The following is a 72,089-nucleotide window of genomic DNA, read 5'->3' as shown; positions in this document are numbered from 1 at the left end:
CAAGCGAGGCTACCTACCCATGTCTCATGGAATGACTCTAAGCAAGACTCAGTGCCCAAAAACACTTGATGAGGGTAGACGAATGAATGGGATTCCATACGCATCATTGATTGGTTCAATAATGCATGTTATGATATGTACACGCCCGGATGTTGCGTACGCACTCAGTGCTACGAGCAGATACCAGTCAGACCCAGGAGAGGCACATTGGACTGCTGCCAAGAATATTCTGAAGTACCTGAAAAGGCACAAAGATGACTTCCTGGTCTATGGTGGAGATGATGAATTAATTGTTAAAGGCTATACGGACGCAAGTTTCCAAACCGACAAAGATGATTTCAGATCACAGTCTGGGTTTGTCTTCTGCCTCAACGGAGGTGCAGTAAGCTGGAAAAGTGCTAAGCAAAGCACCATTGCGGATTCTACAACTGAAGCGGAGTACATTGCTGCACATGAAGCAGCAAAGGAAGCTATATGGCTAAGGAAGTTCATAGGCGAACTTGGTGTAGTCCCCTCCATTAAAGGACCAATAGCCCTGTATTGTGATAATAACGGAGCTATTGCACAGGCAAAGGAGCTTAGACACCACCAGAGAGACAAGCATGTACTTCGTAGATTTCACCTTCTACGAGAGTTCGTTGAAAGAAAAGAAGTCGAGATAAGCAAGATTGGAACTGATGACAACATATCAGATCCATTGACTAAACCTCTGCCGCAGGCGAAGCACAACTCGCACACTGCAGCTATGGGAATCAAGCATATTGGAGAATGGCTTTGATGTCCTTATTTAATGTTTTAAAGTTTTAGAGTTTAAATCTTTGTAAAACATTATTGGTCAATCATTCACAATAAATGAATAGAATTCATTTTTCTATTTAATTTGTGGTTTATTAAATGATGAGTCCCTTCAATTTGACGATATATTCAAGATAGACTGTCAGGACCAGTCCTGTGACTAAGAAATGTCTATCAAGTGAACTTGAATGTCAAAGGTTGAAAATGGTCCCTAGTCGGAGTTTTCTATAAAATTGGACGAATAGAAAACGTTAGACGACTAGAATGCAAGATGACTAGTAGTTCTGTTTCTTGAACTATGTGGACATGGCAATGTCATAATCATTTGCATAGATACTTACTTTGGGAAGACTAGTATTGGACAAGACCTATGAAACTTTACTGTAAGAGATGAAAATCTGTCATAAGTAAATTTCATTAAAATTATTAGACACTAAATCCTCAATACCTGAGTGATTTGAGATTACTTGTTTGAGAACTGGTTACTTTGACGTTGACCAACCGTCGCACCGTAAAAGGAGACTATAAAGGCAACGCTCAGGTAATCACCTATCAAACGAAGTCTAATCTCAAGATCGCAAGATTGGGATTGTCCTCCCATAAATCGGGATGAGATGCTTAAAAGTTGTACAAGGCCACTCGGAGAGCTAGAAACTGTGAAATGCATGGCCGTGCTCGGATGAATCATAGGCTATGATTATCTGTTTATTTGATCAGTTGAACTCTGAAACCGAGAAACACCTCTGGACATAATAAGGATGACAACTCTTACCTTATGTTCAAGAGCAAGCATCCAGCGACAAAGGAATTAGGAAATGCACACTTGTCCCTAAGGACAAGTGGGAGACTGAAGGAAATAATGCCCTTGGTCCAAGTATGCATTCTATGTTAAGTCTAATAAATGCGGTTCAGTATTAATTAACAAGTTAATAATTCAGTGAGATCAAGTGAGCTGAATGCCTAGCTAGAGGCCGCTTCAGTTCAAGTGGAATTAATGATATTAATCCACAGCTTACTCTTGACTGAACCCGTAGGGTCACACAAATAGTACGTAAACGGATCAAGTATTTAATGGCATTAAATACTCTATCTATGGATATTCGGAATCGACGGATCTTGGTTTCAGTGGGAGCTGAGATCGTCACAAGCAAGAAATGAATACTCCGGAAACGATGATATTGCCGGAAACGGAAATATGGATCGTATCGGAAATATAAATATTATCCAAGTCGTAGATGTTGCCGGAAACGAAAACATGGTACGTATCGGAAAATATTATCGGAAATGGAAATATTGCCGGAATCGGAAATATTGCCGGAAACGGAAATATTGCCGGAAACGGAAATATTGTCAGAATCGGAAATATTATCGGAATCGGAAAATAATTCCGGAAACGGAAATATTAAATATTTGTTCGAAACGGAAATTAATTCCGGAATCGGAAATATTAAATATTGTTCGTATCGGAAATGAATTCCGGAATCGGGAATTTAATCGGAAGCGTATCGTACGAATTAGCATCGGACGAGGCCCGCTAGACGAAGGCCCAGCACGAAGCCAGGCCATCGCCCAGCGAGCCGCACGCACCAACGCACGCCTCGACCAGGCCCAGGGCAAGGCCAGGCCCAGCCAAGGGCGCGCGCGTGCGCAGCACAGCAGCATGGGCTGTGCGCCTGTCGTGGGCCGCAAGGCCTGCGCGGGTGCACGGCTTGTGCGATGCGTGTGCGGGAAATCCTAATCCTATTAGGATTCGTGCAAACATTAAAATCCTAATCCTATTAGATTTGCTTTGTTATTTAGAGTCCTAATAAAGTTCTAATTAGCAAATCCACATCCTAGTAGGATTACAATTCCTTTTCCATACTCCTATAAATAGGTGCCTAGGGTCACAATTTATGGGTACGATTGAAGTATTCAAAGGGTAAGTTTTTGAAATATAAATCAGCCATACACTTGCAATAAGAGCCGAAAATCCTAAGCACCTTAAGGGCGATTCTAGTTGGTTTAACTTGATGCGGATCCGGACGTACTGTGGACTATCTACGGAGGGACGACATTTGGAGTCCTAAAGACTTGTTCTTGTTCGGTTCGGGCGCAGCTAGGGAAGGCACGCTACAACATGTATGCATCTATTCTATGCTAAATGATTATGTGTAAATAATATGCTTTCCTGGCTTTATGGTTTTTCCGCATGATTTATGAATTGTCATATGTATCATAACCTAACAGCCTCAACATGAGATTTTGTTCATGTTGTATTAGGGAATGGAGAATGTAACGCCCCGACCTCTAATTCAAGTATTAAGGCATAATTGGCAGCGGAATTAACCTAATTCGGTCGGGACATTACCTCCCGTAACTCCCTCTTGGGAATTACAAGGCAACCATCAATCATAAGCTATTAAACTCCAAAATTAACATAACAATCCTTTTTAATTCCTTAATAAAAGTACGTAACTTAATCAAGAATCTTTACTTAAACTTGTTATAACTTAACATTAACTTAGGTGAGCTTTGTAATAGTGAAATCCTCGCCACTACTCGTTTCCGTGGTCCCAAGCAGTACCTAAAACGGGAAACAAAACGGTGAGCCGAAGACTCAGTAACGAGTTACCCTAGCATCGTAACATCATTTCAATTTATTTTATCTAATAAACAGGGAGAATAGAATATAGTAAAACATTTAATAAATCAACATTTCAGAAGCATCATTTCGAAAATATCATTTCAGAAATATCATTTTAGGAACATCGTTTCAGGAACATCATTTCAGGAACATTATTTCAGGAACATCATTTCATTAATCTTTTTCCTTTTAACAGTATTATTCTGGTCGTCAGGACTTTACAGGAAAACATGGTAGGACGTCTCCTACGAACAGGGGAAGCCAGTGCTTCATAACAGGGGGAGCCTGGGCTCCATAACAGGGGAAGCCAGTGCTTCATTTCAGGGGGAACCTTGGTTCCATATCAGGGGAAGCCAGTGCTTCGTATCAGGGGGAACCTTGGTTCCATATCAGGGGAAGCCAGTGCTTCTTATCAGGGGGAGCCTGGGCTCCATATCAGGGGAACTTGACCATTGCTTACACTTTCATTTATCATGTTTACATTTCTTTTAATTGAACATTAATCAGGAAAAACTCATTCTTTCAGGATTGTTCAATAAAACCATTAAATCTCATTATTTCATAAAATCATTCTTTCAAGAATAATAATTCATTAAATCAATACTTTGCATAAAGCTGCATTATCGTAAATCAATTCAATCAAAACATACTTGTAATCCCGCAAATCATAAAACATCATTATAAAACATCAATCATTCATAACATCATTCGTTCATAAATACATTTCGAAGGGATTCCGGGTACTAGCAATAACCGTTACCTCAATTCCGCAATTTGCTAAGTCTTTTTCCTTGATTCGTTCGTCCTGAGCTCCGAGTCCGAATTCTTTTAAAAGATTAAATTATTGGATTAATGTTAAAACGACAAATACTATAAAGCTAATATTTTCTAAATAAAATTGTTAGTTTATAGTCATAAATCAATTAAATTTGAAATAATTAAATAAAATGTATAGTTAAATTCAAGTTTTAGGTAAAATTTAAATCTAGAATAATTACCAATTTTATTTGTATAAAATAACAGTATTAGAATAAATAAGTAAAACATATTAATATTTGAATAATACATATTAAGTAAAACATATTAACAATTTTAGAATAAATAAGTAAAACATACCAACAATATTAGAATGAATAAAACAACTTAGTAAAGAAAGTTGGGCCAAGATAGGAGTTGGGCTTACTTGAATTGTAGAATAAAACCCAAAGCTTGTTTATAGGAACACAGTTCCTTAAACTCACGCAAGAAAGAACAGAGAGGAGGGCAGGAAGAGGAACGACGGAGCAGGGGAAGGAGGAAGGGTGGCGGCTTGGTCGGGGCGGCACAATGCGCTGGGCGGTTCTGCCCGTCGGAGGTGGGTGGTAGAGGTGGCTGCAACAGTGGTGGAGGAGAGGGAGGTGGAGCGCGGAGGGAGAGGGAGAGGGAGACAGGGGAGATGCGAGTAAGGAAGAGAGAAAGGAGAGGGTTGCGGGGGGGTGGTGGTCGGCTGGGTGATTTTGGTGGGGTCTGCGACAGTCAAGGTGGTGGTGGTGGTAGTGGAAGCGGTTGTCGGTGGTGGTTGTCAGTGGTTCTTTTCTTCTTCTCTTTTTTTTTTTTTTTTGAATTTAATTTAAGAGGCAAATTTAGAAATCAAAAATCAAAATTGTAATTGGAATGTTTATTGTTTGCTGGTGGTTTGAGGGTTGAAATTCCAGTATAGTTGAACAGCTATTTATAGCAATGGCATTGTACAAGTTACGTGATTGATGATCCAAATTGGAAGAATTTTAGATGACAAATGTAAGAAAATAGAGAAAAGTAGTGATGACTAATGAAATCTAGTGATTTTAGGTGAGTGAATCAGCAAGCCTAAAGTTTATAGATGTAATAGATGGAAAACTCCATGGCTGCCAATTGCTCATGTTTACACGGCAGGGAAGAGGAAAAGAGAGAAGGGTTGACTTAGTTTTAATGGGTCAAAAGGGAATTTTGGTAAATCTACAATGTGGGACAAATTTTCAGAATTTTATTGCTATTTTTGGATGAAAATAGGATCATTAAAATTAATTTCCAGAATAATTCTTTTATAAAGTGCTAATAAAATAAATTTAGTTTTCGAATAAAATTAGTCGTTGATAAGAACGTTTTTGAAATTATTAAAAATCCGAAATAAATCACGGAATAATTTAGATTTTTTTTTAAAAAAGTAGCTTAAGCTCGTAAATTTAAAATTTAATCATAGAATCTGAAAATTAATAAATCGTGTAATAATATTTAAAATTCAAGCGAAATAAAACTTCGTTAATTAAAATAATGTTCGAAATTAACCTTTAAAACAATTTTAAGCTAAATAAAAATAATTAAGCATGATTAATCAAATTTAAAAACTTCGGGGTATTACACTCTTACCCCCAAGAAAAAGTTTCGTCCTCGAAACTTGAAAGTTAGATTTATAAAATGATTGTTGAAAATTGAAAACGCTCGATTAAAAGTATAATGTTTTATTTAAAACCAAGATCTCACAATTTCAATTCTGACAATGTCTAGCCTTCATTCCGCCATCATCTTTTAGAACTCCGCTTCAACTCGAGACCTAGAATCGAAGAGTAAAGAATACAAAAGGGGCAAAATTATATTGATCCTTAATCGTCATTAAGGTCAATTACATTCCGCCATCGTCTTTCGTATCTCCACTTTACTTCATAAAATAGGATCGAGGAGCAAAGAACATAAAAGGGGCAAATTGTTAGGTTAGACTAGGCTCCCATTTTACTTTGTGATATCTTGTTTGAAAATATTTTCTACCAAAAATAGTAACTTTTAATGCAAAATTATAATTCTGAAAATATATGTATATATAATGAAAATAAATATTTAACTACCAATTGCAATACTCAAAAAAAAAAAATTGTAAAAGTCGTTTATTATTCAATCTCGTACTCTGAGCTCAGGAGAACTTCCATCAGAGATGGCTTCCAATGTCAGCATAAACATAATCCATATCATATAGACATAGTTCATAAATTGAAAATTCCATATTCAACATAAGCATAACATTCATAATCATTTGATCTAACACATGAGCATGGTTGATTCATAACACGTTTACATGAACATCATGATTCATACATTATATCATTCTCAGGCGACTATTTGGAGATATCGCGTTTTCGTTTGCTCTTGCCTTCTTTGCTACAGGAATTCTTGTCGTTGACTTTCGTTATTCGATTTGTTTTGATTTCGATCTTCGATATTTTCTTATGCGTCAAACAACTTTGTTGACTACGTTCATTGCGGGGGTTCGAGTCCAATCACGTGACAGGAACTACATCATTAGACATAAGAATTTGTTACTCAACCTTAGTATTTTAAGTCGACAAACCTTGGATTTGGCGGAAATTCTAAGACATCAAGCATGCCTATATCTAGCTTCCAGAAACTTAGTTCGGACTACCTGGTTTTTCAGATATGTCATTTTGTCGATTTCTATTCTCAACTCCATCGTATTCCTCAATCATTCATAATTCTTTTCGAATTTCATAACATTCATTGATATCATCAATCTGATAGATAGACTAATTCTCGTTAACTTATTTTGGTAAGATCCTTAAAGCTTATATGCAAACTCAATCTCATGCTTTCACCATAAATCATATTTTTCCACATAACATTTTTGCAAACCTTATATTTCCTCGCTTAGCTTTCTTTATGGAGGTTGTCAAGCATTCTTTCAAAAACAATCCCTATAAAGGATGAGGAAACATCATCAACCTTACTGACAGACTAATTCCTGATAATCTTCCTTTGGTATAATCCTCAGAACTCCATGTGTAACCTCAATTTCATGTTTTCACCATAAATCATATTTGGTCTCGATCACATAAAAATTTTGCATCACTTTTTAAGATTCTAGATTAGCTTCATGAAAATACACTTAGGTACTCACAACCACAAACAATCATTATGAAGGGTGCGGGAAAATAACCCATAAATCATAACTTAAACGCTTTGAACCTTTAATAACCTTGAGTTAAGTGATGATTTTCCATTTATGAAATATAAACTCATACTCTTTTGCACTCTATCATCCAACCTTAAATACAAACTCATGCTCTTTCGGTACTCTAACAATCAACCTTAAATATTTCATAAACATAAAAGTTCCTTAAAACAGTTTATATCCACAAAATCATGCTTTTATTAATTCTTCCATAAACTTTACTTCCTTGAGGACATCAGTGATTCTTAAACATTTCATAACATGTCCTTGACAAAAGATTTATGACATGATTCAAATCTAAAACGGGAAACTTAGGTTCAAACGTCCATGAGAACTAAATTGAAATAGTATCAGCGTTGGCGTCATCTTCTTCCTTGTCAGCTCTCATCATATAAGCTTTTCCAGATATTGGTGGTCGTGGTGGATCATGATTAACCCTAGCATTGTTGTTGTTTCGTTCATGATTGGTCGAGGTTGCTCTTCCAGTATCCGTGGGAGATGGTTTAGGGCAGTCCCTGATAAAATGATCTTTTCCTCCACATCGATAACACGTCTTCGTTCCTGCACGACATTCACTCTCGGTATGATTTCTATTTCCACACTTAGCACACCATACATTACGAGTTGTTCTATCATTATAACTTTGGTCTCTTATGTAATTATGGTTTCCTTGGTTTGGCCTTTTAGCTCCTCCATGGTTTTGATTATCATTCTTCCTTTTATCACCAACATTTTGTGCTTCTCGAAGTAATACAACTCGTTCAACATTTACTGCAATATCAACCATATCTTGATAGGAAGTAAACCTTTGAGTTGCCAACCTATCTTGGTACTTCAAATGAAGACCTCGCTCAAAACGGTTCATCCTGGATTGCTCTGTCGATACCAGCTCCGTTGCAAATCTTGAAAATTCCATGAACTTGTTTGCATATTCCATAACACTCATTGTTCCTTGTTGCAAGTGCAAAAACTCGTCTTCCTTTTGTTTCCTCAGGGATGGTGGATAAAACTTATCTCTTAGTAACTTTTGCAGTTCGGTCCAACCAAATCTAGGCTCATTCTTCCTTTCCTTATTAACTTTCCACCATAAACTTATTTGACCCGTTAAGTAAAACACAGCGAAATTGACTCTCCATGCCTTAGGACATTGCAAGGTTTCAAACAACTGATCTATGCGATTAATCCAATCCTCGAATTCTACAGGGTCGGGCTTGCCATCGTAAGATGGTGGGTTCAGAGATGAAAACTTCTTGAACATTAACGCATTTTCGTTCGCATTCGTCATTTTCTGTTTCCGAGAATCTTTTATTAATTCAGCTAGCATCGTGCTTACGGTTTCTAATCGTTCCATCCTCTCTATGTGGTCTTCGATAGGTTGATCGTCATAGGCATCATCATGGGCGACATCTTCATAGATAGTGTCATCGTTGACATTAACGTTGTGCTCGTTGTGAGCTCCATCATTAATATCGTTAGTAACCTCGATAGTCGACATGCTGCATAATATACTCGATCAGGAAAACATAGATAATAGGAAAATAATCCCTTTTCAGCCCGTTCCTACACTCACACTCAATTCATTTTAACTTGACATGATTTTAACATATTATTTAACTTATTCCTTAAAACTCTTACTTAAAGCCTAATGAATTCTATTTCGTGCAAAAATCCGTAAGGTTTAGCACTTATGGTCCAGAACCTTGGCTCTGATACCAAACTGTAACGCCCCGACCTCTAATTCAAGTATTAAGGCATAATTAGCAGCGGAATTAACCTAATTCGGCCGGGACATTACCTGCCGTAACTCCCTCTTGGGAATTACAAGGCAACCATCAATCATAAGCTATTAAACTCCAAAATTAACATAACAATCCTTTTTAATTCCTTAATAAAAGTACGTAACTCAATCAAGAATCTTTACTTAAACTTGTTATAACTTAACATTAACTTAGGTGAGCTTTGTAATAGTGAAATCCTCGCCACTACTCGTTTCCGTGGTCCCAAGCAGTACCTAAAACGGAAAACAAAACGGTGAGCCGAAGACTCAGTAACGAGTTACCCTAACATCGTAACATCATTTCAATTCATTTTATCTAATAAACAGGGAGAATAGAATATAGTAAAATATTTAATAAATCAACATTTCAGAAGCATTATTTCGAAAATATCATTTCAGAAATATCATTTTAGGAACATCATTTTAGGAACATCGTTTCAGGAACATCATTTCAGGAACATTATTTCAGGAACATCATTTCATTAATCTTTTCCTTTTAACAGTATTATTCTGGTCGTCAGGACTTTACAGGAAAACATGGTAGGACGTCTCCTACGAACAGGGGAAGCTAGTGCTTCATAACAGGGGGAGCCTGGGCTCCATAACAGGGGAAGCCAGTGCTTCATTTCAGGGGAAACCTTGGTTCCATATCAGGGGAAGCCAGTGCTTCTTATCAGGGGGAACCTTGGTTCCATATCAGGGGAAGCCAGTGCTTCTTATCAGGGGGGCCTGGGCTCCATATCAGGGGAACTTGACCAGTTCTTACACTTTCATTTATCATGTTTACATTTCTTTTAATGGAACATTAATCAGGAAAAACATATTCATTCAGGATTGTTCAATAAAACCATTAAATCTCATTATTTCATAAAATCATTCTTTCAGGAATAATAATTCATTAAATCAATACTTTGCATAAAGCTGCATTATCGTAAATCAATTCAATCAAAACATACTTGTAATCCCGCAAATCATAAAACATCATTATAAAACATCAATCATTCATAACATCATTCGTTCATAAATACATTTCGAAGGGATTGCGGGTACTAGCAATAACCGTTACCTCAATTCCGCAATTTGCTAAGTCTTTTTCCTTGATTCGTTCGTCCTGAGCTCCGAGTCCGAATTCTTTTAAAAGATTAAATTATTGGATTAATGTTAAAACGACAAATACTATAAAGCTAATATTTTCTAAATAACATTGTTAGTTTATAGTCATAAATCAATTAAATATGAAATAATTAAATAAAATGTATAGTTAAATTCAAGTTTTAAGTAAAATTTAAATCTAGAATAATTACCAATTTTATTTGTATAAAATAACAGTATTAGAATAAATAAGTAAAACATATTAATATTTGAATAATACATATTAAGTAAAACATATTAACAATTTTAGAATAAATAAGTAAAACATACCAACAATATTAGAATGAATAAAACAACTTAGTAAAGAAAGTTGGGCCAAGATAGGAGTTGTGCTAACTTGAATTGTAGAATAAAACCCAAAGCTTATTTATAGGAACACAGTTCCTAAAACTCACGCAAGAAAGAACAGAGAGGAGGGCAGGAAGAGGAACGACGGAACAGGGGAAGGAGGAAGGGTGGCGGCTTGGTCGGGGTGGCACAATGCGCTGGGCGGTTCTGCGCGTCGGAGGTGGGTGGTAGAGGTGGCTGCAGCAGTGGTGGAGGAGAGGAGGTGGAGCACGGAGGGAGAGGGAGAGGGAGACAGGGGAGATGCGAGTAAGGAAGAGAGAAAGGAGAGGGTTGCGGGGGGGTGGTCGGCTGGGTGATTTTGGTGGGGTCTGCGACAGTCAAGGTGGTGGTGGTGGTGGTGGAAGCGATTGTCGGTGGTGGTTGTCAGTGGTTCTTTTCTTCTTCTCTTTTTTTTTTATATTTAATTTAAGAGGAAAATTTAGAATTCAAAAATCAAAATTGTAATTGGAATGTTTATTGTTTTCTGGTGGTTTGAGAGTTGAAATTCCAGTATAGTTGAACAGCTATTTATAGCAATGGAATTGAACAAGTTACGTGATTGATGATCCAAATTGGAAGAATTTTAGATGACAAATGTAAGAAAATAGAGAAAAGTAGTGATGCGTAATGAAATCTAATGATTTTAGGTGAGTGAATCAGCAAGCCTAAAGTTTATAGATGTAAGAGATGGCAAACTCCATGGCTGCCAATTGCTCATGTTTACACGGCAGAGAAGAGGAAAAGAGAGAAGGGTTGACTTAGTTTTAATGGGTCAAAAGGGCATTTTGGTAAATCTACAATGTGGGACAAATTTTCGGAATTTTATTGCTATTTTTGGATGAAAATAGGATCATTAAAATTAATTTCCAGAATAATTCTTTTATAAAGTGCTAATAAAATAAATTTAGTTTTCGAATAAAATTAGTCGTTGATAAGAACGTTTTTGAAATTATTAAAAATCCGAAATAAATCACGGAATAATTTAGATTTTTTTAAAAAGTAGCTTAAGCTCGTAAATTTGAAATTTAATCATAGAATCTGAAAATTAATAAATCGTGTAATAATATTAAAAATTCAAGCGAAATAAAACTTCGTTAATTAAAATAAAGTTCGAAATTAACATTTAAAACGATTTTAAGCTAAATAAAAATAATTAAGCATGATTAATCAAATTTAAAAACTTCGGGGTATTACAGAGAATTAGTCTTAGTTGAGTTGTGTTAGTTTCTTAAGCTCGGGTAGATTCTGAGATACAAGTTTTAGAATATGTGATGCATTCATTCTCAAAACAGATGAGATTAGTTATGCTAAAAAAATGGATTTCAAGACTTCTGAAAATATAAACCGTGCGATCTTTGAAAAAACACCTAGTGACTGAGTGCAAATCTTTTCTTGATTTATTTATCAATTATAAGCACCAAAGTTTTGTTCAATGTTTCATGTGCTTTAAATTATTGCAATTTGATTACTGAGCTTAATTTTAATATGATTTGATTCTTATTGAATCGGTTTTATCTTTGAAATAAATAACTCACGAAATTATGTTTTAAGCCACTAAAATGAGTTTCAGGTTGGGCAATGTGTACTCAGTTTTCCTGACTTTGTTCTTTGAACCTGTCCTGGTGGGGGCAGATTCCTATTCGTGATTTTGCAGGTTTAGTTAATGCTTGAAGTTGAATAAGAGATCGCGAATGCGAAAAGGGATATGCTAGCTGAATTACGTATATAAGTTTGTAATAGTTTTTGTATGATTATTCTTTAGTTAAATATGAAGAGTTATTGAAGATTATGGATTAATTTCTTGTGGGTTAAGAGCTAAGTTTGATCAATGCTAATAAGTAATTCTAGTTAACAGCTCGTTAAGAATGGGCTGTTATAGTATATCACAAAGCTTTTGAATTAAACTAACATGGTTTTTAACCTTGTTGTTGCTAAAACAGATATGAGCAAGTGACGTCATCCATCAATGACACGCGTCAATATAGTCTCGTCCGACGTCCCCTCCACACCAGCCGACGACGTCTCTATGTGAATGAAGGTGACGAATAAAGATTCAACATCAAGTTATAGGCGACACCAGATCTTGTGGCTAACTTCAGTCCAAGTGTCAAGTAGGAGAATTTGTTATTGTCCTGAAATGGCCACAGGGGAGCATCTAGTATACTTTATTTGATTTAAATTTCATACAGTAGACTTTGTTTTATTTAATTTCCGAAAGTAATTTAAATTCTTATTACCATGTTTATGCATGTCACTTGTTATGAATTCGAATTTAGTTAAACGATAAATTTCCATATGAGAATGTGGTTGTAGACAAGGTGTTAGCCAACGACACGACGGGGCGACAAGACGAGAGGTCACAACACGACATGAGGTCACGACATGACGTCACGACAGCAGAACGCGACCATTCCAGTTATTCCCATGACGAAAAGAAGCTTCTTGACGTTAAACATGGTACGTAGAAATAATTGTCTAACATCTTTATTTCAAAAATATATTACTTCGTAAGTTTTCCAATAGATCGTTGATACATGACTAAAAATGGGGGCTAAAGGATACGAACATACTTTCGAAGTAAGTTATCTTTTATTCGATATGTACTATCGTTGTCATATACATCGCAGATCGTGATGGTCATCAACACAATGGAATGGTATGAGTGACGCAAATTATTTATGTTAACTAGTTACATTAATTTTCTTATTTTTTATAAACTAACACCTTATACCATATTGATTCTTTATCACATATTATTTGTGGTAACTATTTTTTCATTCACTAACGACATGATGCGACTGTACGCGTTAGTATGTATACTAATGACAACAAGTTACTTTAAGGTCACACTCAACCAGGTTTACCGTGACGATATACCCCAACGCCATGAGATGGCAATGGCCGATGACACGACGCCACCAGACCACCGAGACACCTAAGGAAACCGGAATGTCATATAATTATCATCAATGACCATGATGACACATGAGTAACTTCTAAACTATTTTTTCACACACCTTCTTATTTCAATTCATTCATTGTCGTTTCCTTGTGTTAATATGTCTCGGATTAAACGTTCATCAAGTTAACTAATAAATTATTGCGTCGCACCATGAATATCTCGATTTATCTAATGACTAAACCATTTCATCAAATCCTTTTGAGGTAATTTGACTTGACAGGATGTTTAGAGGTTGCATCATGTTGGCACGCATATACGGCGTCAAATATAAACAAACGTCATCATATCTGTGGCCGACTTCAGTCACAATATCTTCCTAAAGCCGCCACAGGGGGCAAGATAGTACATACTCCTGTTCAGTTTAATATACTTGTTAAAACTTGGAAATATAACCAACGATGTGACACAATTTATTTTCATGATGATCTTGTCATGAGACTTTGACAACAGGTACAATGCAAAGACAAAGGTACAAACATTGGAGGCTCAACCACTATCACATGTTAAAGTAGGCGGATAAAGAAAATTCATTGGATTCCCTAAAGATGATAAGTGATAGGACGTCAACCGATTAACAAGAAAGGTAATTTATAAAGAATTCACATGTATTTTAATTTACGACATATTGTTATGTAAGTTTGTCAAATGGTTTTACAAAAGGCGTTAAGAAAAAGTCCACTTAAGACAATATAAGGAATTCACATTAACCATATGTTCTTTCTTGTGCCATATTGCGAGGATCAATCAATAAGTCGACCAACGTTGGACTAGACAGTGTCAAGACCAGCGATGCATCAATATCATTCAACGTGACGGGACAACGCCGGATGTGACGGCAATGGTATAAGCAATAACAATGATCTCAGGAAAGAAAACAAGATCGACAACGAGATATGTCACGACGCCAGGAAAATGTTGTTGATTGAAGAGTCGTCATCAAGGGACAGTCAGTGACACAACGTAATTTCGTTACACGAGCCCATATTAAGTAATATCTAACACTTACTTCGTGCGTTAATTAATTTATTACATTTTTCACTACACTATGATTAAAGTTCAATTTCAATTTTTCTTATCTGTCGCGTTGAATATCTCTTTCCAAACACAATTATATTATGTTTATGTTTCATCTTATTTGTTTGAAAACCAACGCTAATATCGCATCAAGCGAACGTCCACCTCTACCTTTTGTATTTTCTACAGATCACTTCTTGATGATATCACCAACGACAACAAACAACGAACGACGTCATCATAAGACGACATCAACGAACGACGCCATCAAATGCAAGCGATGACGCCTCCAAGGTGTTAGGTTATGATACATATGACAAAATATAAATCATGCGGAAAACCTTAATGCCAGGAAACATATTATTTACACATAATCATTTAGCATAATTCAGATGCATACACTTTGTAGCGTTCCCTCCCTAGCTGCGCCCGAACCGAACAAGAACAAGTCTTTAGGACTCCAAGTGTCGTCCCTCCGTAGATAGTCCACAGCACGTCCGAATCCGCCTTAAGCTTGACCAACTAGAATTGCCCTTAAGGTTCTAAGAATTTTCGGCTAATAGGCTACAGGTTTTTGGCTGATTTTGTTCCAAAATCTTACCTTTGAATACTTCAATCCTCAATGTAAATATGTGACCCTAGGCACCTATTTATAGAGTTTATGGAAATGAATTATAATCCTATTAGAATACAAATCTATTTAATTATAATCCTACTAGGACTCTAATTAAACAAACTTTATCTATTAGGATTATATTTAATCACATTACGAATACGGTAGCCTTAGGATTCCGAGTAACACACACGAGTGGCACAACGCACCGCACGTAGGCCTTACGGCCCATGCACAGCGCACGGCCCACTCGTCGCTGCCTTTGATCCCCGCGCGCCCAAGGCCTTGGCTGGGCCTGGCCTTTGCGCTGGGCCTGGTCTTGGCTTTGGCGTGTGTTTGCGCTTTGGCTTGCTGGGCGATGGCCCGGCTTCGTGCTGGGCCTTTGTCTGGCAGGCCTCGTCCGATGTTAATTCGTACGATACGCTTCCGATTAAGTTCTCGATTTTGGAATTCATTTCCCATACGAACACTATTTAATATTTCCGATTCCGGAATTAATTTCCGTTTCGAACAAATATTTAATATTTTCGTTTCCGGAATTATTTTCCGATTTCGATAATATTTCCGATTCTGACAATATTTCCGTTTCCGGCAATATTTCCGATTCCGGCAATATTTCCATTTCCAATAATATTTTCCGATACGTACCATGTTTCCGTTTCCGGCAACATCTACGACTTGGATAATATTTATATTTCCGATACGATCCATATTTCCGTTTCCGGCAATATCATCGTTTCCGGAGTATTCACTTGCTTGCCTTTGACGATCTCAACTCCCACTGAAACCAAGATCCGTCGATTCCGAATATCCATAGATAGAGTATTTAATGCCATTAAATACTTGATCCGTTTACGTACTATTTGTGTGACCCTACGGGTTCAGTCAAGAGTAAGTTGTGGATTAATATCATTAATTCCACTTGAACTGAAGCGGCCTCTAGCTAGGCATTCAGCTCACTTGATCTCACTGAATTATTAACTTGTTAATTAATACTGAACCGCATTTATTAGACTTAACATTATATGCATACTTGGACCAAGGGCATTATTTCCTTCAGTCTCCCACTTGTCCTTAGGGACAAGTGTGCATTTCCTAATTCCTTTGCCGCTCGATGCTTGCTCTTGAACATAAAGTAAGAGTTGTCATCCTTATTACGTCCAAAGGTGTTTCTCGGTTTCAGAGTTCAACTGATCAAATAAAAAGATAATCATAGCCTATGATTCATTTGAGCACGACCATGCATTTTACAGTTTCTAGCTCTCCGAGTGGCCTTGTACAACTTTTAAGCATCTCATCCCGATTTATGGGAGGACAATCCCAATCTTGCGATCTTTGAGATTATACTTCGTTTGATAGGTGATTACCTGAGCGTTGCCTTTATAGCCTCCTTTTACGGTGCGACGGTTAGTCAACGTCAAAGTAAGAAGTTCTCAAACAAGTAATCTCAAATCACTCAGGTATTGAGGATTTAGTGTCTAATAATTTTAATGAAATTTACTTATGACAGATTTTCATCTCTTACAGTAAAGTTTCATAGGTCTGTCCGATACTAGTCTTCCCAAAGTAAGTATCTATGCAAATGATTATGACATTGCCATGTCCACATAGTTCAAGAAACAGAACTACTAGTCATCTTGCATTCTAGTCGTCTAACGTTTTCTATGCGTCCATCTTTATAGAAAACTCCGACCAGGGACCATTTTCAACTTTTGACATTCATGTTCACTTGATAGACATTTCTTAGTCACAGGACTGGTCCTGACAGTCTATCTTGAATATTTTGTCAAATTGAAGGGACTCATCATTTAATAAACCACAAATTAAATGGAAAATAAATTCTATTCATTTATTGTGAATGATTAACCAATAATGTTTTACAAAGAATTAAACTCTAAAACTTTAAAACATTAAACAAGGACATCAAAGCTATTCTCCAATATGCTTGATTCCCATAGCTGCAGTGTGCGAGTTGTGCTTCGCCTGCGGCAGAGGTTTAGTCAATCGATCTGAGATGTTGTCATCAGTTCCAATCTTGCTTATCTCGACTTCTTTTCTTTCAACGAACTTTCGTAGAAGGTGAAATCTACGAAGTACATGCTTGACTCTTTGGTGGTGTCTAGGCTCTTTTTCCTGTGCAATAGCTCCGTTATTATCACAATATAGGGCTATTGGTCCTTTAATGGAGGGGACTACACCAAGTTCACCTATGAACTTCCTTATCCATATAGCTTCCTTTGTTACGTCATGTGCAGCAATGTACTCCGCTTCAGTTGTAGAATCCGCAATGGTGCTTTGCTAGGCACTTTTCCAGCTTACTGCACCTCCGTTGAGGCAGAAGACAAACCCAGACTGTGATCTGAAATCATCTTTTTCGGTTTGGAAACTTGCGTCCGTATATCCTTTAACAATTAATTCATCATCTCCACCATAGACCAGGAAGTCATCTTTGTGCCTTTTCAGGTACTTCAGAATATTCTTGGCAGCAGTCCAATGTGCCTCTCCTGGGTCTGACTGGTATCTGCTTGTAGCACTGAGTGCGTACGCAACATCCGGGCGTGTACATATCATAGCATACATTCTTGAACCAATCAATGATGCATATGGAATCCCACTCATTCGTCTACGCTCATCAAGTGTTTTTGGGCACTGAGTCTTGCTTAGAGCTAGTTATTCCATGAGACATGGGTAGGTAGCCTCGCTTGGAGTCTTCCATCTTGAACCTTTCAAGCACCTTAATGATATAATTGCTTTGACTAAGTCCAATCATCTTTTTAGCTCAGTGCCTAAAAACACTTGATGAGCGTAGACGAATGAGTGGGATTCCATATGCATCATTGATTGGTTCAATAATGTATGCTATGATATGTACACGCCCGGATGTTGCGTACGCACTCAGTGCTATGAGCAGATACCAGTCAGACCTAGGAGAGGCACATTGGACTGCTGCCAAGAATATTCTGAAGTACCTGAAAAGGCACAAAGATGACTTCCTGGTCTATGGTGGAGATGATGAATTAATTGTTAAAGGATATACGGACGCAAGTTTCCAAACCGACAAAGATGATTTCAGATCACAGTCTGGGTTTGTCTTCTGCCTCAACGGAGGTGCAGTAAGCTGGAAAAGTGCTAAGCAAAGCACCATTGCGGATTCTACAACTGAAGCGGAGTACATTGCTGCACATGAAGCAGCAAAGGAAGCTATATGGCTAAGGAAGTTCATAGGTGAACTTGGTGTAGTCCCCTCCATTAAAGGACCAATAGCCCTATATTGTGATAATAACGGAGCTATTGTACAGGCAAAGGAGCCTAGACACCACCAAAGAGTCAAGCATGTACTTCGTAGATTTCCCCTTCTACGAGAGTTCGTTGAAAGAAAAGAAGTCGAGATAAGCAAGAGTTGAACTGATGACAACATCTCAGATCCATTGACTAAACCTCTGCCGCAGGCGAAGCACAACTCGCACATTGCAGCTATGGGAATCAAGGATATTGGAGAATGGCTTTGATGTCCTTGTTTAATGTTTTAAAGTTTTAGAGTTTAATGCTTTGTAAAACATTATTGGTTAATCATTCACAATAAATGAATAGAATTCATTTTCCATTTAATTTGTGGTTTATTAAATGATGAGTCCCTTCAATTTGACGAAATATTCAAGATAGACTGTCAGGACCAGTCCTGTGACTAAGAAATGTCTATCAAGTGAACTTGAATGTCAAAAGTTGAAAATGGTCCCTGGTCGGAGTTTTCTATAAAGATGGACGCATAGAAAACGTTAGACGACTAGAATGCAAGATGACTAGTAGTTCTGTTTCTTGAACTATGTGGACATGGCAATGTCATAATCATTTGCATAGATACTTACTTTGGGAAGACTAGTATCGGACAGACCTATGAAACTTTACTGTAAGAGATGAAAATCTGTCATAAGTAAATTTCACTAAAATTATTAGACACTAAATCCTCAATACCTGAGTGATTTGAGATTACTTATTTGAGAACTGCTTACTTTGACGTTGACCAACCGTCGCACCGTAAAAGAAGGCTATAAAGGCAACGCCCAGGTAATCACCTATCAAACGAAGTCTAATCTCAAGATCGCAAGATTGGGATTGTCCTCCCATAAATCGGGATGAAATGCTTAAAAGTTGTACAAGGCCACTCGGAGAGCTAGAAACTGTAAAATGCATGGCCGTGCTCAGACGAATCATAGGTTATAATTATTTGTTTTATTTGATCGGTTGAACTCTGAAACCGAGAAACACCTCTGGACGTAATAAGGATGACATCTCTTACCTTATTTTCAAGAGCAAGCATCGAGCGACAAAGGAATCAAGAAATGCACACTTGTCCCTAAGGACAAGTGGGAGACTGAAGGAAATAATGCCCTTGGTCCAAGTATGCATATAATGTTAAGTCTAATAAATGCGGTTCAGTATTAATTGACAAGTTAATAAATTCAGTGAGATCAAGTAAGTTGAATGCCTAGCTAGAGGTCGCTTCAGTTCAAGTGGAAATTAATGATATTAATCTACAGCTTTCTCTTGACTGAACCCGTAGGGTCACACAAATAGTACGTAAACGGATCAAGTATTTAATGGCATTAAATAATCCATCCATGGATATTCGGAATCGACGGATCTTGGTTTCAGTGGGAGCTGAGATCGTCAAAGGCAAGCAAGTGAATACTCCGGAAACGATGATATTGCCGGAAACGGAAATATGGATCGCATCGGAAATATAAATATTATCCAAGTCGTAGATGTTGCCTGAAATAGAAACATGGTACGTATCGGAAAATATTAATGGAAATGGAAATATTGTCGGAATCGGAAATATTGCCGGAAACGGAAATATTGTCTGAATCGGAAATATTATCGGAATCGGAAAATAATTCCGGAAACGAAAATATTAAATATTTGTTCGAAACGAAAATTAATTCCGGAATCGGAAATGTTAAATATTGTTCGTATCAGAAATAAATTCCGGAATCGGGAAATTAATCGGAAGCGCGACGTACGAATTAGCATCGGACGAGACTTGCTAGACGAAGGCCCAACACGAACCCAGGCCCGCGTCCAGCAAGCCTGCGCGCCACACAACGCAGCCAAGGCCACGCCAGGCCCAGCGCAAGGCCAGGCCCAGCAGGCCAAGGCGCGCGCACGAGTGGGCTGCGAGCTACGACTGCTCGCGTGGGCCGCAAGGCTTGCGTGGGCTGAGCGCTCGCGAGGGTCGTGCTCGTGGGTTTTTGTGTCCGATACAAATCCTAAATCTAAAGGGGTTTATTCAAAGATTAAATTCCTAATCCTAATAGGATAAAATAGTTAATAAGAGTTTTAATATAATTCTAATTAAGCTAATTAGTATCCTAGTAGGATTCCAATTCCTTTCCGTAAACTCTATAAATATAGGTCTAGGGTCACATATTTAACAGACGATTATTGAAGTATTCAAGGTAAGATTTTAAGCAAAAATCAGCCAAACACTTGCACCCAAATAGCCGAAAATCTAAGAACCTTAAGGGCGATTCTAGTTGGTCAATCTTAAGGCGGATCCGGACGTGCTGTGGACTATCTACGGAGGGACGACACTTGGAGTCCTAAAGACTTGTTCTTGTTCAGTTCGGGCGCAGCTAGGGAGGGCACGCTACAAAGTGTATGCATCTAAATTATGCTATATGATTATGTGTAAATAATATGTTTCCTGGCATTATGGTTTTTCCGCATGATTTATGTTTATTCATATGTATCATAACCTAACAGTGGTATCACGAGCCTCTTATTATTTTCATAATCTAAATTGCATGAACATGGTTAAATTTTACAAATTTGCAAAGAATTAAAAGGGGTGATTAATTTTCGTAATTCTGAATTAATTACAAATTGTGTTTATTTAATTATATGTACGCAGTTTCTTCGTTACTCATCCAAATCGAGTGATTTTTGTGTCAATTCCGCATGTAAAAGGCATTCTAAAATTTTGACAAAAGTACTATTTTTCGGCCGAACCCAGAATTCCCAAATTCGAAGCCTAACTATGACTTTTTGGAGGTTTTAGTTTTTCGAACGCAAAAGTTTGTAAATTTAAGATGTTAAATTAAGTATTTGCGATTCTTGTTGATAAATCTTGAGTTTTTGATTGACCTACTGTATATGTTTAACAATTATGAATGCCTAGACTTGTTAATTATACAACCTAATTTGTAATTATGATTAATTTGTTGAAATTCGAATAATTTGGAATTAATTTGATTTTCATGATTAATTAATAATTTAATTAGGTACCAATGATTAAAATCTACCATAAAATTTGTTAATTTATGTTAAATTTTTAATTTTTTTGACCTAGATTTGAATCCATGTTAATCGGAAAATAATTGATTAATAAATTTTCGATTTTTCGCCCTAAAATTATGAAATTAATATGATTTATTAATTTGTCATTAATTTTGGAAATAAAAGTTTTAATTTTTATGCAATTCGCTCATAAAACTTGCACGCACAAAGCAATGGACGCTACGTGTTCCCTTAAGGGGTGTTGTATAGTGCGGGCATGCGACGACGAGCAAGGGAGCTCGTCGCCCATGCGGTACGATGCAACGAGCAAGAGACATGGCACACGAGCACAAGGCAGCACGCTGCCCTGTGTCGAGTGCTGTGCGCATATGGGCGAGTGGGCAAGGGCGAAGGGCCAAGGCGCAAGCCATCAGGCAGACGCGTGTGGGAAGCAAGTGTGCTGCGCCACAGCGCGCGCTGCCACGCCCAGCAAGCAAGCAGACGCGAGGCAAGCAGGCGCGACGAGCGAGCGGGCGCGCGCAGCGTGGCCTACACTGCTGCGTTGCGTGTCACCTGCTTGCGTATTGCTACACGAACACTCGACGGGGCTTGAGCGCAAGCCCAAGTGCTCGTCGTGTTACGATTGTCGCGTTTTAAATTTTAATTTGAGATTTTCAGTTCGAGTAATTTTAATTAAATTTAAAATTAATAATTTAAATTGTTTTCTTGGATTTTAATTTTGAAATATTATAATTATTATAAATTTTAATTTATTCTAATTATTTTACTAAAATTAAAAACCTTGAATTAATTTAAATTCGACTGAAAATAAATTAAATAAGTGGATTCAATTATAAATTTATATGAGCTTTAAATTTTAATTAAAATTTGTATGTTTCCGGTTAGACTAGAAATATATTTTTATTTTTAAAATTAGTAAAGCATATGAATTTATTGGTTTAAGTGTGAGAAATTTTAGTCATAAACTCTTGATTAGGTCTACAAATCCTTTAAGGTTAAACAACTTGATTAGAATTAATAAGGACTGAATAATTGGTAGATTATTGATGCCCTTGATTAATTGCTGCAAATATTTATGTGATGCATAACGTGTTTTACTAACCAGCAATGTGGGCCATTCATGATAAGGAATGGGTGAATGGTATATATTGTATATGTACTGTTTTGCAGGTTATGAAGTGACTAGTATGGCCCAAATAGGATAGAAAATATGGTCTGCGTACCATTAATTTGAATGTAATTGGTCTAAAGCACCAAAAAAAAATTTCAATTAAAATATGGTCTGCGTACCATCAAATAGTTGTAATTAGTTTAATTATAGCTTATCCTATTTGAAGAAAATGGCGCCTCCCAAGGAGATTTTCAAGACGGACTTTGAAGTTGAAGCTTCAAGATGAAGTCGGGCCATACTAGATCACATTTATCTTATGCATGCTTTAAGTTATTTATTGCTTTTAAATATGTCTTAAATATGCATGAGATCGAAGCTTGATTATGTTTCATAATTAAGGATTTTAGTTCACTTAAAATCTAACCAACATAGTAAGAGCCTTAAGTTCCAAACTTTAAAATTGAGTTAAAAGGTGCCATGCCAAAATAACACTTACTTGGATATCCTTTTTTCATCGATCTTAGTAATAGTTTTCCGCCATAGAGAGGTGTTACTTATCGATACTAAAGGAGTAAGGTACACAAATAATTGTGAGTACATGTTAGTTTTGGTGAAACTCAACGATATAAGTAAGGAGTCCTTTTATGTCATGGAAAAATCGATAGGTTTACCTAATAAGTTCTTAGACGTACCTATCAACCAAGAGTAGTTTCTAGACTATTAGCAAAAGGCTTTTGCTTACCTAAAGTATTTTAGAATTGAGTCAAAATACATAATGTTCTTAATTCTTCAATGATTTTAGGGTCTTGGAATCATTTTATTCACACCTGCCGGAACAATAAATTCGAATAAAATGCTAATAACTTGTTTAAATTGCATGATTGCTTTAATTTTCAAGTTATTACTCATGATAAATGTTTAGACTTTGCATGCTTCAATGTATGTTTTAATTATTGTTTATAATTCAATATCTTGCACTGCAGTAAATCCTTTTAGAAAGGTAACAGTAAATTTCCTCGATTGGTAGTGAATCCAAGAACGATTCACGGAAATGAGAGAAAATGAGCAATTTAAAATATACATTTCTTTTAGCGACTTTTATGGTTGTTTTCGAATATCAAAGTCGAATGGCAAACCGATTGGTGCTTGTGAACTCAAAATACAATATAGTTTTGAGATCATAAAGCATTGAGTTTAAACGCTCAGCTTTACCAATGGTTAACAACCTAATATCTTTGTCCATTTAATTCTCGAATGAGTCTAGTCCTTAGACATTCGAATAGATCGATGCTTAGAAAACTTTAGAAGCTTCTGGTAAGATCGTCTAGTTGAAACAGAATATTCAACATAAATGGTAAGAACTTTGTTGGAGTGACATTGGACATGTCTAAACAAAGTATAAAAGTCAACACTAGAGAATTCAATTCTTAAGGCTATTAGAAAGGGTACAAGAAATAGGAAAACAAAAGAAAAAATGAAAGGAACTTACAATTCCGTTTCTACCTATAAGTTTATGTTTAAAGAGCAGTGACCTAGCAATCAAACTTCCTTGGTATCATATACCGCTTGAGGTTCTTACTTCGGTAATAACTCAAACAATGGAAGCTAGGCTACACTAATGACCTACAAGTGGGAAATGAAGCATGGCAATGCTACATTAGTTGTAGGGTCATCTAGTTTGTTTTAAGTCCTTTCAAGGCTGGAACTTAATGGCTATTTTGTTCCATAATCAGCATACCTATATTTCTGTTTTCAAACACAGAAAGACTCACATTCAAGAAAAACAAAAACAATGTTTGTTTGTTTATTTGAATGAAATGGTCAATTACGGGTTGAGTCAATATGCTTGATTAAAACAAACAACTCTTTAACAATAAAACTTTACTAGGTTTAAATCAACCCCTTGATTTGAGTTCCACTAATCTTTGGCATTGTTGCTTAGACCATATCAACAAGTTAACATTCATAAGCTCTATTTTGATGGACTTTTGAAAGTTAATTGATTTCTAGATCAATTCAAGACAAGCTAGTCTTACTTGTTGAAAGTAACAAAAGATATGAACTATTGTTAGAACGCCTAGACGATAGAGTTCAAAGCTAAAGAAAGATTTTATGACTTTATTATTTCACATGGATTTGAGGGAATATAGACTTATTTACTCAATTGTGATATAAGTTTGAATCAGTTTGGCTAGATCAAAGATTCAGAAGTATAAAATCCACTTGGCAAGAAATCATAAAGATCTAGGTTAGATCATGTTGATGATTACTTGAGACCAAAAATGATCATCAATAATTGTGTGTTGCAATTTCACGATCTAGCTCCATAAGATATGGCATATCTAAGTTGGAATGATCGAAGTCAATTAGTACTTGATTCGATTAATGATGAATCATAAAGACTTTTCCTATAATTTCTAAAACAAAATGCTCAACTACCACCAAACTAAACCAAATTCGTCAAAGCTATTGAAAAGTAATTTCAGAGTATCTTTTCATAACATATCTAGAGAGTTCCTAAACTCAGTGGGAGCTTAGTGTTTGTCATTCGACAAACTAAGGCCCAAGTATAGATATATGTTTCATTGTGATTTATTCAAATGAGACACAAGGGTATTGTTGTTAGGTTATGATACATATGACAATTCATAAATCATGCGAAAAAACCATAAAGCCAGGAAAGCATATTATTTACACATAATCATTTAGCATAGTTTAGATGCATACACTTTGTTGCGTGCCTTCCCTAGCTGCGCCCGAACCGAACAAGAACAAATCTTTAGGACTCCAAGTGTCTTCCCTCCGTAGATAGTCCACAGCACGTCCGGATCCGCCTTAAGCTTGACCAACTAGGATCGCCCTTAAGGTACTTAGAATTTTCGGCTAATGTAGGCAATTGTATGACTGAATTTTTGCCCTCAAAAACACTTTGAATACTTGAATACTCTATGCAAAATAATGACCCTAGGCCTTTATTTATAGAGGTATGGAAAGGGAATTGTAATCCTATTAGGATATGAATTAATTAAACTAGAATCCTAATAGAATTCTTATTTAATTAATTCATCCTTTTAGGTTTAGGAATTTAATCATATGTCGAAACCTGATAGCTTTAGGATTCGTATAGCACACCAACACACACACACGCACGCACAGCATCCCACGAGGGGCGCCATGCGCGCGCGCGCAGCCCGCGAGCTCGCAGCCCATTGCCATGAGGCCCACACGCTGCCGCAGCGTTGGCGCGCGCTGGGCCTGCCTTGCGGTGGGCCTGGCGCAGCCTTGGCTGGTGCGTTGTGGCGCGCTGGCTTGCTGGGCGATAGCCCGGCTTCGTGCTGGGCCTTCGTCTGGCAGGCCTCGTCCGATGCTAATTCGTACGATACGCTTCCGATTAATTTCCCGATTCCGGAATTCATTTCCGATACGAACAATATTTAATATTTCCGATTCCGGAATGAATTTCCGTTTCGAACAAATATTTAATATTTCCGTTTCCGGAATTATTTTCCGATTCCGATAATATTTCCGATTCTGACAATATTTCCGTTTCCGGCAATATTTCCGATTCTGGCAATATTTCCATTTCCGATAATATTTTCCGATACGTACCATGTTTCCGTTTCCGGCAACATCTACGACTTGGATAATATTTATATTTCCGATACGATCCATATTTCCGTTTCCGGCAATATCATCGTTTCCGAAGCATTCATTTCTTGCCTATGACGATCTCAGCTCCCACTGAAACCAAGATCCGTCGATTCCGAATATCCATAGATGGAGTATTTAATGCCATTAAATACTTGATCCGTTTACGTACTATTTGTGTGACCCTACGGGTTCAGTCAAGAGTAAGCTGTGGATTAATATCATTAATTCCACTTGAACTGAAGCGGCCTCTAGCTAGGCATTCAGCTCACTTGATCTCACTGAATTTATTAACTTGTTAATTAATACTGAACCGCACTTATTAGACTTAACATAGAATGCATACTTGGACCAAGGGCATTATTTCCTTCAATTGTTTCTACCACAATTTTTTTTGAGAACATAATGTTTGTTTGCTCGAAATAATGTCCTTTTGGAGATTCGTTTCCAAAATGACAAGTGGGAGAAAATAGACCTCGAAAGTCTTCGAGGCGAACAACAAACATAAATGGACATTCCGGAGGCTATTCGAAGTCCTTCAGAAAATCCGAACACGTATTCTTTAAATACTTTAGAAGTGGCTTTTAAGAATAAGCATCTCTTAGAAGACTTTACAAGTGCTTTAAGGAGAACGGAATATTCAAAGGACTTTCAAGTGGCTGTTGATATTCTATTGTTTGATCAATGTTCTATACCCAAGTAGGCATAGAGTTCAAGTCACTGAAACTATGAGATTCTTCTATTAGATAGTGAAGAAACATGGAGTTCAGGTCACTGAAGCTATGCGATTCTTCTATTAGCTATAGTGAAAAAACCTACAACTTGCAGTTTAACTATTATCATGTAAGATTAATGAGTTTGTGACTTGTAAGAAAGCTATGACGAAACCTACATTCCCTAAAATGGTTAGAGGCCATATATAGACTCAAATGTTTTAGATGGTTAAAGGCCATAAAACATAACCAATGTTTTGATGACAAAACTGAAATTTTGTTGATTTGCAAGAATGGGTTAACACCTATTGGTTTCAAATTGGTTTTAAGGATAAAAACCATCAAACATGAAATTGTGTTCACACACAAAGCTAGATTAGTTGCTAAAGGTTACAAGCAAATTCACGGTGTGGATTGTGTTGAAACCTCATGCATAATCGTAATGCTCAAGTCTATAAATCAAGCAATGATTGCATATTGGTACATATGGCAATTGGATGACAAAACGTATTCCTCAATCAAATGTTGGAAGAAACTATATACATGGTATGTCATAAAATTTGTGGATCCAAATAAATGCTTGAAAAGGAAAGCTAGCTTATGAAATCTAAGTACAGATTTAAGCAAGCAATTGGGAATTAGAAATGTATTTTAGTGAAGCTAATAAGTATTTTAGTTTCATAAAATGTACATGACTCTTATAGATGTATAAGAAGTTTAGTGGGAGTACATAAAACTTAATTGGTCCTATGTGTATCACACACATATCTCTCTATTATGAAATAACATTCAAATGCTAATGACTTAGATTTGAAATTATTCATCAATGACGGCCCATGGCGAAACTTAGTACATACTGGGTATTAAGATCTATTTACAAAGATCTTATAATGTTGTTTTGGATTAAGTAATGGCATTTACTAAATCAAACACGAAATACTCCATTGGAGATATCAGACCCATGTGAATAAATCTAAGTAAAAGATGTTTGAACTATGTATAAGCGTTTACTAAGTTAAACATCAAAGGATCTAAGTAAGATTCTTAACCTATATTATATGTCAAAGAATTTAGCTGGATTCAGTATCTACTGGAATTGAATGAGCTAAAGTTACATGAATAGAATTCAATTGGGAATTATTCTGCAAAAGAATTTATCATGTATGATATAATATGAGGATCGCCAAAAACGTATCGTATGACTTTAGGCATGACGAACATATACCAATCTCTATTGATCTAAGTGAAGATCAACTAGATTGAGATCAAGAATACTTATGGTACTTGAAAAGGTACATAGGAATAGTTCTTGATTCAATGAAATAAAGATATGCTAAATATTGATGCTACACGCATAAACACTGGCAAAGGATCAAGCAAGACCCTTTGGAGTTAACCATTGATAAGGACGAGCTATAGAGCATCGTGTTTTGAAATGGCAACATGGATTGGAGACCATGAGTTGTTGTGTGGGAATTAAATATTAATTTCTATGTTCTAAGATACAGTTGGAAAGTATTCCACATATCTGTGAACTGCTTGGATAAGTAAATCCAAACAAAGCATCACTAGCAACCTATAAAGTTGAAGTAAAAGTACTTATTGCCTAAGAAGCAATAAAACAGAGTTGTTTATATTAATGAGTTCTTCATTGAACTTGGAAAGATCACATGTACGTTGACTTAATGGTTCTTAATTGCAAAATGCGTAGAACCACTAATGTAGCAAGAAAGACTAGATCACAAAATAAACATACTCAAAAGATCTTATCATCATATCTCGAAGAACATTCGATGAAAAGGATATTAAGATTAGCAAAGCATGATAACTAAACCTATGCAACAAGTGAGAAGCAACACTCGCGTTGTAGCACTGGAAATCAAGCATAGCTTTGAATTCCATGAACTGTTTTAAAGATGGGTTTGAGGCCCATGGTTGTAAAACATTGGGGTTGAACATTTATGAAATGTATTTTCATATTCCATTTAATCTTGGTTTAGTATTAAATGATGAGTCCCTTCAAATTTGACGATATATTCAAGATAGACTGTCAGGACCAATCCTGTGACTAAGAAATGTCTATCAAGTGAACTTGAATGTCAAAAGTTGAAAATGGTCCCTGGTCGAAGTTTTCTATAAAGATGAACGCATAGAAAACGTTAGACGACTAGAATGCAAGATGACTAGTAGTTCTGTTTCTTGAACTATGCGGACATGGCAATGTCGTAATCATTTGCATAGATACTTACTTTGGGAAGACTAGTATCGGACAGACCTATAAGAGATGAAAATCTGTCATAAGTAAATTTCATTAAAATTATTAGACACTAAATCGTCAATACCTGAGTGATTTGAGATTACTTGTTTGAGAACTGGTTACTTTGACGTTGACCAACCGTCGCACCGTAAAAGGAGGCTATAAAGGCAACGCTCAGGTAATCACCTATCAAACGAAGTCTAATCTCAAGATCGCAAGATTGGGATTGTCCTCCCATAAATCGGGATTAGATGGTTAAAAGTTGTACAAGGCCACTCGGAGAGCTAGAAACTGTAAAATGCATGGTCGTGCTCGGATGAATCATAGGCTATGATTATCTGTTTATTTGATCAGTTGAACTCTGAAACCGAGAAACACCTCTGGACATAATAAGGATGAGAACTCTTACCTTATGTTCAAGAGCAAGCATCGAACGACAAAGGAATTAGGAAATGCACACTTGTCCCTAAGGACAAGTGGGAGACTGAAGGAAATAGTGCCCTTGGTCCAAGTATGCATATAATATTAAGTCTAATAAATGCGGTTCAGTATTAATTAACAAGTTAATAATTCAGTGAGATCAAGTGAGCTGAATGCCTAGCTAGAGGCCGCTTCAGTTCAAGTGGAATTAATTATATTAATCCATAGCTTACTCTTGACTGAACCCGTAGGGTCACACAAATAGTACGTAAACGGATCAAGTATTTAATGGCATTAAATACTCCATCTATGGATATTCGGAATCGACGGATCTTGGTTTCAGTGGGAGCTGAGATCGTCATAAGCAAGAAATGAATACTCCAAAAACGATGATATTGCCGGAAACGGAAATATGGATCGTATCGGAAATATAAATATTATCCAAGTCGTAGATGTTGTCGGAAACGGAAACATGGTACGTATCGGAAAATATTAATGGAAATGGAATATTGCCGGAATCGGAAATATTGCCGGAAACGGAAATATTGTCTGAATCGGAAATATTATCGGAATCGGAAAATAATTCCGGAAACGGAAATATTAAATATTTGTTCGAAACGGAAATTAATCCCGGAATCGGAAATGTTAAATATTGTTCGTATCGGAAATAAATTCCGGAATCGGGAAATTAATCGGAAGCGCGACGTACGAATTAGCATCGGACGAGACTTGCTAGACGAAGGCCCAGCACGAAGCCAGGCCCGCGTCCAGCAAGCCTGCGCGCCACACAAGGCAGCCAAGGCCACGCCAGGCCCAGCGCAAGGCCAGGCCCAGCAGGCCAAAGCGCGCGCACGAGTGGGCTGCGAGCTGCGACTGCTCGCGTGGGCCGCAAGGCTTGCGTGGGCTGAGCGCTCGCGAGGGTCGTGCTCGTGGGTGTTTGTGTCCGATACAAATCCTAAATCTAAAGGGGTTTGTTCAAAGATTAAATTCCTAATCCTAATAGGATAAAATAGTTAATAAGAGTTTTAATATAATTCTAATTAAGCTAATTAGTATCCTAGTAGGATTCCAATTCCATTCGTAAACTCTATAAATATAGGCCTAGGGTCACATATTTAACAGACGATTATTGAAGTAGTCAAGGTAAGATTTTAAGCAAAAATCAACCAAACACTTGCACCCAAATAGCCGAAAATCTAAGAACCTTAAGGGCGATTCTAGTTGGTCAATCTTAAGGCGGATCCGGACGTGCTGTGGACTATCTATGGAGGGACGACACTTGGAGTCCTAAAGACTTGTTCTTGTTCGGTTCGGGCGCAGCTAGGGAGGGCACGCTACAAAGTGTATGCATCTAAATTATGCTATATGATTATGTGTAAATAATATGTTTCCTGGCATTATGGTTTTTCCGCATGATTTATGTTTATTCATATGTATCATAACCTAACAATTACATCCGACTAAAATAATTCGACCTTGTGCCCACTCGACACGAATTTCTTCTATAAATTCTTCGCACGACTACGAACAAACGTAGTGGCTAATATCGCCTGCATATGATAGATGTCACACAACAACGACAATAGAGGCACGCCTGTAAACATCAGACGACAGACTAAGACACAACAGTTGGTCATGACGCCCGTAAACATCAGACGACAGACTAAGATACAACAGTTGGCCATGACGCCTGTAAACATCAGACGACAGACTAAGATACTAAGATACAACAGTTGGCCATGAGCCTGTAAACATCAAACGACGGACTAAGGTACAATAGTTGGTTGTGACACCCGCAAATATCAAACGACAGACGAAGATACAAAAGTTGGCTATGACGCCGGATACCTAACTAACGCTGTGTCTAAACATGTCTTCGCACAGGTTTTTTGAGAATTACATTCTGTTGTCTTACGCTCGTTAAGAGAAACGATTCTTTCACAAGATGTCAGGTTTACATCTAATTAAGATGAGGACACCAACGTCGACATGAAGACACCAATGTACGCATAACGACATCAAGTGTTGTCAGAAATCATGGATGACACCAAGTGGCGACGTCACTGATCAAGATTAAGTATGGAAGACGACGGACAGGACAAAGACAGTGACAGATTAGCATCGACAGCAAATGAACGCGGTGACAGACTTTGAAGATTATTTTCCTAACTTTCGGCTCACTACAATTAGAAAAATGGGGGCTACTGTTATGGGTCGTTTTGTATCACACGTGTCGCAATGGTTCCTACATTCAAGGAGTCATTATCTCCACTTCGTTTCCGGGTCAAAGAGGTTAGCAAAGATTAAGCAAGCAGTTAGAGGAGATCAGGAAATCAGCTGAGAGTATCAAGGAGCCACTAACAACATTATTCTGTTTCCTATGCTTAACCGAATACTATATAAAGACCATCAGTCTACAATGAGAAACCACTTCCAATCTCCATCCAGAACATCCACAACGAAACCCTTATTGTCTATTATCTACTCCCTACACATAAGTGCCTCGTATCTCCTACGAGTCTAACTGGTGTCATCTTTCTATTAAACTCATTCACTCTCACTAGTCTATGTTTCTCACACTACTAAGGCCTTACGCCATGTATCACCACTATTTCATCACCTTCTCCAAGGATCCATTATTATTTATCTTTGCCCAATATATCTTATCCAGTGCTCTAACCTACTGCCGTGAACATATTAGATATCCCTAATGATCCGTTGTCCATCTAGGTCTTCTTCTCATATTTCCTATATTAATTACCTTATACGTATGTATTACTACTAGATAAACATTTACATATATGCAGATATCCGTACGTTGTACTTGTATCCAATGGGCTTTTTATGCCAACAACATAGTAGATTGGTGGACTCATGGCCACCCGCGGTTTTTATCTCTTTCGGGTTTTTCGCGTCACCATCTCTTGTCCCGTCTCTCTTTATTTTCTGCCCTTTAATTAATTTATTTCCTGTTATTTATTTAATCGATTTAGTCTAGTCATCTATGTCCCAATCAAAGGTCATCCATGCAAAATTTGGCATAAACAGATTCTTGGAGGAGAGCAACGATAATCCTCTATCAACTTTTATCCAATACATAGTACATGCAAATAACAATTACAATTACAATTACAATTACTAAAACAACTAACAATTTTCAGTATAAGTACTTATGTCAAACAAACATAACGTAAAGCCACCGACAAAAGGGATAAATGTGGGGTTTAGGAGAACAAATATATGCTAAGTTATGATCTAGACGCTCTTCATTTTGAAAATACATAGGTATTTCTATTATACGAAGATCATAAGCAAAACCCTTTCAATTTTCAAATTAATGTTAAACGTTGATTTCATAGAAAAATAAATTCTCAAACTGATAAATTAATTCATAATCTCGCTGAAATAGGTCCAAATAGGGTTATGATATACAAACACTGCATTACTGAACAACATGATTCATGAAGTAATGCCGTATTAACAAAGCCAACCCATCATAAAAGTAAAAATATATTGGATATTTTACGTAGTACAGAGTATTTTTATACGTGCGCATATCTTGTTTGTTTAAGGTTTATCTTTTTCTGACTTCCTCTATAAATTTTTGAGGGGACTTCCTCTATAAAATCAAATTAAGTGATTATGAACTCTTAATTACTTAAACCTCAAGTCTTATATGATACCAGCCACACCATCAACTTGATGGTGTGACATGTTCACACTTATAAATAAACCCAACACGTTTAAAGGCATAAAACAAAGTAACATCGGCATAGAAAATAAAGTAACATCAGTATAGAAAACAAAGTAACATCAACATAGAAAACAAAGTAACATCAGTATAGAAAACAAAGTAACATCAACTTAGAAAATAAAGTAACATCAGTATATACAAAGAAACTCTAACATGAAATTGAAGAAAACACAATAAAGCAAAAAAAGTAACCGCGAATACAAGGTATAAGTAACATCAGCATAGAAATTCAAGTAACACCAATTTATACAAGGAACCTCTAACATGAAATTGGAGAAAATGCAATAACTAAAAGTAACATCAGCATAAAAGGTCAAGTAATACCAGTCTATACAAGGAACCTCGAACATGAAATTCAAGAAAATGTAGTAAACACAAGAAAATAACAGCGAATACAACGTACAAGTAACATTATCATAGAAACTCAAGTAACACCGGTCTATACAAAGAACCTCTTACATGAAACTGCAATAAAACAAAAAAGTAACCTCGAATACAAGTTATAAGTAACATCAACATAGTAATTCAAATAACACTAGTTTATACGAGGAACCTCTAACATGAAATTGAAGAAAATGCAATAACTAAAAAGTAACATCAGCATAAAAGATCATGTAACACCGGTCTATACAAGGAACCTCGAACATGAAATTCAAGAAAATGTAGTAAACACAGTACAAGAAAATAACAGCGAATACAACGTACAAGTAACATCATCATAGAAAGTCAAGTAACATTAGTCTATACAAGGAACCTCTTACATGAAACTGCAATAAAATAAGAAAAATAACGACGAATACAATGTATAAGTAACACCAGCCTAAAGTATCAAGTAACACTCGTCTATACAAGCAATTACCTCTAACATGAAATTTAAGAAACTGCAGTAAAAAAAAAAAAAAATAATGGCGAATACAATGTATAAGTAACACCAACATAGAAATCAAGTAACACTCATCTATAACTTTCTCCATATTAGTTACGTGCGTTACACCATCAAGTTGATGGTGTGACTGGTCACACATGAGGCGCCCTGTTACTTAAAATTGTTTTAAATTTAACGTGGGGACTATGTCAATTATTTGTTCAGCTAATCAATCCAGATCCAGTGAACTTCACTCAACTTGGGAGTTCAGATGCATCATTTCGCTCGTTTTAAAATGATTGTATTCCTTTATTTATTTATATTTTAAACATTTTTTTTTTGGCAGTTCCTTCATTGTGGTCATGATATAGTTAATTTATCAAAAAAATACAACTTCCTGCAAATATATAATGTAGTAGTATTTTATAAAAAAGGCTATACTTAGTCTTAAGAAATTTATCTAACAAAGAAAAAGTAAATGTTCCATCCGGTCTTAAAATACTTCAATTCGTTGTTTTTATATTTGTACACTACTTTTATGCGAAGATAAAAAGAGTATACGTAAACTTTCTTTACATAAAAAGAAGACGTACATCAATTATAGAAGATGTATTTTTTATTTATTTTTTATTATGGAGTATATTTTTTTTATTGAATTTTATTTAAAATTTTAAATTCAAGGATGATTTATTTGTTACAGTTAAAAAATGTGGCATAATAAAATACTTGAAAAGAAAGTACTCCCTCCGTCCCGGAATACTTGCAACGCTTTGACTGGACACGCTTGCTAATGTACAACTTTGACCACTAATATCTTTAACTACATATTATAAAAACTTATAAAAGATTAATATTTTGAAAATATATATTAAGATGAAGTCAACAATATATTATATACTAACATTTGTTTTCATATACTTGAAATAAAATAGGTTCAAAGTGAATTATTTGAATAGTGCAAAAAGTCAAACCGTTTCGAGTATTCCGGGACGGAGAGTATAAATTTTGTGATTAATAAGGAGTATATTTGGCTTTAATTAAGTGTTTGGTTGTGACTTAAATAATTTTTTTTGGCTTTGCGTTTGTTGTGATTAAATTTTATTGACTAATTATTTTTCTTTTATGCTTTTTTAAAATAAAATGTTAATAATAATCCGTAAGTAGTATTAGTTGACTAATTTCCTTTTATATCTTTTTTAGAGATTACAAGATTCAATCCATGATCGATTTGCATATAAACTTTCTTATTGATGATTTGCATTAAATTAATATTCGATTTTTAAATTAATTAAATTCAATATCATAAAACAATTATCTTTCTTAATTAATTCAATTTGATGATGAAGTTATTGAGAGTATATTAGACTATTTCATAGGGGACACCAATTATGAAAATAACCGAAGGAATTCCTTTAGGGGTCGTTTGGTATGAGAAGGGAAAGAGAAATAGAATGAGAAAGGGAATCAAGGGAAATGAAATGAAACCCATTTGTTTAAGAATGATGTTTGGTTTCCCAATTCTTCTCCCCTTAGCTCTCTCTCTCCCAAGTAACTTAACTGAACTGAATAAATAATAAATACTAAATAATAATAAATAATAAATAATAAATAATAAATAATACATAATAAATAACAAATAACAAATAACAAATAACAAATAGAAAATAATAGAAAAAATTATAATAAATAAATAATAAATTATTATTTATTACTCTCTCCGTTCCATAATAATGTTTCAATTTAGGTTTTGACACTATTCACAGTGGAAGAGAATCTTCTAAATTATTTCCAATATATAAGAAAACAAATATTTATGTGGGATCTTGTTTGATCGTCTCAATGAACATTTTAAGAATATCAAAAATTTATATTTTTTATTATTGTGCAATTATATATAAAAAGATATAAAACGTGCATTGGCAAACGTGAAAAAAGAAATTGGAACATCATTATGGAATTGATGTATTATTTATTATTTATTACGAAGTATTTATTATTTAGGAAAATTTGTAATTATTAATCCAACCTTTGCCCGATTTTCTTTAATTAAGCCTACCTATGCGATATTTCTAAATAATCCAACCTTTATGACCCAACTACTATTATTAAGCCTGGATGACCGGTTACCTGCTACAAAGTCAAGAAAATTTGTAATTATTAATCCAACATTTGCCCGATTTTCTTTAATTAAGCCTACCTATGCGATATTTCTAAATAATCCAACCTTTATGAACCAACTACTATTAGGAAATGATTGTACGAGAGTAAACTAATATGAGATCGAGTGTAAATTTATTAGACCTAATTGAAAATCGATCTAGAAGTTATTGAAAGTTATCTGAAGTTATTAGACCTACAAGACTACACTCTCTTTTTTAAGGTAAAAAGAACACACCAAAATCCATAGTCCAGTGGAGAGTGCTTAAGAAACACACCATTAGAGCAGCAAGTCCAATGGTTAACTACAAGTGTTGTAGGTTGATTTGCCGCATCAAATTTCAAGCTACAATAATTTTAAGCTACAAAATCCCCCATCTATTAGTTGGCTACAATACCTTACAATTTCTTACAAAATACACATTTTTTTTATGATTCAAAATAAGTTATTCAATCCGACATAAATATATTTATTTTCACTTTATTTTTTCTCACTACCGGCTCAACAAAACTACAACATCTAGAGAGCAAATCTTTAATTTTATTCACTAATGGATTGACAATCTGCTCAATATTTTTTAACTTTTTATAAGCATGTCATTTTTATTCACCATTGTAGCTGCTCTTATGCAGCGCGCTTAAGCCATAAATGATGTTATGGAAATGAAGTAATGAACTGAGAAATCCCATACCCTGCCAATCTGCCATACTCGAAATGGTTCACGTATCTACATTCTACACATACTAAATTACTAATTATATTCACCGACATAATTGTAAAATGGTGAAACTTCGAAAACGTTAATTACTCCATTAATTATTCTTCAAGTCGATCTTTTGATTTTTTTTTTGGTGGAACATTACGTCGTCGGTCTTGAATTCTTGATTGATTTCCTCATGTAGTCACATAAAGGCTTAATCACTCCACCAAACTACATACTTCGTACATAAGTCTTCAATTCCTTGCTAATTTAATTAATTATCTTGTCAAATTGATTTCCCCATGTCACGTAATCTTCTTATTATACAAATAAAAGATCTATAGTTGGTATAATGCATGATCGTGTCCCATTTAATTTTATTGTTTAAATTCGACTTTATCGTGATTTCGATGGCACTGGAGTTTGGAGCTTGTTTTGTGACGTGTTTTTTCAACTTATTTTGATTTATCTTAATTTAACTTAACTTATTTAATTTTTTTTTTTAGGGTAATTTATTTCTGTAAAAAGTTGAACCTATTTTTAAACTTAATGAAATCTATTTTCATATGAACTTTTTTTGTGTGTGTGACAACAAACACATACCCCTAGCCCTACTACCTCGGCTCTGTCATCTCATCTGAACTTGCTTGAAACTATTTTGCCAAAAAATCTAAAATTATTATTTTAAAATAAGTCAAAAGCAAATCAATTAGATCCTACATAGATTTCGAATTTGTTGATGTTGATACTCCATAGTAAATTCTTTGGAAGTGTATATTAGATTATTAGAAGCGTATCATATTATTATGAATTTATAATAATTGATTATTCAAGCAAAAATAATAAAGAGAATGTAGTGATTTTGTAGACTATATCAATTCACATAATAATTGACTATCCAATTTGTTGCTCTATTAGATCGCTATCAAATAGCATCACTTAAACGTACTCTATCATATCACCAACTCTTTATCAAGAATTGAATTTAGTGGTTCACTACGTGCATGAAATCTCCATGGTACATGTACGGGTAGCCCTACCGGCATACCGGTAGGACAACCCATAACAGCTGTATCATAGACATATACTCACAAGAAGCACCAAAGGTGCAGTCGGTATCCAGGGTTTACAATCCCAGCCGGCATTGCTCTGACATCATCTACCTATCAGAGCCGAAAGAGAGGATCCGGAACCAACGGGTAATAACCCGGGTCCTCCGTACAAGTAACCCGTCTATATATACGGACCCCCATCAATGCCAAAGGTACGCGATTCCAGCCCAATCATTCTTATAAGCATTTATTACAGGGCTATCAGCATAATCTGACTTAAGCATCGGAGGGGTAATTCTCGGATCACCCCCGAGGCTAGTTAACGGTTTCACCGTGCAGGATCCGGTCAGCAATCTCAGTCGGAAGCCAGTCATCCCTTTCCTGTTCCAAGTCCGCTACCGGAACAATTGGCGCTAGAAGGAGGGGACCCCCACTTGTAAACAGAACCCACAGCCAGACACAAAAAAAAAAAAAAAAAAAAAAAAAAAAAAAAAAAAAAAACCAAACACCATCAAAAATCACCCTTGAGAATGGAGAGTACGCAGTCGGATTCGTACAAGAGAAGCAAAAATCTGGCCTCGAAAATAACCCCACAGAGTACACAGACGACAAAAACAACAACCCCATTGAAACCCACGCTGTTCTCAGCAGAGCCAATAATAACACCCGTCAATGACCAACCCACCCCCCAGCTAGGGAGCCAGTCGGTAGTCAGCAAAACTACGACTGCAGCAACACCCTTACATGTCCTTGGATACTCAGTCGAGGACGATGACTCAGACGGAGAGCCCGAAAGCCCAGCCCAGGATGATACACAAATGCCGTCTGAACTCGCCGGTCAGTTCTCGGAGGAACAGTTGGCTACGGCAAGAGCGGTGATGGCCGCGTTGTCGGCCCTGAAGCCAGCGAGAAAAGCAAACACAGAACCCGCACCCAGGACAGTCACACACCAGGCTACGGAAACACCAGTCGGCGAAAAACGGAAGAGACTGCCGATAAGAAACCTATTCGGAGAACATATCCTAGTGCAACAAGAACAACACCCCAATACAAACCAGGCGATTGCTTTGCGCAGTCGGCCAGAACCCATGGTCATCGAAGAGACAAGAGAAGCACCCCAGAGATACGCGCCGCGCCGTTACACCATCCAACCTGCAAACTCCCCCCTGTGCGCGGACATTCTGGAGGAACCAATGGAGAAATTGAAGTTCCCACTCTGCAAGTATGACGGATCCACGGATCCGGAGGTCCATTGCAACACATTTGAGCAACATATGATGCTGTACACAGATTCCGACGCCATGTGGTGCAAGGTATTTCCCTCAACGCTGCTAGGAGTGGCATCCGGCTGGTATAAGGGACTACCAAAGGGGTCGGTATATAATTACCGACAGTTAGAAGCAGAGTTCATGCTACGGTTCATCAGTCGGCAGCAGAGAAAGAAAACGTCGGGAGAACTGATGGCAGTCACCCAAAGAAGCGGAGAGTCCTTAAGAGATTACCTCACCAGATTCAACAACGAGTCCACCAGCATACCAAACTTGCAACAAGAGATAGCTGTGGTGGCCCTGATGAGAGGAATGAACCACTGCGAGTTCAAAAAATACTTGGGAAGGAAATCCTTCACCGATCTGGGAAGCGCATTGGTGAAGGCCCATGAATACATCAAAAGCGACGAGCTAATGACAATCCCAAATCACTTCAGTCGGCACAGACTAGAAATGTCGCACCAAGGCCGGTTCAGCCGGCACAGCAAAGTCAGAACAGGGGGTTCAGAAAGGATGAACAGAGGAGGGACCCAAGAGGGAGAGATTACCAGAAACAGTCAACCAACATATACCCCACATTCCATGAATACACCCCGTTGAACGCCCCAAGAGCCGCAATTTACAATGTCAACAAGAACGAAAACTGGAAAAGGCCCCCACCAATGAGCGACAAACCCAGACCACAGTCGAAGTACTGTGCATTCCATGATGACTGTGGACACTACACGGAAGACTGCAGAGACTTGAAGGATAACATCGAGGATATGATCAGGAGAGGCTACCTGATACAATATAAAGCCCGACAGAACAACAACAACAACAACAACAACCAACAGAATAGCAGCCGGCAAGGTAATAACACAAACAACAGGTTACCATCCACCCAAGCACCACTCCGAATAGAGCAGAAAGCACCAGAAACCAGTCGGAGTGGAGAGGCTAGAAACAATGGCCAGAAAGGGCCGACAGTGTGGGTCATATCCGGAGGACCGTGCCATGGAGGAACAATCAGTGGAGCCGGCAGAAGTCTAGGCGAACACCGCCACCTGATAAACTACCATAGCACCAGAAAATGGCCGTCACCCCAAGTCATGCCAAACATCTAGTTCACCCCAGCCGACTGCCGCGGAATTATATACCCTCACGACGACCCACTGGTTTTGGGCCTCGAAATAGCAAACTTCCCAGTAAAACGAATGCTGGTGGATGGAGGGAGTTCAGCGAACATTATCTTTTGGGAAGCCTTCGTTCAGCTGAAAATAGACGAGAAAGAGCTCACACGAGTCAACTATCCTGTGATAGGATTTTCCGGAGCCACGGTCTTCCCGGAAGGTAGCATCAGGCTATCGGTGCAGATTGGAGAGGGAAGGACCGCAAGGGACCTAATGGTAGACTTCTTGGTAATCAAAGTGCCGGCTGCATACAACGTCATAGTGGGCCGGCCATTCATCCACGATGCACAGGCAGTGGTATCAACATACCATCTAACCATGATATACATGTCTAACTTTGAGAAGGCTGAGAGAATCCGAGGCAGTCAAGAGTCAGCAAGATCATGCTACTTGACGGCATTAAAAACACCAGGCCGACTGACCCCATCCAGGAATATAACGAGAGAGGCAGCAATGAAAAGACCGGCAAAAGGCCAAACCCCAAAATCGGAGGGTGAGCATTCTCTGTTTCCCAAGAAGGAGAAAAGGCAGAAAATGGAGTCACCCACAATCGAAAACATCGAAAAGGGGGCTACTTTACCTAGGGTAGAGGCCGGAGGAGAGTCGGAAGAAGTCGAGCTGGTAGAAGGAGAAACTGGCAGAACAGTGAAGATAGGAACCGACATTGACCCCCAATGGCGGGTAAACATGATCGGTCTATTGAGAGAACACGCGGATGTGTTCGCATTTTCCGCAGACGAAATGCCAGGTATAAGCCCAGATGTAATCGAGCACCGACTGAATGTCGACAGAGCAGTCAGGCCGGCAAAACAAAAGAAAAGAAACTTCTTATTAGGTTATGATACATATGACATTACATAGATCATGCGGAAACAACCATTAACCCAGGACAACATATTATTTACACATAATCATATTGCATAATTTAGATGCATACTCTTTGTTGCGTGCCCTCCCTAGCTGCGCCCGAACCGAACAAGAACAAGTCTTTAGGACTCCAAGTGTCGTCCCTCCGTAGATAGTCCACAGCACGTCCGAATCCGCCTTAAGATTGACCAACTAGAATCGCCCTTAAGGTACTAGAAAATTTCGGCACTTTATGAGCAAGATGTGTGTTTTAATTTTCTCTCAAAAAACTCACTTTTGAATACTTTGAAACTTGTTATAAATTGTGAGCCCTAGCCTCATATTTATAGGGGTATGGAAAGGGAATCGAAATCCTATTCAGATACAAATTAATTAAACCTAGAATCCTACAAGAACTCTAATTTAATTAATTTATCAAATAGAATTAGGAATTTAATCATTAACCGAACTCTGCACGTTTTAGGAAACGTGCACGAACACAAACACTTGCACACACACGCACGGCAGCCACGATGGGCCCCATGCGTGCGCGCGAGCAGCAGCCCACGCAGCGCCCGCGCGCGCTGCGCGCTGCGCGTGCTGTGCGCGCTGTGCGCGCTGCGCAGCCTGCTGGGCCTGGCCTTGCGCTGGGCCTGGCGTGGCTGTTTGTGCGGCGCGCTTGGCTTGCTGGGCGATGGCCTGGCTTCGTGCTGGGCCTCGTCCGGCAGGCCTCGTCCGATGCTTATTCGTACGATGCGCTTCCGATTAAATTTTCCGATTCCGGAATTCATTTCCGATACGAACAATATTTAATATTTCCGATTCCGGAATTAATTTCCGTTTCGAACAAATATTTAATATTTCCGTTTCCGGAATTATTTTCCGATTCCGGTAATATTTCCGATTCTGACAATATTTCCGTTTCCGGCAATATTTCCGATTCTGGCAATATTTCCATTTCCGATAATATTTTCCGATACGTACCATGTTTCCGTTTCCGGCAACATCTACGACTTGGATAATATTTATATTTCCGATACGATCCATATTTCCGTTTCCGGCAATATCATCGTTTCCGGAGTATTCATTTCTTGCCTGTGACGATCTTAGCTCCCACTGAAACCAAGATCCGTCGGTTCCGAATATTCATAGATAGAGTATTTAATGCCATTAAATACTTGATCCGTTTACGTACTATTTGTGTGACCCTACGGGTTCAGTCAAGAGTAAGCTGTGGATTAATATCATTAATTCCACTTGAACTGAAGCGGCCTCTAGCTAGGCATTCAGCTCACTTGATCTCACTGAATTATTAACTTGTTAATTAATACTGAACCGCATTTATTAGACTTAACATAGAATGCATACTTGGACCAAGGGCATTATTTCCTTCAGTCTCCCACTTGTCCTTAGGGACAAGTGTGCATTTCCTAATTCCTTTGTCGCTCGATGCTTGCTCTTGAACATAAGGTAAGAGTTGTCATCCTTATTATGTACATAGGTGTTCCTCGGTTTCAGAGTTCAACTGATCAAATAAACAGATAATCATAGCCTATGATTCATCCGAGCACGGCCATGCATTTCACAGTTTCTAGCTCTCCGAGTGGCCTTGTACAACTTTTAAGCATCTCATCCCGATTTATGGGAGGACAATCCCAATCTTGCGATCTTGAGATTAGACTTCGTTTGATAGGTGATTACCTGAGCGTTGCCTTTATAGCCTCCTTTTACGGTGCGACGGTTGGTCAACGTCAAAGCAACCAGTTCTCAAACAAGTAATCTCAAATCACTCAGGTATTGAGGATTTAGTGTCTAATAATTTAATGAAATTTACTTATGACAGATTTTCATCTCTTACAGTAAAGTTTCATAGGTCTTGTCCGATACTAGTCTTCCCAAAGTAAGTATCTATGCAAATGATTATGACATTGCCATGTCCACATAGTTCAAGAAACAGAACTACTAGTCATCTTGCATTCTAATCGTCTAACGTTTTCTATGCGTTCAATTTTATAGAAAACTCCGATTAGGGACCATTTTCAACCTTTGACATTCAAGTTCACTTGATAGACATTTCTTAGTCACAGGACTGGTCCTGACAGTCTATCTTGAATATATCGTCAAATTGAGGGGACTCATCATTTAATAAACCACAAATTAAATGGAAAAATGAATTCATTTCATTTATTGTGAATGATTAACCAATAATGTTTTACAAAGATTTAAACTCTAAAACTTTAAAACATTAAACAGAGACATCAAAGCCATTCTCCAATATGCTTGATTCCCATAGCTGCAGTGTGCGAGTTGTGCTTCGCCTGCGGCAGAGGTTTAGTTAATGGATCTGATATGTTGTCATCAGTTCCAATTTTTCTTATCTCGACTTCTTTTCTTTCAACGAACTCTCGTAGAAGGTGAAATCTACGAAGTACATGCTTGACTCTCTGGTGGTGTCTAGGCTCTTTTGCCTGTGCAATAGCTCCGTTATTATCACAATACAGGGCTATTGGTCCTTTAATGGAGGGGACTACACCAAGTTCTCCTATGAACTTCCTTAGCCATATAGCTTCCTTTGCTGCTTCATGTGCAGCAATGTACTCCGCTTCAGTTGTAGAATCCGCAATGGTGCTTTGCTTAGCACTTTTCCAGCTTACTGCTCCTCCGTTGAGGCAGAAGACAAACCCAGACTGTGATCTAAAATCATCTTTGTCGGTTTGGAAACTTGCGTCCGTATAGCCTTTAACAATTAATTCATCATCTCCACCATAGACCAGGAAGTCATCTTTGTGCCTTTTCAGGTACTTCAGAATATTCTTGGCAGCAGTCCAATGCGCCTCTCCTGGGTCTGACTGGTATCTGCTCGTAGCACTGAGTGCGTACGCAACTTCCGGGCGTGTACATATCATAGCATACATTATTGAACCAATCAATGATGCATATGGAATCCCATTCATTCGTCTACGCTCATCAAGTGTTTTTGGGCACTGAGTCTTGCTTAGAGTCATTCCATGAGACATGGGTAGGTAGCCTCGCTTGGAGTTCGCCATCTTGAACCTATCAAGCACCTTATTGATATAAGTGCTTTGACTAAGTCCAATCATCTTTTTAGATCTATCTCTGTAAATCTTGATGCCCAATATGTACTGTGCTTCTCCTAGATCCTTCATCGAAAAACATTTCCCAAGCCAAATCTTGACAGAGTTCAACATAGGAATGTCATTTCCGATAAGCAATATGTCGTCGACATATAATACTAGGAAAGCAATTTTGCTCCCACTGACCTTCTTGTATACACAAGATTCGTCCGCGTTCTTGATGAAACCAAAGTCACTGACTGCTTCATCAAAACGTATATTCCAGCTCCTGGATGCCTGCTTCAATCCGTAGATTGACTTCTTTAGCTTGCATACCTTTTTAGCATTCTTTGGATCCTCAAAACCTTCAGGCTGTGTCATAAACACAGTTTCTGTTAAAACGCCGTTTAAGAAAGCAGTTTTGACATCCATCTGCCATATTTCGTAATCGTAATATGCAGCGATTGCTAACATTATTCGAATAGACTTTAGCATTGCAACTGGTGAAAAGGTTTCATCGTAATCCACACCGTGGACTTGCCTGTAACCTTTTGCGACCAATCTAGCTTTGAAAACTTCAAGTTTCCCATCCTTGTCCTTTTTCAGTTTGAAAACCCATTTGCTTCCAATGGCTTGGTAGCCATCTGGCAAATCGACCAAATCCCATACTTGGTTTTCAGACATGGAGTCTAATTCAGATTGCATGGCTTCTTGCCACTGCTTGGAGCTAGGGCTCGTCATAGCTTGCTTTTAAGTCGCAGGTTCATCACTTTCAAGTAATAGAACGTCATAGCTCTCGTTCGTCAAAATACCTAAGTACCTTTCCGGTTGAGATCTATATCTTTGCGATCTACGCGGGGTAACATTTCTAGATTGACCATGATTCTCACCAGATTCTTCTAAAGATCTCTGAGTTTCATCCTGAATGTCATCTTGAGCATTCTCTAGAGTTTGTTGTTTGACTCGAATTTCTTCGAGGTCTACTTTTCTCCCACTTGTCATTTTGGAAATGTGATCCTTCTCCAAAAAGACACCATCTCGAGCAACAAACACTTTGTTCTCAGATGTATTGTAGAAGTAATACCCCTTTGTTTCCTTTGGATAGCCCACAAGGATACATTTGTCAGATTTTGGATGAAGTTTGTCTGAAATTAATCGTTTGACGTATACTTCACATCCCCAAATCTTAAGAAAAGACACATTTGGAGGCTTTCCAAACCATAATTCGTATGGAGTCTTTTCGACAGCTTTAGACGGAGCTCTATTTATAGTGAGTGCAGCTGTATTTAGTGCATGTCCCCAAAATTCTAATGGAAGTTCGGCCTGACCCATCATTGACCTGACCATGTCTAGCAAGGTTCTGTTCCTCCGTTCTGACACACCGTTCCATTGTGGTGTTCCAGGAGGAGTCAATTCTGATAGAATTCCACATTCTTTCAGATGGTCATCAAATTCATAGCTCAGATATTCACCGCCTCTATCAGACCGCAGTGCCTTAATCTTCTTGCCTAATTGATTCTCTACTTCACTCTGAAATTCCTTGAATTTGTCAAAGGATTCAGACTTATGCTTCATTAGGTAGACATAACCATACCTACTGAAGTCATCAGTGAAAGTGATAAAGTAGCTGAAACCACCTCTAGCATTTGTACTCATTGGTCCACATACATCTGTATGGATTAAACCCAATAATTCATTTGCTCTTTCTCCAACTTTAGAGAAAGGTTGCTTTGTCATTTTGCCAAGTAAACATGATTCGCATTTACCATAATCCTCTAAGTCAAATGGTTCTAGAATTCCTTCCTTTAAAGTCTTTCTAAGCGTTTCAAGTTTATATGGCCTAATCGACAATGCCACAGATAGGTGAGATCTGAATCACTCTTTTTGGCCTTTTTGGTATTTATGTTATATACTTGTTTGTCGTGATCTAATAAATAAAGTCCATTGACTAATCTAGCAGATCCATAAAACATCTCTTTAAAATAAAACGAACAACTATTGTCTTTTATTATAAAGGAAAATCCCTTAGCATCTAAGCAAGAAACTGAAATGATGTTTTTAGTAAGACTTGGAACATGGAAACATTCTTCCAGTTCCAAAACTAGCCCAGAGGGCAACGACAAATAGTAAGTTCCTACGGCTAATACAGCAATCCGTGCTCCATTTCCCACTCGTAGGTCGACTTCACCCTTGCTTAACTTTCTACTTCTTCTTAGTCCCTGTGGATTGGAACATAAGTGTGAGCCACAACCTGTATCTAATACCCAAGAAGTTGAATTAGCAAGTATACAGTCTATAACGAAAATACCTGAAGATGGAACGACTGTTCCGTTCTTCTGATCTTCCTTTAGCTTCAAGCAATCTCTCTTCCAATGCCCCTTCTTCTTGCAGTAGAAGCATTCGGATTCAGAAGTGGGTTGACTGACCTTCCTCTTTGCAGATTTGGCGCTAGTTTGCTTAGTTGGGCTGGCCTTGTTGCCACCTTTCTTAGCATTCCTCTTCTTTCCAGATTTCTTGAACTTGCCCCCACGCACCATAAGCACATCCTGCTTATCACTTTTGAGCGTCTTTTCAGCGGTCTTCAGCATACCGTGAAGCTCAGTGAGCGTTTTGTCCAGACTATTCATACTGTAGTTCAGTTTGAACTGATCATACCCGCTATGAAGAGAATGGAGGATGGTGTCTATAGCCATTTCCTGAGAAAATTGCTGATCCAGCCGACTCATATTCTCAATGAGTCCAATCATTTTGAGAACATGTGGACTTAGGGGCTCGCCTTTCTTAAGCTTGGTCTCAAGAATTTGCCTATGAGTCTCGAATCTTTCGACTCGAGCCAGATCTTGGAACATGTTCTTCAACTCACTGATGATTGTGAAAGCATCTGAGTTGATGAATGTTTTCTGCAGATCCGCACTCATGGTGGCGAGCATTAGACATTTCACATCCTTGTTGGCATCAATCCAACGATTGAGGGCTGCCTGAGTGACCCCGTCGCCTGCAGCTTCGGGCATCGCCTCATCCAGGACATACTCCTTTTCTTCCTGAATAAGAACTATTTGCAAGTTCCTTTGCCAGTCAAGGAAGTTTTTCCCGTTCAACTTCTCCTTTTCGAGAATTGATCGAATGTTGAATGAATTGTTGTTTGCCATATTAAAAACTACAATTGAAAAGAATAAACAAATAAATAACCATTCACAGTTTCTCTTAATAAACTTAAATTCTAGCATACATGCATAATTCAATGTTTATTAAGCATTTTATTCAAGTTATGTGTTCCGGCAGGTGTGAATAAAATGATTCCAAGATCCTAAAATCATTGAAGAACTAAGCACAGTTTGTCGACTTAATCCTAGAACATCTTAGGTAAGCAAAAGCCTTTTGCTAATAGTCTAGAAACTATTCTTGGTTGATAGGTACGTCTAAGAACTTATTAGGTAAACCTATCGAATTTGCCACGACATAAAAGGACTCCTTTCTTATATCGTTGAGTTTCACCAAAACTAACATGTACTCACAATTATTTGTGTACCTTGCCCCTTTAGGACCAATAAGTAACACCTCGCTGAGCGAAAACTATTACTAGATTGATGTAAAGGATATCCAAGCAAGTGTATATTTTGGCATGGCACCTTTTAACTCAATTTTTAAGTTTGGAACTTAAGGCTCTTACTATGTTGGTTAGATTTTAAGTGAACTAAAATCCTTAATCATGCAACATAATCAAGCTTTTGATCTCATGCATTTTAAGACATATTTAAAACAATAAATAACTTAAAGCATGCATAAGATAAATGTGATCTAGTATGGCCCGACTTCATCTTGAAGCTTTGACTTCAAAGTCCGTCTTGAAAATCTCCGTGGGAGGCACCATTTTCTTCAAATAGGATAAGCTATAACTAATTACAACTATTTGATGGTTCGCAGACCATATTTGAATTGAAAAACAACTTTGGTACTTTAGACCAATTACATTCAAATTAATGGTACGCAGACCATATTTTCTATCCTATTTGGGCCATACTAGTCACTTCATAACCTGCAAAACAGTACATATACAATATATACCATTCACCCATTCATTAACATGAATGGCCCACATAGCTGGTTAGTAAAACACATTATGCATCACGTAAACATTTGCAGCAATTAATCAAGGGCACCAATAATCTACCAATTATTCAGTCCTTATTAATTCTAATCAAGTTGTTTTAACCTTAAGGATTTGTAGACCTAATCAAGAGTTTATGACTAAAATACGCTCCCACTTAAACCAATAAATTCATATGCTTTACTAATTTTAAACATAAAAATGTATTTCTAGTCTAACCGGAAACATACAAATTTAATTAAAATTTAAAGCTCATATCAATTTATAATTGAATCCAAAAGTTTAATTTAATTTCAGTCGTATTTAAATTAATTCATGATTTTAATTTTAGTAAAATAATTAGAATAAATAAAATTTATTATAATTACAATATTCAAAATTAAAATCCAAGAAAATAATTTAAATTATTAATTTTAAAATTAATTAAAATTACGTGAACTGGAATTTTCAAATTAAACATTCAAAACGATCTTTAATCGTAACGCAAACACCCTACGCGTTGCACGCCCATGGGCCGCACGCACACAGCCATTGCTGGCCATGTGCGCGCAGCCCATGCGCTCGTCGCATAGCTGCTGCATCCCCATCGCAAGCCTCCGCACGCATTGGTGCTCGCTGCGCGCGCCAGCGCTCATCGCACGCGAGCTATCGCTCGCAGTGCGGGCGCGACATCGCTCGCTGGGCGCGCGACATCGCTCGCTGGGCGCGCGAGCCATCGCTCGCTGGGCGCGCGACGACATCGCTCGCTGGGCGGGCGACATCGCTCGTTGTGCGCGCGAGCAATGCTGGGCGCAGCGCTCGTGGCACGCGAGCTTGCGCTCGCTGCGCGCGAGGCTGCGCGCTCTTGTGCGAGGCAGCGCGCGTTGTGGCGCAGCTCGCTTGCTGCCCACACGCGACTGCCTTGGCTCGCCCTTCGCCCATTCCCATTCGTCCATTGCTCGTGGCACACGACACAAGGCAGGGCTGCTGCCTTGTGCTCGTGCACTACGCCCTTGCTCATTGCATTCGTGCCGCACGGGCGACGAGCTCCCTTGCTCGTCGTCGCATGCCCGCATTATACAACACCCCTTAAGGGTAACACGAAGCGTCCATTGCTTCGTGCGTGCAAGTTTTATGAACGAATCGCATAAAAAATTTAAAATTTATATTTAAAATTAATGACAAATTAATAAATAATATTAATTTCATAATTTTAGGGCGAAAAAATCGAAAATTTATTATCCAATTGATTTCCGATTGTTATGGATTCAAGTCTAGGTCATAAAAATTTAAAATTTATCATAAATTTACAATTTTTATGGTGGTTTTTAATCATAGGTTTCTAATTAAATTACAATTAATTATGAAAATCAAATTAATTCTAAATTATTCTAATTTTCAACAAATTAATCATAATTACAAATTAGATTGCATAATTAACAAGACTAGGCATTCAAACTTGTTAAACATATGCAGTAGGTCAATCAAAAATTCAAGATTTATCAACAAGAATCGCAAATATTTAATTTAACATCTTAAATTTACGAAATTTTGCATTCGAAAAACTAAAACCTTCGAAAAGTCATAGTTAGGCTTCGAATTTGAGAATTCTGGGTTCGGCAGAAAAATACTTTTTTTGTCAAAATTTTAGAATGCCTTTTACATGCGGAATTGATACAAAAATCACTCAATTCGGATGAGTAACGAAGAAACTGCCGAAAAACTGCGTACGTATAATTAAATAAACGCAATTTGCAATTAATTAACAATTACGAAAATTAATCACCCCTTTTAATTCTTGCAAATTTGTAATATTTAACCATGTTCATGCAATTTAGATAATGAAAATAATAAGGGGCTCGTGATACCACTATTAGGTTATGATACATATGACATTACATAGATCATGCGGAAACAACCATTAACCCAGGACAACATATTATTTACACATAATCATATAGCATAATTTAGATGCATACTCTTTGTTGCGTGCCCTCCCTAGCTGCGCCCGAACCGAACAAGAACAAGTCTTTAGGACTCCAAGTGTCGTCCCTCCGTAGATAGTCCACAGCACGTCCGGATCCGCCTTAAGATTGACCAACTAGAATCGCCCTTAAGGTACTAGAAAATTTCGGCACTTTATGAGCAAGATGTGTGTTTTAATTTTCTCTCAAAAAACTCACTTTTGAATACTTTGAAACTTGTTATAAATTGTGAGCCCTAGCCTCATATTTATAGGGGTATGGAAAGGGAATCGAAATCCTATTCAGATACAAATTAATTAAACCTAGAATCCTACAAGAACTCTAATTTAATTAATTTATCAAATAGAATTAGGAATTTAATCATTAACCGAACTCTGCACGTTTTAGGAAACGTGCACGAACACAAACACTTGCACACACACGCACGGCAGCCACGATGGGCCCCATGCGTACGCGCGAGCAACAGCCCACGTAGCGCCCGCGCGCGCTGCGCGCTGCGCGTGCTGTGCGCGCTGTGCGTGCTGTGCGCGCTGTGCGTGCTGTGCGCGCTGTGCGCGCTGCGCAGCCTGCTGGGCCTGGCCTTGCGCTGGGCCTGGCGTGGCTGTTTGTGCGGCGCGCTTGGCTTGCTGGGCGATGGCCTGGCTTCGTGCTGGGCCTCGTCCGGCAGGCCTCGTCCGATGCTTATTCGTACGATGCGCTTCCGATTAAATTTTCCGATTCCGGAATTCATTTCCGATACGAACAATATTTAATATTTCCGATTCCGGAATTAATTTCCGTTTCGAACAAATATTTAATATTTCCGTTTCCGGAATTATTTTCCGATTCCGGTAATATTTCCGATTCTGACAATATTTCCGTTTCCGGCAATATTTCCGATTCTGGCAATATTTCCATTTCCGATAATATTTTCCGATACGTACCATGTTTCCGTTTCCGGCAACATCTACGACTTGGATAATATTTATATTTCCGATACGATCCATATTTCCGTTTCCGGCAATATCATCGTTTCCGGAGTATTCATTTCTTGCCTGTGACGATCTTAGCTCCCACTGAAACCAAGATCCGTCGGTTCCGAATATTCATAGATAGAGTACTTAATGCCATTAAATACTTGATCCGTTTACGTACTATTTGTGTGACCCTACGGGTTCAGTCAAGAGTAAGCTGTGGATTAATATCATTAATTCCACTTGAACTGAAGCGGCCTCTAGCTAGGCATTCAGCTCACTTGATCTCACTGAATTATTAACTTGTTAATTAATACTGAACCGCATTTATTAGACTTAACATAGAATGCATACTTGGACCAAGGGCATTATTTCCTTCACTTCTCAACAGAAAAAAAATCAAGCAATACAGGAAGAGGTAGAAAAGTTGCTGGCAGCGGGATTTATTGAACCGTGCGACTACCCAGAGTGGTTGGCCAACGTCGTAATGGTTAAGAAGTCAAACGGCTCGTGGAGAATGTGCGTAGATTTCACAAACCTTAATAGAGCATGCCCGAAGGACTGCTACCCACTGCCAAGAATCGACAGGCTAGTCGACTCCACATCTGGCCATGCGCTGCTCAGTTTCCTTGACGCATTTTCCGGGTACCACCAAGTCAGCCTTGCAAAGGCCGACAGGAGAAAAGCAGCATTCATCACTGAGGGGGGAGTATTCTGTTACAAGGCTATGCCGTTTGGGTTAAAGAACGCTGGGGCAACGTACCAAAAACTGATCGACAGAGTGTTCGCAAACCAAAAAGGCCGCAACATTGAAGTATACGTCGACGACTCCATAGTGAAAAGCAAATTGGAGACCGACAATTTAGACGACCTCAGGGAAACGTTTGAAACTCTACGCCGTTACCAAATGAAGCTGAACCCCAAGAAATGTGTGTTCGGAGTGAAATCGGGGAAATTCTTGGGTTTCCTTGTCAGCGAGAGAGGCATAGACGCAAACCCAGATAAGGTAGAAGCAATACTCGGTCTGCCCCAACCAAAAAGCATCAAAGATGTACAAAGGCTGACAGGAAGAATGGCAGCTCTGACAAGATTTGTTAGCAAATCAGCCGACAGGTCGATCCCATTTTTTAACACTCTTAAGCAGAACGGAAAATTCCGGTGGGGAGAAACCGAGGAAAGGGCCTTTGAGAAGGTAAAAGACCATCTTCGTGCTTTGCCGACGATAGCCAGGCCGGAAGAGGGCGAAAAACTACAGTTGTATGTGTCCGCTTCAGCCCAAACCGTTGCTGCCGTACTAATCAGTGAAAAAGACAAAGTCCAGCAGCCGATATACTTTGTCAGCCACATTTTGAATCCGGCAGAAGCGAGATACTCGCCGATAGAGAAAGTTGCCTATGCAGTCCTGATAGCCGCCAGAAAGCTCAGACCATATTTTGATGCACATACCATACAAATCCTGACGAACTTCCCACTAGAGAAGGCTTTGCAAAAAATGGATACAACCGGCAGGCTGTTGCGATGGGCAATAGAGCTGTCGGAGTACGATCTTGAGTTTCACCCGCGCAATGCAATAAAAGCACAAGCCTTGGCCGACTTCGTAGTTGAAGCATCTTATCAAGAGGATGAAACCAAAGCAGAATCCTGGGAAGTATCAGTGGACGGGTCAGCCGCTCAGTTGGGAGCGGGAGTCGGCGTTGTCATGACCTCTCCGACAGGAGATAAGTTCGAATACGCAATCAGATTCACTTTTGCAGCTTCGAACAACGAAGCAGAATATGAAGCAGCCATTGCCGGGGTACAGCTATGTTTGTTGGCAGATGCCAAGAGGATAGTAATGACAACAGATTCTCAATTGGTGGCAAATCAGTTTTCGGGAGAGTATGAAACAAAAGAGCCATCAATGCGGCGGTATCAAGAAAAACTGAAGACGCTGACAGCGAAATTAGAGGCTTTTGAGATCAAGTTGGTCCCTAAAGCGTTGAACACTGCCGCAGACAGCCTAGCAAAACTGGCCAGTTCGAAAGCAATCGAGCTCAGTCGATCAGTAATGATAGAAATCATGCACAGAAGGAGTACGGAAGAAAAAGGAAAAGAAATAATGGTCATCACGGCAAACAGAGAGTGGTACGACGATATCTGGACGTACAAGACGACTGGAGTGCTCCCGGCCGATATCATGGAGGCAAAGAAAATCAAAAAAGACGTCTGCTGGTACGTCATATATCAGGGACAACTCTATAAAAGAGCATTCAGCCTCCCCCTGCTGCGGTGTTTGACGGCATACGAATCCGCAAGGTTAATCGAAGAAATGCATGAAGGAATATGCGGAAACCATGTAGGAGGAAAAACAATCGCTTTGATCTGCCAAAGACAAGGTTACTACTGGCCAACCATGCTCGAAGACGCACAGAGCTACGTCAAGAAATGTGAAAAATGCCAGCTGTTTGCCCCAGTAATACGTATGCCGGCAAACGACTTGATGCCCATTCTGAATCCAATTCCATTCGCCCAGTGGGGAATGGATATTGTAGGACCCTTCACAACAGCCTCAGGAGGCAGGAAGTTCTTGATCGTTGTCGTCGATTACTTCACAAAATGGATTGAGGCCGACCTGGTAGCAAAGATAACAGCCAACCAGGTACGGAAGTTCATCTGGAAAAACATCATAACAAGGTTTGGAATACCGACAGCAATAGTATTCGACCATGGATTCCAGTTCGACTGCGAACCTATACGAGCATTCTTGGCAGACTACCGGATCAAGTTCGCATACGCATCAGTCTGCCACCCACAGAGCAACGGGCAAGCCGAGGCTGCAAACAAACAAATACTCGTAGCCCTTAAGAAAAAGATGGATGAGTTCAAAGGCAAGTGGGCAGACACAGTCCCAGAGGTTCTATGGGGTAACAGAACGACGGTTAAAGAAGCAACGGGAGAGAGCCCTTTCAAACTATGCTTCGGATCAGAAGCAGTCATACCGGCTGAAGTAGCACTACCCACCTTCCGCATCCAGCATTATGAAGAACGGGGAAACGACAGCTTACTCAGACACCAGCTAGATTTCTTACCAGAGGTCGGACTGCAGGCGGAAATTAAGTCGGCTGCATACAAGAACAGAATGAGCAGGGCCTACAACAAGCGAGTAAAACATAGGAATCTAGAGGTAGGCGACCTTGTACTTCGCCGGACGGCAGCAACCGGCAAGGCTCAAAAACAAGGAAAACTGACTGCAAATTGGGAAGGGCCCTACCAGATATGGCAAGAAGTGGTAGCTGGATCATACAGACTTAATGGAGATGGATGAAACACCGCTGAAGAACTCATGGAACGCAGATACTTTAAGAAAATTCCATGTATGAAGTTGTATGAAAAAATGATGTAGTAGGGCCGACAGTGCCATATTTTGAAATCTAATATATGAGCTACAAGTATATTCCAGGTAAACTATACGGCATAAACAAAACGAAATAAAAGGTTGAGCACATTGGCTCAGTCAGCAATGTTGCAAGATACGACAAAACGAAATAAAAGGTTGAGCACATTGGCTCAGTCAGCAATGTTGCAAGATACGACAAAACGAAATAAAAGGTTAAGCACATTGGCTCAGTCAGCAATGTTGCAAGATACGACAAAACGAAATAAAAGGTTGAGCACATTGGCTCAGTCAGCAATGTTGCAAGATACGACAAAACGAAATAAAAGGTTGAGCACATTGGCTCAGTCAGCAATGTTGCAAGATACGACAAAACGAAATAAAAGGTTGAGCACATTGGCTCAGTCAGCAATGGGATAAAAGGTTGAGCACATTGGCTCAGTCAGCAATGGGGCAAGATACGACAAAAAACTAAATCGAAGGTTGAGCATATTGGCTCAGTCAGCAATGATGCAAGATACGATATAAACTAAATCGAAGGTTGAGCACATTGGCTCAGTCAGCAATGATGCAAGATACGATATAAACTAAATCGAAGGTTGAGCACATTGGCTCAGTCAGCAATGATGCAAAATACGACATAAACAAATGCAAAGGTTGAACACATTGCCCAGTCGACAAAGAGGCAAGATGCGATATATCATAAAATCAAAGGCAAGAAGACGCCACTACGTGACAAATTGAATAAAATAAAACAAGCGAATAATCCATCAAGTGCATCACATAAATGTTAAACAAACACAGGGACGACAGCCACCACCCAAAAATAGCTAAATGCGGAGTGAGTAGCTACTAAAAGGCACAAACATACGCCACAAACGGCGCAGTCAAGACGAAAACAACGTTCTTGAAACACTTAATACACGGCAAAAGACAAGTGCCACAAACAGCTAAAAGGTACCAAAAAAGAAATTGTTTATAAATTACATCCGCTAAATGATATTCAAAAACTACCAACAGACATTAGCAAGTATGAGGCCTGAAAAAACTGTTGGAAGAGCCACAGGAAGAGCCTGGTGATGACTGCCAAGACCGTCAAGTTGAGCTGTCTACATCACTCCAGTAAGCAGACTCAGGAATCTCTCTGTCTGGCAGAAGGCGAGGGTCAGCATTTTGAATAACGATGTCTGGGAAGGTCTGGGTCTCCATGCCAGTCGGATCAACATGGCCACCCTCTTCATAGGATACCTCCACCTTACCCCAGGAAGCCTCAGTCAGCGTAAAGGCTTTGACGGCACAACGATGGGCTGCAGTCCACCCACCATTGTAGCGCCCCTTCATTTCCTCGCAGTAGAAGTCAGACTTCATAAACTTCTGCACAGCCTTCAGCGCCACAGCCTTGCGATCATCCTTAGCATCCTTTTCAACATCCTGAGCTGCCTGCAGCGCCGCATCCAGCTTAATCTGCAGCTCAGCCGTCTTCTGCTCTTCGGCCGTCAACTTGGCTGGAAGAAGCTCTAGTTCAGCCTTCCTCTTGCCTGCGGCAATAACATCCAGCTCAAGTCTCGCAATCTCCTTCCGGCAGTCACCTTCAGTCTTGACCGATTCAGCAAGGTCAGTCTGAAGCTTCTCTTTCTCAGCTTGCGATCGTTTTAAACGACGTTGATAACTCCGATAGCACTCCACAAGCTCGGTAGCAGATTGCGTCACCTGAAAGAAAAAATCGCTCAGAGCTGAAAATAAAACCAAGTATAAAAATAAAAGCAAGTATAAAAAACAAGCAAGTCAAAGAGGGAAGTAAAATACCGAGTACAGGTCATGCATCAACTGTGCAGCCGGCGTCTCAATCTCCTGGGGTATACCGTCGGCGGGTGTAACAACTTGGCGCAGAGACCGGTAGCCCAGTGTACCTCCGTCTTTGGGACGGTCGAAAAGGATAGACTCACCCCTCAGAACATCACTCTGCGGCTGCCAGTGCTCTTCAGCATGACCGGGAGCAACAGCTAGACTGGCAAGAGTATCCGGAGACAGCACAACGTTTTTGTCCTCAATAAACCCCCCAGAACGAACTATAACCCCATACTTAGAGGCCGAACTGGCAGACCGGTTCATGGAAGGACTATGCCTCGACACAGGCACAGGGTGGATCGGATCACTAATCAAATCGCTCAACGCCTGCTTCCGGTTCAGTTTGGACATCAGGTCGACATCCAAAATCTCAACCGACTGAGCAGGCTGTTCAGCGATCTTCGTTCCAGCGCCAGATGTCTGCACGGGCTTGTCGACGCTGGCGTAGACGTCTTTCACCTTCTCCTGCGCTGTCTTCGCAGCGTCATTTTTCGACCGTTTGGGAGAATTGGCCTTCGCCTGACTGGAAGACCTCTTCCGAGTAGCATGTCCCCCACGACCGGTAGGAAGAGAAGCAAACCTGCCAGTAGTCATTTCGTCTTGGGCGGAGGATGTAGCTTGTTCAGCTGCCGGAACCTTTGTTCGAACAACGCGAGGAACCACACCTCGGTTCACAACGGCAGAAGGAGTCACAAAGCTGGCTGGCCGACCACGACAAGCTTTCGCGCAGAAGGTAGCAACAGTGTAATACTTCTCAGCAGGCGCCGCCGGACACTTTTCAACAACCCTCCAGTTCTTATCAAGGCCGAGTGAAGCCTTGTTTAAAAGGTGGTGCCCTGAGAAAAAAGAACGAGGAAGTCAGGGAAAAATTTAACAAACGCAAAATGACACAACAGAGATCCAAGAAATATAAACAAATACAACATATAAAGAGCGCAAGCAAACGACTGCATTTACCAAGGGGATGTGTAGGTGCAAGACCGACTGCACCCAGTGCGGCAGGACTAAGAATATAACCGACAGGAGGAAGCCAGAAAGCCGGCAAGGTTTTAGGCTTAGACAGCCCAACGTCGACATAATCAACCAGCAGCCTGTCGTACGCACGTTGCTCTCGGGGCCCAAGGTCGGCTTGGTCAAATTGTTCCATCCTAGGTTTAGGCTGGTAGAAAGTACGCCGAAGGGGGTAGTCTTCGGGAACAGCCATGAAATAGAAGTGGTCCTTCCAGTCCTTGTAGCTAGAAAGTCGGGGACTTACAGTTTGACGCTGACTCTTGGTAAAGATCGTCCACCAGCCGGTATCTTTCCCATCACGCTTCATCCAGTGCAGTTTTTTGAAAAGGTTGAGGGTCAAGGGCCACTGTTTGAATGAAAACAGCCAGGTGTACGCAACCAGATTGCGAATAACTATGGGCGATAACTGAACGAGGCCGACATTCCAGGCCCGCAGAACCTTCTCAATGAATGGGTGCAAGGGAAAGCGCAACCCATAGTCGAACATTTTCGTGTACACAACGACATGGCCTTCAGGGCAGTCGGCCACCGTTTGCTCATCTTTCGGCACAGTCAGCCTGTAGCCCTCAGGTAAACCCAAAAAACGACCACCAACCTCAGAATGCCGGTTGGCAATGGCCTCTTTTACAAAGTCACCATCTATCTCAGTGGTGAGGGCAGCAGAATCATTAGGGGGAGGGGCCGGAACCAAGAACGCAGCGGCCTCACCTTCGAAATTCACATCGGCGTCCAAGGCCTCTTCTTCAAACACTTGCTGCAAGATCGCAGCATCCTCCTCATCTTCATCAGAGTCGGCAATGGGCGGCGCCCTTAACCCAGGAGACCCAGATTCAGAAGACTCCAGTATGGAGTCGCCAGGGGTGGAAGGCACATCACCACTACCGGCGGAATTAGCCTCACCCGCATCATGGACGGCAGGCTCCTTCCCGGCCCGTCGATTACTTGTAGACGGTTCGGCGTCTGACGGCATGGCCCTAGAAACATATATATTGCCGATGTTCGTACCGTACTCCCCAAGACCAGAGCCGCCAGGCTGAGTAAATTCCCGATAATCCCGCAAATGGTACCTAACCGAAATCGGATCTACGTCTAAAATCGGCTCCCCAGCCGGCACGTTATGCTCATTCGGCCTAAGCTCTCTCTCCATTCGTGCCCGCAGGCCATGTAACTGTTGTGAGCGAGTAAACTGAGCCGCAGTCATGGGTATAAAAGGGCCGGTAACAGGATTCCCACCCATAAACTGCGCAAAAGGAGGTGGCGTGTTCGATTTTATCCCCCACCCAGTATTCTTAGCGTTACTACCGGCCGTATTCCCGTCCATATTTAATTCTATGCCAGAATCGCTACTTGTGTCTGTGAAGGAAATAATGCCCTTGGTCCAAGTATGCATTCAATGATAAGTCTAATATATGCGGTTCAGTATTAATTAACAAGTTAATAATTCAGTGAGATCAAGTGAGCTGAATGCCTAGCTAGAGGCCGCTTCAGTTCAAGTGGAATTAATGATATTAATCCACAGCTTACTCTTGACTGAACCCGTAGGGTCACACAAATAGTACGTAAACGGATCAAGTATTTAATGGCATTAAATACTCCATCTATGGATATTCGGAATCGACGGATCTTGGTTTCAGTGGGAGCTGAGATCGTCACAGGCAAGAAATGAATACTCCGGAAACGATGATATTGCCGGAAACGGAAATATGGATCGTATCGGAAATATAAATATTATCCAAGTCGTAGATGTTGCCGGAAACGGAAACATGGTACATATCGGGAAATATTATTGGAAATAGAAATATTGCCGGAATCGGAAATATTGCCGGAAACGGAAATATTGTCTGAATCGGAAATATTATCGGAATCGGAAAATAATTCCGGAAACAGAAATATTAAATATTTGTTCGAAACGGAAATTAATTCCGGAATCGGAAATGTTAAATATTGTTCGTATCGGAAATGAATTCCGGAATCGGAAAATTAATCGGAAGCGCGTCGTACGAATTAGCATCGGACGAGCTTGCTAGACGAAGGCCCAGCACGAAGCCAGGCTCACGTCCAGCAAGGGAAACGCGCGCCACAACACGCCAGCCCAAGGCTGCGCCAGGCCCACCGCAAGGCAGGCCCAGCGCGCGCCCAAGGCTGCGGCAGTCGTGGGCTGCGATGCTCGGGCTGTGGGCGCGCGCGCATGGCGCCCCTCGTGGGCTGCTGTGCGTGCGTTGGTGTTTGTGTTCACATACGAAACCTAAAACGTACAAGATTCGTTTAATGATTAAATTCCTAATTCTATTTGATAAATTAATTAAATAAGAGTTTCATTAGGATTCTAATTTAATTAATTCGTATCCTAATAGGATTCCAATTCTCTTTCCATACCCCTATAAATATGTGGCCTGGGTTCACAATTTATAACGAGTTTTCAAGTATTCAAAGTGAGTTTTTGAGAGAAAAATTCAGACACATTCCTTGCCTAAAAGTGCCGAAATTTTTAGTACCTTAAGGGCGATTCTAGTTGGTCAATCTTAAGGCGGATCCGGACGTGCTGTGGACTATCTACGGAGGGACGACACTTGGAGTCCTAAAGACTTGTTCTTGTTCGGTTCGGGCGCAGCTAGGGAAGGCACGCAACAAAGAGTATGCATCTAAACTATGCTATATGATTATGTGTAAATAATATGTATTCCTGGCTAAATGGTTTTTCCGCATGATTTATGAATTGTCATATGTATCATAACCTAACAGTGGTATCACGAGCCTCTTATTATTTTCATAATCTAAATTGCATGAACATGGTTAAATATTACAAATTTGCAAGAATTAAAAGGGGTGATTAATTTTCGTAATTGTTAATTAATTGCAAATTGCGTTTATTTAATTATACGTACGCAGTTTTTCGGCAGTTTCTTCGTTACTCATCCAAATCGAGTGATTTTTGTGTCAATTCCGCATGTAAAAGGCATTCTAAAATTTTGACAAAAATAGTAATTTTCTGCCGAACCCAGAATTCTCAAATTCGAAGCCTAACTATGACTTTTCGAAGGTTTTAGTTTTTCGAATGCAAAATTTCGTAAATTTAAGATGTGAAATTAAATATTTGCGATTCTTGTTGATAAATCTTGAATTTTTGATTGACCTACTGTATATGTTTAACAAGTTTGAATGCCTAGCCTTGTTAATTATGCAATCTAATTTGTAATTATGATTAATTTGTTGAAAATTAGAATAATTTAGAATTAATTTGATTTTCATAATTAATTATAATTTAATTAGATACCTATGATTAAAAACCACCATAAAAATTATAAATTTATGCTAAATTTTAAATTTTTATGACCTAGACTTGAATCCATGTTAATCGGAAATCAATTGAATAATAAATTTTCGATTTTTCGCCCTAAAATTATGAAATTAATATTAATTTATTAATTTGTCATTAATTTTAAATATAAATTTTTTAAATTTTATGCGATTCGTTCATATAACTTGCACGCACAAAGCAATGGACGCTACGTGTTACCCTTAAGGGGTGTTGTATAGTGCGGGCATGCGACGACGAGCAAGGGAGCTCGTCGCCCATGTGGCACGAATGCAATGAGCAAGGGCATGGTGCACGAGCACAAGGCAGCAGCCCTGCCTTGTGTCGTGGGCAACGAGCAATGGACGAATGGGCATGGGCGAAGGCAAGGCACGGCAGTCGCGTGTGGGCAGCAAGCGAGCTGCGCCACAACGCGCACTGCCTCGCGCAAGCGCGCGCAGCGAGCGCAAGCTCGCGTGCAACGAGTGCTGCGCCCAGCGTCGATGCCTCGGGCAGCGAGCGCTGGCTCGCATCAAGCGAGCGCTGGCGAGCGCGCACATCGAGCGCTGGCGAGCGCGCACAGCGAGCGATGGCGAGCGCGCACAGCGAGCGATGGCTCGCGTGCATCGAGCGCTGGCGCGCGCGCAGCGAGCACAAACTCGCGCGATTGCTTGCGAATGGTAGAAGCAGCAGCTATGCGACGCAGCGCATGGGCTGCGCGCACATGGCCAGCGATGGCTGTGTGCGTGTGGCCCATGGGCGTGCGATGCGTAGGGTGTTTGCGTTGCGATTAGATCGTTTTGAATGTTTAATTTGAAATTTTCAGTTTACGTAATTTTAATTAATTTTAAAATTAATAATTTAAATTATTTTCTTGGATTTTGATTTTGAATATTGTAATTATAATAAATTTTTATTTATTCTAATTATTTTACTAAAATTCAAATCATGAATTAATTTAAATACGACTGAAATTAAATTAAACTTTTGGATTCAATTATAAATTTATATGAGCTTTAAATTTTAATTAAATTTGTATGTTTCCGGTTAGACTAGAAATACATTTTTATGTTTAAAATTAGTAAAGCATATGAATTTATTGGTTTAAGTGGGAGCCCTTTTAGTCATAAACTCTTGATTAGGTCTACAAATCCTTAAGGTTAAAACAACTTGATTAGAATTAATAAGGACTGAATAATTGGTAGATTATTGGTGCCCTTGATTAATTGCTGCAAATGTTTACGTGATGCATAATGTGTTTTACTAACCAGCAGCTATGTGGGCCATTCATGATAATGAATGGGTGAATGGTATATATTGTATATGTACTGTTTTGCAGGTTATGAAGTGACTAGTATGGCCCAAATAGGATAGAAAATATGGTCTGCGTACCATTAATTTGAATGTAATTGGTCTAAAGTACCAAAGTCGTTTTTCAATTCAAATATGGTCTGCGTACCATCAAATAGTTGTAATTAGTTTTAATTATAGCTTATCCTATTTGAAGAAAATGGTGCCTCCCACGGAGATTTTCAAGACGGACTTTGAAGACAAAGCTTCAAGATGAAGTCGGGCCATACTAGATCACATTTATCTTATGCATGTTTTAAGTTATTTATTGCTTTTAAATATGTCTTAAAATGCATGAGATCAAAAGCTTGATTATGTTGCATGATTAAGGATTTTAGTTCACTTAAAATCTAACCAACATAGTAAGAGCCTTAAGTTCCAAACTTAAAAATTGAATTATAAGGTGCCATGCCAAAATATACACTTGCTTGGATATCCTTTACATCAATCTAGTAATAGTTTTCGCTCAGCGAGGTGTTACTTATTGGTCCTAAAGGGGCAAGGTACACAAATAATTGTGAGTACATGTTAGTTTTGGTGAAACTCAACGATATAAGTAAGGAGTCCTTTTATGTCGTGGCAAAATCGATAGGTTTACCTAATAAGTTCTTAGACGTACCTATCAACCAAGAATAGTTTCTAGACTATTAGCAAAAGGTTTTTGCTTACCTAAGATGTTTTAGGATTAAGTCGACAAACTGTGCTTAGTTCTTCAATGATTTTAGGATCTTGGAATCATTTTATTCACACCTGCCGGAACACATAACTTGAATAAAATGCTTAATAAACATTGAATTATGCATGTATGCTAGAATTTAAGTTTATTAAGAGAAACTGTGAATGGTTATTTATTTGTTTATTCTTTTCAATTGTAGTTTTAAATATGGCAAACAACAATCAAAACATCATCATAGGTTCTGAGCTTATGGTCAAGCTGAACCTGGCAAATTTTCTTGAATGGGAAGCTAAGCTAGTTGAAATAGTCAAACTCAATGGACTTGAGTATGTACTGTCACATCCCATGCCAAGCTACTATGCCAGAGACATGACCCCTGAGAGATTTTACGCCTGGGATGCGGATCTCAAAAAGGTTATGAGTCTCATGCTGAACAATATCCCTGATGATTGGGCTAGAAGGTTTGTAGCCTATGAACCTTTTACGCTCATCAAGAATCTGAGGGATATCTGTCGTGGAAGCACGGAGGACAGGGACCTGAACGTCCATGAGTTGATTGAATCAATGTCTGGTCTAAAGGTTAGTTCTCCCAACAGGTGTTATAGGATGGAGGTCCAAGAAACACATGTTCAGCTCCTTCGCACTAAACAGAGGGTAGGCGTCCCACTGAGGTTCCATGTGGATCTTATGCGTTCATACTTTGATCGCCTAAGTCTACTAGGAACACCAATAAGCGAAAGGATGGCAGTCTCTATCTTGCTCAATTCACTACACAGTGGGTTTGGTCGCTTCAAGCAACTATACCTAAGTGAACCAAGAGAAGAAACAGTTGCAGAATTTGTTCACCTTGTCAGAAAGGCTGAAATAATACTGGACTGTGAAGCCAAAGATTTACTCAAGGCTAGAAGGAGACCGTTCAAGAAAGGTGGAAAGTCCAAGGGAAATGCTAAATCAAAGCAGGACAAGTCCACATCAAGCTGTCTTTATTGTGATGGAATAGGCCATTACAAAAGAGAATGTCCAAAGCTAAAGGAAGATCAGAAGAACGGAACAGTCGTTCAATCTTCAGGTATTTTCGTTATAGACTGTATACTTGCTAATTCAACTTCTTAGGTATTAGATACAGGTTGTGGCTCACACTTATGTTCCAATCCACGGGGACTAAGAAGAAGTAGAAAGTTAAGCAAGGGTGAAGTCGACCTACGAGTGGGAAATGGAGCACGGATTGCTGCATTAGCTGTAGGAACTTACTATTTGTCGTTGCCCTCCGGGCTAGTTTTGGAACTGGAAGAATGTTTCCATGTTCCAAGTCTTACTAAAAACATCATTTCAGTTTCTTGCTAAGATGCTAAGGGATTTTCCTTTTTAATAAAAGACAATAGTTGTTCGTTTTATTTTAAAGAGATGTTTTATGGATCTGCTAGATTAGTCAATGGACTTTATTTATTAGATCACGACAAACAAGTATATAACATAAATACCAAAAAGGCCAAAAAGGATGATTCAGATCTCACTTATCTGTGGCATTGTCGATTAGGCCATATAAACTTGAAACGCTTAGAAAGACTTCAAAAGGAAGGAATTCTAGAACCATTTGACTTAGAGGATTATGGTAAATGCGAATCATGTTTACTTGGCAAAATGACAAAGCAACCTTTCTCTAAAGTTGGAGAAAGAGCAAATGAACTATTGGGTTTAATCCATACAGATGTATGTGGACCAATGAGTACAAATTCTAGAGGTGGTTTCAGCTACTTTATCACTTTCACTGATGACTTCAGTAGATATGGTTATGTCTACCTAATGAAGCATAAGTTTGAATCCTTTGACAAATTCAAGGAATTTCAGAGAGAAGTAGAGAATCAATTAGGCAAGAAGATTAAAGCACTGCGGTCTGATAGAGGCGGTGAATATCTGAGCTATGAATTTGATGACCATCTGAAAGAATGTGGAATTCTATCAGAATTGACTCCTCCTGGAACACCACAATGGAACGGTGTGTCGGAACGGAGGAACAGAACCTTGCTAGACATGGTCAGGTCAATGATGGGTCAGGCCAAACTTCCATTAGAATTTTGGGGACATGCACTAAATACAGCTGCACTCACTATAAATAGAGCTCCGTCTAAAGCTGTCGAAAAGACTCCATACGAATTATGGTTTGGAAAGCCTCCAAATGTGTCTTTTCTTAAGATTTGGGGATGTGAAGTATACGTCAAACGATTAATTTCAGACAAACTTCATCCAAAATCTGACAAATGTATCCTTGTGGGCTATCCAAAGGAAACAAAGGGGTATTACTTCTACAATACATCTGAGAACAAGGTGTTTGTTGCTCGAGATGGTGTCTTTTTGGAGAAAGATCACATTTCCAAAATGAAAAGTGGGAGAAAAGTAGACCTCGAAGAAATTCGAGTCGAACAACAAACTCTAGAGAATGCTCAAGATGACATTCAGGATGAAACTCAGAGATCTTTAGAAGAATCTGGTGAGAATCATGGTCAAACTAGAAATGTTACCCCGCGTAGATCGCAAAGATATAGATCTCAACCGGAAAGGTACTTAGGTATTTTGACGAACGAGAGCTATGACGTTCTATTACTTGAAAGTGATGAACCTGCGACTTACAAACAAGCTATGACGAGCCCTAGCTCCAAGCAATGGCAAGAAGCCATGCAATCTGAATTAGACTCCATGTCTGAAAACCAAGTATGGGATTTGGTCGATTTGCCAGATGGCTACCAAGCCATTGGAAGCAAATGGGTTTTCAAACTGAAAAAGGACAAGGATGGGAAACTTGAAGTTTTCAAAGCTAGATTGGTTGCAAAAGGTTACAGGCAAGTCCACGGTGTGGATTACGATGAAACCTTTTCACCAGTTGCAATGCTAAAGTCTATTCGGATAATGTTAGCAATCGCTGCATATTACGATTACGAAATATGGCAGATGGATGTCAAAACTGCTTTCTTAAACGGCGTTTTAACAGAAACTGTGTTTATGACACAGCCTGAAGGTTTTGAGGATCCAAAGAATGCTAAAAAGGTATGCAAGCTAAAGAAGTCAATCTACGGATTGAAGCAGGCATCCAGGAGCTGGAATATACGTTTTGATGAAGCAGTCAGTGACTTTGGTTTCATCAAGAACGCAGACGAATCTTGTGTATACAAGAAGGTCAGTGGGAGCAAAATTGCTTTCCTATTATTATATGTCGACGACATATTACTTATCGGAAATGACATTCCTATGTTGAATTCTGTCAAGATTTGGCTTGGGAAATGTTTTTCGATGAAAGATCTAGGAGAAGCACAGTACATATTGGGCATCAAGATTTACAGAGATAGATCTAAAAAGATGATTGGACTTAGTCAAAGCACTTATATCAATAAGGTGCTTGATAGGTTCAAGATGGCGGACTCCAAGCGAGGCTACCTACCCATGTCTCATGGAATGACTCTAAGCAAGACTCAGTGCCCAAAAACACTTGATGAGCGTAGACGAATGAATGGGATTCCATATGCATCATTGATTGGTTCAATAATGTATGCTATGATATGTACACGCCCGGATGTTGCGTATGCACTCAGTGCTACGAGCAGATACCAGTCAGACCCAGGGGAGGCGCATTGGACTGCTGCCAAGAATTATTCTGAAGTACCTGAAAAGGCACAAAGATGACTTCCTGGTCTATGGTGGAGATGATGAATTAATTGTTAAAGGCTATACGGACGCAAGTTTCCAAACCGACAAAGATGATTTCAGATCACAGTCTGGGTTTGTCTTCTGCCTCAACGGAGGAGCAGTAAGCTGGAAAAGTGCTAAGCAAAGCACCATTGCGGATTCTACAACTGAAGCGGAGTACATTGTTGCACATGAAGCAGCAAAGGAAGCTATATGGCTAAGGAAGTTCATAGGTGAACTTGGTGTAGTCCCCTCCATTAAAGGACCAATAGCCCTGTATTGTGATAATAACGGAGCTATTGCACAGGCAAAGGAGCCTAGACACCACCAGAGAGTCAAGCATGTACTTCGTAGATTTCACCTTCTACGAGAGTTCGTTGAAAGAAAAGAAGTCGAGATAAGCAAAATTGGAACTGATGACAACATATCAGATCCATTGACTAAACCTCTGCCGCAGGCGAAGCACAACTCGCACACTGCAGCTATGGGAATCAAGCATATTGGAGAATGGCTTTGATGTCTCTGTTTAATGTTTTAAAGTTTTAGAGTTTAAATCTTTGTAAAACATTATTGGTTAATCATTCACAATAAATGAAAAGAATTCATTTTTCCATTTAATTTGTGGTTTATTAAATGATGAGTCCCTTCAATTTGACGATATATTCAAGATAGAGTGTCAAGACCAGTCCTGTGACTAAGAAATGTCTATCAAGTGAACTTGAATGTCAAAGGTTGAAAATGGTCCCTAGTCGGAGTTTTCTATAAAATTGGACGCATAGAAAACGTTAGACGATTAGAATGCAAGATGACTAGTAGTTCTGTTTCTTGAACTATGTGGACATGGCAATGTCATAATCATTTGCATAGATACTTACTTTGTGAAGACTAGTATCGGACAAGACCTATGAAACTTTACTGTAAGAGATGAAAATCTGTCATAAGTAAATTTCATTAAAATTATTAGACACTAAATCCTCAATACCTGAGTGATTTGAGATTACTTGTTTGAGAACTGGTTGCTTTGACGTTGACCAACCGTCGCACCATAAAAGGAGGCTATAAAGGCAACGCTCAGGTAATCACCTATCAAACGAAGTCTAATCTCAAGATCGCAAGATTGGATTGTCCTCCCATAAATCGGGATGAGATGCTTAAAAGTTGTACAAGGCCACTCGGAGAGCTAGAAACTGTGAAATGCATGGCCGTGCTCGGATGAATCATAGGCTATGATTATCTGTTTATTTGATCAGTTGAACTCTGAAACCGAGGAACACCTCTGGACATAATAAGGATGACAACTCTTACCTTATGTTCAAGAGCAAGCATCGAGCGACAAAGGAATTAGAAAATGCACACTTGTCCCTAAGGACAAGTGGGAGACTGAAGGAAATAATGCCCTTGGTCCAAGTATGCATTTAATGTTAAAGTCTAATAAATGCGGTTCGGTATTAATTAGCAAGTTAATAATTCAGTGAGATCAAGTGAGCTGAATGCCTAGCTAGAGGCCGCTTCAGTTCAAGTGGAATTAATGATATTAATCCACAGCTTACTCTTGACTGAACCCGTAGGGTCACACAAATAGTACGTAAACGGATCAAGTATTTAATGGCATTAAATACTCCATCTATGGATATTCGGAATCGACGGATCTTGGTTTCAGTGGGAGCTGAGATCGTCACAGGCAAGAAATGAATACTCCGGAAACGATGATATTGCCGGAAACGGAAATATGGATCGTATCGGAAATATAAATATTATCCAAGTCGTAGATGTTGCCGGAAACGGAAACATGGTACATATCGGGAAATATTATTGGAAATAGAAATATTGCCGGAATCGGAAATATTGCCGGAAACGGAAATATTGTCTGAATCGGAAATATTATCGGAATCGGAAAATAATTCCGGAAACAGAAATATTAAATATTTGTTCGAAACGGAAATTAATTCCGGAATCGGAAATGTTAAATATTGTTCGTATCGGAAATGAATTCCGGAATCGGAAAATTAATCGGAAGCGCGTCGTACGAATTAGCATCGGACGAGCTTGCTAGACGAAGGCCCAGCACGAAGCCAGGCCCACGTCCAGCAAGGGAAACGCGCGCCACAACACGCCAGCCCAAGGCTGCGCCAGGCCCACCGCAAGGCAGGCCCAGCGCGCGCCCAAGGCTGCGGCAGTCGTGGGCTGCGATGCTCGGGCTGTGCGCGCGCGCGCATGGCGCCCCTCGTGGGCTGCTGTGCGTGCGTGGGTGTTTGTGTTCACATACGAAACCTAAAACGTACAGGATTCGTTTAATGATTAAATTCCTAATTCTATTTGATAAATTAATTAAATAAGAGTTTCATTAGGATCCTAATTTAATTAATTCGTATCCTAATAGGATTCCAATTCTCTTTCCATACCCCTATAAATATGTGGCCTGGGTTCACAATTTATAACGAGTTTTCAAGTATTCAAAGTGAGTTTTTGAGAGAAAAATTCAGACACATTCCTTGCCTAAAAGTGCCGAAATTTTTAGTACCTTAAGGGCGATTCTAGTTGGTCAATCTTAAGGCGGATCCGGACGTGCTGTGGACTATCTACGGAGGGACGACACTTGGAGTCCTAAAGACTTGTTCTTGTTCGGTTGGGGCGCAGCTAGGGAAGGCACGCAACAAAGAGTATGCATCTAAACTATGCTATATGATTATGTGTAAATAATATGTATTCCTGGCTAAATGGTTTTTCCGCATGATTTATGAATTGTCATATGTATCATAACCTAACAGTCTGAGAGGTTTATCACATTACCAACCCCAACCCTACCAGTCATGTTTTGGCTACCCCCACTCAAAAAGCATGCAAGCAAAAACAAAAACACCCGACAAAAAGAGAAAGTAAGGCCAGAAACCGTACCTAATTCTGGAAATTCACTCTCAACAGCTGCAAAGTCCCTCAAACAACCCAACTGAAAGAACAAAACGAGAAAGTCAGACAGCCAAACCCTAATAAAACAACGGACAACCTAAAAACCCAGACCAAGTTCGAAACTTACCAAGAGAAACAACCAAACCCCAACGGAGAAGTACGGCAGGAAGATACGGACACAAATTAGAAAGAAAAACAAGAGAGAGAAAGAGAGCAAATTGGCAGCGCGAGAAAATTTGCAAAGGAAAATGAGAAAGAACGGAAATGAAGAGAAAAGAAGAAACGGTTACTTAAAGAAACGAAAGGAAGTTGAAACGACAGGAAGCAGATCTGGGCGGTTGAAAATATCACAACTCCCCACACTTGCCGGATGGCCGACACGTGTCCAAAACACTTTTCAAATCTCCCGCCACGCGTATAAGGAAAAATGAATCGTCGACACATGTCAGTCAAGGGGGCTAGTCAGCCTAAAAGACCCAAGGGGGCTAGTCAGCCTAAAAAGTCAAGGGGGCTAGTCAGCCTAAAAAGTCAAGGGGGCTAGTCAGCCTAAAAAGTCAAGGGGGCTAGTCAGCCTAAAAAACCCAAGGGGGCTGGTCATTCTAAGAAATCAAAGATAACAGTCAGCCAAGAGAATCAAACACAGACATGGACAGCCGGCATACAGAAAACTATCCACTTAAAACGATCAATCCTTGTCCTAATGGGGGCTAGTCGTGACATCAGAACAAGTATTGAGCTCAAAACCGCATTGCAAACGGCCATCTACAGAACAATCACACCCATGGGGTGTTGATCGTAGTTGTATAGGGGGCTTACCCCCACCTTTCGCTTTTTTCTTTTATCAGAGCAACTACAGACTGTAAAAGCCAGCTGTAGTCACTCTGAGGGGGCTAGTTGTACGGGTAGCCCTACCGGCATACCGGTAGGACAACCCATAACAGCTGTATCATAGACATATACTCACAAGAAGCACCAAAGGTGCAGTCGGTATCCAGGGTTTACAATCCCAGCCGGCATTGCTCTGACATCATCTACCTATCAGAGCCGAAAGAGAGGATCCGGAACCGTAATAACCCGGGTCCTCCGTACAAGTAACCCGTCTATATATACGGACCCCCATCAATGCCAAAGGTACGCGATTCCAGCCCAATCATTCTTATAAGCATTTATTACAGAGCTATCAGCATAATCTGACTTAAGCATCGGAGGAGTAATTCTCGGATCACCCCCGAGGCTAGTTAACGGTTTCACTGTGCAGGATCCGGTCAGCAATCTCAGTCGGAAGCCAGTCATCCCTTTCCTGTTCCAAGTCCGCTACCGGAACAGTACACTGGTACACAATCTGTTTCCACCAAATTTTCTACAAGTCAAATTAATCACCATTAATTAAGCTTAAAAAGAACAGGGAAACATGATTCATTAAATTTTGTACCCAAAAATCCAAATGTTATCCCAATATCCCTGTCACCAAATTAGTAAAGATCCTTTTCAAAGACAAACCAGCAATTGACATGAATGTTACTTTAAAAGAGACGTGCAGTAAAATTGATAAAGACTGCTCTCAGAAAACTATATACTTGTAGATAATTAATGACTGCATTGACTTCTAAGTTGGATCATGGATGACTTCTAAGATCTAACGGTTTTCAGTCAAAAAGTGCGGCAAGCAACTCACCGTCGTCCATCTGGCGCATGGCCATCACTATAGTGACTGATCTTTAACATTTGACAAAATTAAGCAATATAGTATCTACCCTGTATTTTTTATGAGTTACGGAGTACAATTATTTTGGGAAATTCTCAATGGTAGCATCATACTTTTGTAAATTCTCAATGGTAACAAAATTTTTATCACTCTCTCTAAAATAGCATTAATAATATATATTTTCTCTAATCTAGCATTATTTTAATAATTTCAACCTAATTAACCAATATAATACTAACTATAATTAAGTATCAGCAAAATTACTAAATAACCCTCATTTTACGATAGCTACATTAATCGATAACTGAGAGCTACCTTAAGTTGTTGCAATTTGAGGACTTGGTGCATTTTAAAAAGAGTTACGTACATTCTTCTTGATGGTATTTTCATCAGTTATAAAGCTTGTAGATGGAAGAAATCCACATTTGGGCTGCCCATGGGAGAAAATGGAAGTAATAAAAAGACCAACTGAATCAAAACAATCAAGGTTTTAATACGGAGTATCTAGCTTGGTACCTTCAGCAGTATCAATCATTTCCCAAAGAACCAAACGTAAGAAAAGCAGCAGCAAAGGCTAATAAAAGAGAACTGAACTAATAAGCGAGATTGAGCGAAAATAAGCGAGATGATAATCTATACAG

At 39.1% G+C, this 72,089-nt stretch overlaps 1 protein-coding gene across 1 annotated transcript; it reads left to right on the top strand.

Annotated features, from left to right (window-relative positions):
• Nucleotides 1-40,684: 40,684 nt before the first annotated feature.
• LOC130463163 (uncharacterized) lies at nt 40,685-54,909 on the top strand. The gene is made up of 2 exons (XM_056832211.1): nt 40,685-41,422; nt 52,018-54,909. The coding sequence occupies exons 1-2, from the start codon at nt 40,685-40,687 to the stop codon at nt 54,907-54,909; spliced, it is 3,630 nt and encodes a 1,209-aa protein (XP_056688189.1).
• The last annotated feature ends 17,180 nt before the right edge of the window (nt 54,910-72,089 follow it).

The sequence above is a fragment of the Spinacia oleracea genome, chromosome 6 (genome assembly GCF_020520425.1).
Source record: "Spinacia oleracea cultivar Varoflay chromosome 6, BTI_SOV_V1, whole genome shotgun sequence".
NCBI classification, from domain to species: Eukaryota; Viridiplantae; Streptophyta; class Magnoliopsida; order Caryophyllales; family Amaranthaceae; genus Spinacia; species Spinacia oleracea.
Note: the sequence above shows the minus strand (reverse complement) of the source record. Positions and strands in the feature narration are given on the sequence as shown.

What these genes read in the sequence shown, in the direction of transcription:
- LOC130463163 (XM_056832211.1), top strand. Translation starts at nt 40,685, where the DNA reads ATGCTGGTGGATGGAGGGAGTTCAGCGAACATTATCTTTTGGGAAGCC. An exon ending in TGCCAGGTATAAGCCCAGAT is followed by an intron (nt 41,423 to 52,017) that starts GTAATCGAGCAC and finishes CAAGCAATACAG; the next exon opens with GAAGAGGTAGAAAAGTTGCT.